Source organism: Rattus rattus, chromosome 11, assembly GCF_011064425.1.
Source record: "Rattus rattus isolate New Zealand chromosome 11, Rrattus_CSIRO_v1, whole genome shotgun sequence".
NCBI lineage: Eukaryota > Metazoa > Chordata > Mammalia > Rodentia > Muridae > Rattus > Rattus rattus.
Window position 1 is genome coordinate 43,104,903 of NC_046164.1, and position 72,089 is coordinate 43,176,991.

Here is a 72,089-nt window from a genome sequence, read left to right on the forward strand (position 1 = left end):
TTTCCTGGAGGCAGCAAAATGTAGGGTCCTCATGGCATATCCAGTTTGTTACTCTGTGTCTTTTTATTGAGAATTGAGTTCATTGATGTTGAGAGATATTAAGGCATAGTGATTGTAGCTTCCTCTTACATTCGTGTTTGGATGTGAGATTTTGTTTTTGTGCTTGTCTTCTCTTTGTTTTGTTGCAAAACGATTAGTTCTTGCTTTTTCTAGGGTGTAGCTTGCCTCCTTGTGTTGGGTTTTACCATTTATTATCCTTTGTAGGGCTGGATTTGGAGAAAGATATTGTGTAAATTTGGTTTGGTCATGGAATATCTTTGTTTCTCCATCTATGTTAATTGAGAGTTTTGCTGGATACAGTAACCTGGGCTGGCATTTGTGTTCTCTTAGGGTCTGTATGACATCTGTCCAGGATGTTCTGGCTTTCTTAGTCTCTGGTGAGAAGTCTGGTGTAATTCTGATAGGTCTGCCTTTATATGTTACTTGCATTTTCTCTTACTGCTTTTAATATTCTTTCTTTGTTTTGTGCATTTGGTGTTTTGACTATTATGCGACAGGAGGAGTTTCTTTTCTGGTCCAATCTTTTTGGAGTTCTGTAGGCTTCTTTATGTTCGTGGGCATCTCTTTCTTTAGGTTAGGGAAATTTTCTTCTATGATTTGTTGAAGATGTTTCCTTGTCCTTTGAGTTGGGAGTCTTCACTCTCTTCTATACCTATTATGCTTAGGTTTGATCTTCTCATTGTGTCCTGGATTTCCTGTATGTTTTGTGCCAGTATCTCTTTCCGTTTTACATTATATTTGAGAGTTATGTCGATGGTTTCTATGGAATCTTCTTTTCCTGAGATTCTCTCTTCTATCTCTTGCATTTTGTTGGTGATGTTTGTATCTTCAGGACTTGTCTCTTCCTTTGGTTTGCTATATCCAGGGTTGTCTCCCTTTGTGCTTTCTTTATTGCTTCTATTTTCATTTTTAATTCCGTTACCTGTTTGATTGTGTTTTCCTGCAATTATTTCAGGAATTTTTGCATTTCCTCTGTATAGACTTCAGCTCGTTTATTTGTGTTTTCTTGCATTTCTCTAAGGGAGTTCTTTATGTCTTTCTTGTAGGCCTCCATCGTCATGATCAAATGTGATTTTAAATAGAGATCTTGCTTTTCTGGTGTGTTTGGATATTCAGTGTTTTCTTTGGTGGGAGAATTGGGCTCTGATGATGTCATGTAGTCTTGGTTTCTGTTGCTTGGGTTCCTGCGCTTGCTTCTTACCATTATGTTGTCTCTGGTGTTACCTTGTTCTGCTCTTTCTGACAGTGGTTAGACCGTCCTCTAGGTCTCTGTGTCAGGAGTGCTGTAGACCCGTTTTCCTGTTTTCTTTCAGCCAGTTATGGGAACAGAGTGTTCTGCTTTCAGGCAGGTAGTCTTTCCTGTCTACTGGTCTTCAGATGTTCCTGTGGCCATGTGTCCTGAGTCCACCAGGTGGGTCGTTTAGAGCATAAAACTTGGTTTTACCTCTGGTCTCAGGTCTGGAGTTGCTTCTCAGAGTCAGTTTTCAGCTCGCCATGAGGGCAGCAACCAGAAGGTCCTTCCCTGTCTTTGCTCGGGATCCTTTACACAGAGGGCCCAGATGGCGCTAGGTGTTTTCCTCTAGAGTCAGAAATGTGGGCAGAGAACAGTTTTCTCTGGCTTCCCAGGAGTGTCTGCCCCTCTGAAGGTCTAGCTCTACCTCCCATGGCATTTGCATGCAGGGAGCTGTTTGACTGGGTCCCTTAAGATCCGGACAGTGTCTGGACTGCAGTGTTGAGTGCTCCTATCTTCATGTTGCCAGAGGCCCTATAGAGTTTCCTCTTGGCCCAGGGATGTGGGCAAGGGTAGGCAGTACTGACAGTCTCTCCTGTCCTGCAGTCTCAGGAGTGCCCACCTGTCTGGGCGATGTGCTCTCTCTCCCACGGTGTTTGGGAGCAGGGAACTGTGGGTCAGGATCAGTGAGGTTCAGGCCCCAGCTAACTTTATCTTCTGCTTTTTGGAATACGACTTGAATATTTCCAGGAATGAAAAGTACTCCTGGTGAATACTGCCTGCTTGGTGGTCCAGTGTTTGAGAGTTCCCAGGGATCCAGGTTAATTGAGACTACTGGTCCTCCTACAGGGTTGCAGTCAGTGATTTCTACTATGCCTTACTTCCAATGTGACTTATGTCTTCAAAAATAGAATCTTACTATCTAGTTATTAAGTGTAACTGAATGTGACGCCAATAATTCATTTTGTGTTGGAGAGCTCTGGGGCATCTATGACCCATAAGTTATAGAGTTATGGTCCATGCTTGACACTGATTTTTGTCTAAAAAAGCATATCTTCTAAAAATAGTATTCTACCCATTAAAGGCACCTCTGAAAATTATTTTTTTATTTTAAGCTGTGTTTTCATTTATCTTTCCATCAAAACTGTGGTTTCCATAAGGCTTTTCAATATATCTTAATTTTAAGTAACCCATATCTTTCCTTATTCTCTCCTTTCTCCCCTTTCTCCCATACTCACTTAAATTTTTAATTTCTGGATTTAATTTCTGATGCATCGCTATGGATTCTTTTTACATCCGCATTATTTTCACCTTCTCTTCTGTCTTTTCCCCATCCATATATCCCCTATCTGCCCCAGAGCCTCCCCTTCTGTATTTTAATCTATTTCACACTCTATTTCCTGCCTTAATGCACCACCAGAGGTCACAGAGATCTTGGGTTCATACTCCATCTTAGAGAATCTGAGCCACAGCTGAACTGGAGTTAACCTGCAACTAGCGCCAGTTTCCTGGTTACTCTCAAACAAACCCCAGCTTAACACCAGTTCCTAGGTTACTCTCCAACAAGCCTACTCCTGGCACTTCCCTTTCTAACAACCACCAATAAGGAAGAAAGCAAAAGTTAAGTTTATGGTTTTGTTCCCAATACCAACCAATTATTTTAAAGGGCAAAAAAAATTCATAATAGTCCCCTAATTGGAGACTGGAAACCCTCTGGCTTGTTTGCTCACCTCCATAAGTGCTTGCTTGAAACTAGGCTTGGGACTTCACCTTTCTGTCCTGCTGCATCAAATGTGAGCTTGAATAAAAAGAACCGAAGTGCAATTGCATCAGATTTGCTTCCTTGGTGGTCTTTTGGCTCAGAAACAGATGCAACACCCTCCATGCATACTCCACATTAAGAAGTACACATGATAGAGAAAATGTGACATTCTTTTAACCACCAAAATTCCTTTGTGGATATGTACCACATTTTTCTTAGCTGGTAACTATATATGTTAATTTTATTTTCTAAGGATTATGAACAAAGCACCATGGGTGTGCAAGTATCTTTCTTCAGAAACTTTTTGATATGCTGTATCTTCATAGATTTAAGAATGAATTGCTTTAATCCAGATTTTTCTCACACATATATGTTCAAGTGGACAGGTCTGCCAAGAGGTTCAGTGATGATTCTTTTGAGTTTTATAGATAGATAATTATGAATATATCTGAATGGGATCAGATTGATGCATATCCTTTGTGACTAAATACAATCTACAATTTAATATCCCCAACCAATACTATGGATATTTGTAATATTGAAATGTATCATGGGACAATTCCCAAGATTCTATAGAGTTTTCATTCTCTTCCATTCTTAGCAAGAAGGGACTTACTTTGACACAAACTTTCTGTTCTTCCATCAAACTGGTATTGCTCTATCAAGCTTAACTCCTCTGCATCAGAATTAAAATATTTGGTATGGATTCTTGTTGCTAACCTGTAGTTCTTGAGTATGAAACTAAATCTACAAGCTGCTGCACATAGAGAACCTCTTATTAGTAATAGAACCTGAGATACTAACATAAAAACATGAAAGACCAGAATTAAGATCTCATTTTACAAACATTTAAAGGTAGATGTAGCTGCTTGATTAAATTCTAGTTTGAAGACCACATGTTAAAGTAACAGGCCACTTCTTAGTCTATCCTATGGATGTTTGGACTTTGCTCTTTTTACTTTCCTTTCTACCAGCGAGGATGTGGATGTGATAATGGTATGAATGGGAGAAGTTTAAGAGCAGTCAAAATTGTCCATGTGAGGTTAACCTCATGTTGATAAAAACAGTGCCTTTATTCTGGTTGCTGGTACTATATCAAGTCAACATAAACTGGCATGGGAGTAGGGTAAACAACAGAAATGTCTCATAGTCTAGACCTGGAAGTTTAAAATCACTATGACAGCAAGGTTAACATCGGGTAAGAAGACTCCTCTCCATTGATCACCCTGTCCTTACAAGGTACAAGTGGTGTCACAGAGCTCTGGGCTCTATTTTATGAAGACAATAAGCTTATTTGTAAGGTCTTTAGTCTTATGACTTAATTACCTTCAAAGGTCCTACTTTTCTCCAATGCTATCATGTTTTATGTGACATATTAAACAAGTTAGCTTTGTCAACAAACATATTTAGTCTACAAAAGACATGAAAAGTTTGATGCAGTCTTGGGCTATGTACATAGGAAATAAGAGGATGTGATGGTTTATATATGCTTGGTTCAAGTAATGGCACTATTAGGTGGTGTGACCTTTTTGGCATTGGTATGTCAATGTAGGCATGGGCTTTATTACCCTTGTCCTAGCTGCCTAGAGTTCAGTTCTCTCCTAGTAGCCTTCAAATGATGATATAGAACTCTCAGTTCAGCCTGTACCATGCCTGCCTGGATACTGCCATGTTCTGACCTTGATGATAATGGACCAAACCTCTGAACAAGTAAACCAGCCCTAATTAAATGCGTTTATAAGAGCTGTCTTGGTCATGGTGTCTATTCACAGCAGTAAAACCCTAAGACAAATGGCAAAAATCTTCTATCTCTTAAATTTTAACTTCTGCTACTACATCCAAACAATAACCCTAATTTATAAAAATCCACATAACTAAAAGTCTTATACTGAGCTCTTTAATGTAGTGAATAATTCTCTTTCAGGAAACACTCACAAACTGTGGCTGTTTATATACACCTGGAGTCTGTCAATGTTATCACCGAGTTCATTGTTAGAAGTTGATTAATTTCAATACTCTCTTTTTTTATTAGATATTTTTATTTACATTTCAAATGTTAATCTCCTTTTCAGGTTTCCCTTCCATCAACCCCCTATTCCATCCACCCTCTCCCTTCTTTGATGGGTTGTGGGGGGACTGTCCAACAATAATGCAATATCCAAGAATCCAGGAGTTGTTCTGTCCTTAAGACTAGATGATTCAGTTAGTCTTCAGTATATTCCAGAATCTCAAAGAAGTAGGCTTTAATACCAGTGAACGAATGGACTTTCCATCAAAAGCAAAGAGACAGAGAGAGTACACCTCCTTCTTCTTTGCCCTTTCTCTAGGCATTCTGGGCTGTTGGGGGTTTTCATGGGACCCTTTTAGTGAACAACTGAATTAGATATAACAGATTCCCTCTACTGGAAGCTTCATTTGATAACAAGAGATGTCTAGTTGAAGCTCTGCACGTCTCCCATTAGTTGATGACTTCATTTAGATTGCCTTTATATATGTGCATATTTTAGGAGGATTCTATTATATGTGGTCCCCTTACTACCCTTCAAATGAACTTTAATGTTAGTTCTCTCCCCATATTCAACCCTTTGTCATCATTTTAATGAGATATGCCATTTGTTATTACCCATTTATGAATGATTGAAACTGAATTTTCTATAAAATAGAACATTATGATCTTAGTTACTTTTTGGATATAAGTAGCTTGGATTTGGATATAATTTTTATTCAAAATCAGTCTTCATTTTATCTTTAGAGAGTACCTGTTTCACTTCTATGAGGAGTCCATGTACAAGATTGAACTTCATTTTTAGTTGCCAGTCTATGGACTTTGAGCAGTTCTTTAAACTGTCTGCACATAGGTAACATTTGAAAGTTTGTTTCAAATCGAGCATCATGGGCAATGCTTGTTGTCTCTGTACTTGGCAGGCAGAAAAAGAGGCAGGGAGACTGCAAGTTTGAGGTCAGCTTAGGCTGCTTAGCAATATCTTATCTTAAAACTAGATAGAATTAGATGATAATATATTGATAAATAGATGATAGGTGATTAATAGATGATAAATGTACAAAATTTCCTATTAACTACTCCCCATAAAAACAATAATCTCAATAGTTTTTCTGCAAACAGAATCTTCAATAATCTTCTGTGATGACTATCTGTTTGCTATAGGATTCTATAATTATTTAGAATTGGCTCTTTATAAGAGATATTACCATAAAGCCTCCTGAATAGCAGTCAAAACAAAAAAAAATGTGTGCGAGGATTTTGTCTGCATGTAAGTATGCATACCTTGTACCCATAGGGGACAAAAGAGGATGATAGATCCTGAGCAACTGGGATTAAAGACGGTTATGAGGCATCATGTAGATGTTGGGAACTGAACCCTAAACAGCAGTAAATGTTCTTACTAGAGATCAGAGGTTTTGAAAGTATAGTTCAGTAACATAAGTTTGGTGTCTTGATTAAATGAATCCAGAGAGTGCTAATTAAATAGGATCATTTCAGGCTTGCTCTCTGCAAGATTCCCTTGAAGACTTTCATATGATACTTGTCATTAAATCTTCAGGAGAGGGTATTAATTGTAGAATTTGCCAGGATTATTTAACCAAGTAGTCACTCTCTTTCTGAAGTCTCACACAGAGACCTGAAATAAGACTCTAATTTGGAAATGCCACCTTTATGTTGCCAACAGGGTCATGAGAAAAAGCTCTGTCAGCTTCTGCTAACCTATCTGTCCTATTAACCTAAATCATAATAAAATGTTTTTTGTGTGTCTCTTGCTTCATGAACTTATCTCAGTATCATTATTATGGTTGTTATTATAATAACAGGGCTTGTACTCAAACCGAGTTATCTTTTCCTTCCTGTTACTGACATTCTTGTAGTCTGAGAGTCAGGATCCTCCATATGCTCAATGCTCTAACATGCTATCTTGCTTACACAGCTAGTATATTTACGTTGATGTTACACAATTCTAATGTGGTTTGTGGATGACCTTCCCAGCAATGCAATTGACTCATTCCATTTTCTTTTTAATGAGCTGGTATGAGTAATAATTTCTAGTGCTCATACAAAGAAATATGTAAACTAGTAATCAAAATTTGTAGCTTGACTCTAAGACATCATAGCTAAATTATGGACATCTTTCTTTAACTATCAACACAAATTTTAATCAGAGTGTGGCTGACTGTATTATGGATCAAATGTGACAATGTGTGTAAAGTACTAGCTAGAATTCTTCGCAGACGAGAATAGTTTGAAGACTTGGTTCTTGTCCTTGTTTCATATTATTTAATAAAATGATTATAGTTATGTGTAGTCCTGTCCTCAGAACATGTCTCACTTAGTAGAAGATGTCTATCAATAACTAAGATGAAAGCTGCTGTTAAGTTCTGTTATCTGGGCAACATTGGTGATGGATGAAAAAAAAATGGCCTAGTTTCAGTCACCAGTTAAGCTAATAACACTCTATCTCCAGGGAGATTGGCTGGTGTAGTAATTAGAGTGAAGTAGCCTCTGTATCCAGTGTTATCCAGCTTCACTTGCAGCTCTGCCATTTATAATTTGGGTGACTTTGCATAGGTTTCTTAAACTCTTACACCTTTAGGAATCATTGGTTGGAAAATGAGACTGATAATGCATTGCAAACGCCAATGCTGATGTGAGGATTAAAGACATAGTTTGCCTACTGGTTTTGGGATTGGGTAGACTTTAGAAAATGCTACACCTACAGAAACATGCATGCTACAAAGATGTTCATCTTGGCAGAATGCTATGCTGCTATTCTAACCCACATCTATCAAATAGTAAACTTTGCTAAAAGTTTGTGTTTTTATCCTTAATCATGTTATCTATCGTGTCTGCAGAAGGTAGTGGGTTTATTAGACAAAAAAAATATTTTAAAGGGTTTAAAGAGATGTTAAGAGCTGCTGGCAGAGTACTCCCAGCATACCCCCCCATCCCCAATCAGGGCTGGAGGTGTGTGTGAGTCTGGGTGGAGTTAAAGTGAAAGTACCAAACAATTACAACAACTGCATTCACAACCTAAAACACTGGCTTGTTTCTCATTCCCTTTCTCCCCTTGACCTGACCATGTGGAGTCAAAGCAGCTAGGTGTAGAGCAGAAGGAAAGGAATCGGTAGCCCTCCCTGTCCTACGGTTTGTCCCAGGCTTGTGAGAAAAGGTGCTGAGAGAGAATCATTAAGCTTTATGCACAGTTAGCTGATAGCTGCCGTATATGATAGATCAGAGTAATTATTTCACATAGATTAGCATATATTTTAGACACAAGATGGAAAGTCAGGAGGACCCATATATATTCTAAATAGGGGCAGGGTAAATTCAAAGTCAAATTAGGAGTGGGTAGGCACTAAATAATGATAAAACATTTGCCCATCTGATTACTTTTTAGATGCACTGTCTCTTATTGGCAAGCATGCTATGTACTTTCTTTTTTATTTTTTTTTTTTATTAACTTGAGTATTTCTTATATACATTTCGAGTGTTATTCTCTTTCCCGGTTTCCGGGCAAACATCCCCCTAATCCCTCCCTCTCCCCTTCTTTATGAGTGTTCCCCTCCCCATCCTCCCCCCATTGCCGCCCTCCCCCCAACAATCTAGTTCACTGGGGGTGCAGTCTTAGCAGGACCCAGGGCTTCCCCTTCCACTGGTGCTCTTACTTCATGAAGAAAATCAAGTGAGATACGTTGATGGTTTTCAAACATATTGCCTAGTATAAACTATCTTTATCCAGAGCATAGAGAAAAGGGACTAGTTTCAGTGGTGTTTTGTTTTCCTGAGTTTTCGAAGAAAAATCTCTCTAGTGCTCTAGAAATTCTATTGAGAAAATTCCAGGCATTTACAGTTCAGTGGATGCATGAGGGATAATTCCTCACAGCTCAATCAGACATGACTACTGTGGCTTTCTTAAAAAGGCTTGTAAAAGCTACTGGGCAGATGTTGTGTTTTGATAGCTAAACTTGAACAAAGTTTCAGTAGTGGGGATGTGAGTACTTCCACAGGAAAAAATATAAAACCATCACACCGGATGCTACGGAAACCATGTGGACTGAAGGAAGTGCAAGTTTGTGAGTTATTTCTTTGAAGGTCTGCACCTGCTGATGGGCAGAACTGAGATCTGTCAGACTTCACTCACAGAGCAGCGGGTACCATGTGTTTTAAAGAGAGTTAAGAACATTACCTCTCCAGATAGAAATTACTGACATGAGTATTTGTTTCCTAAAGGAAGAAAAGAGATAAGGCTGACTGACATATGGCTAACAGTAATCAATGTACTAAGCCGGTGACTGAAGAACTTTTCAATCTACGTCCAGATTTCTGGCATGCTCAGCTACAAAGAAATACTGCGTTAGCATCTCTATTCCCAGATCAACCAAAATTTATATGAGTAGCTGGGACATTTTTATCCTTTTCTTTTATGTCTTCTAAACTACATTTACAGACTAAGTAATGGCGATTGCATTTATTGCTACATACACACCACACATACACACCACACCACACACACACACACACACACACACACAGAGGCAATCTTAGACTTAATAAAACTCATAGATACTTAATTTATTACAACCGTATTACAGACATTGGAAGTATACATTAAGTCTCTACAGAGGTATCAAATATGAAATCTTCATTTTTTTGAAGCTGAAGTGCTGATAACTTGTTCATACATCTTTTTTCTAAGATACCACCTGGAAATTTGCATATGACCATAAATTTCTGCAGAGACCTCAGACCTCTGTACACATGAAATAGTCCATAGACTCATGTCTGTGTTGTTTCAATTAATACCTTTGCAATCCATCAAGCCTCCAGGTATTGGAATTCATCCAGATGAAATACTTTCTATCAAAAACTGAAAATTACATAAAATGTACAAATTAAAGTAACTATGGTTTTCCTTCTTAAATCCCTCTAAACCTTTGTATTTCTTATAAAATCCCACCCACTGCATGTGGCCTGCAAGACACTACTTATTATTACAGGCCACTCTTCCCACTTGTTCTGTTTTGTATTTTTTTTCTATTAGTTTCTCTAAGGTTCCTGCTTTTTGCTCCCTCTAAGGTTTCCCAAATGTTCTTCTTTGCCTGAAACACATCTTTGCCTCCCCCGTGTATGCATGGCTCAAAGCTCACACCCACTCCATTTCTTAGCTTAAATGTCACTTGTTTAAAAAAAGACCTTTTTTTTGAGTTACCAATCAAAACTGTTCCTTTTACTGACTATTCTCTACCATGAAATATCATTTGTTCCAATACCCTAAATGTGGTACTTAGTTTGAAATGAATGGGCAGATTGATAGGAATCAGACAAAATGATGACAAATACTACTTTTATTATTTTAGACAACATGTCAGGCTTGGAAAATTGCACACAAATTGAGATTTCCCAGGATTTCTCAGCTAGGAGGAACAGAACAGATTTCTTGTTTTTCAATGACAGCCTACATAAAGTGAAAGCTGGGATGACAGTGCAGGGTCTCTGAGGCTCACAACTCCTTCCAAGTACACCAGATAAGTTATCCTATCACTGGCAGACTGTGTGCCATGGGTGGGTGGATGGGAGCAGGGAGGGCACAATCTATTTCCACAGGAGCACGTGTGACTGAAGGTAACAGAAAAGCATTTTCTCCATCTTTTAATTCAAATTTAATAACTTAAGCTAGACATAAAGAATGACTATTTTAGACTTTAGAGATGTTATTAGCAAGTTCATATGCTTTAAATATAATGATGCATGTGTATGTTAAAACAAAAAAATCCATCTATAGGTATGCATGAATGTACTATAAAGAAGTGTCATATATTTATTTATAAAACGTATGTTATACGCATAGTAGAAATGACATATATACATATATACATGCAATATATGCATATATACATATAGGTCTCTCTCTCTTTCTGTGTGTGTGTGTGTGTGTGTGTGTGTGTGTGTGTCCCACCTGCATGCATGTTAAATACTATTTCTATTTAGGTACTACATGCCTCTACAAACATAGTGTAAGCTCCAAGAGTACATACATATTGTCGACGTTATTAAGTTCTTTGTCTGGGGCCCATCACATCCCCAAATATCTGTTAAAATAAGTAGAATTTTAAGACTATTTACGGTATGATTTGGCTGTAGACTCAATACTAGCTGAAGTGGATATTATGACTGCCGTCCCGCAGCTTGCAACAAAATAATCTTACAGTGATTGGTTTATAGTATCGCCTGGGATGTGTTTTTCTTTTTTCTTTCTTTTTTTTTTTTTTTTTTGAAATATTTTATTTGTTTATTGTAGGTGAGTACACTGTCGCTGTCTTTAGACACTCCAGTTGAGGGCATCAGACCCCATTACAGATGGTTGTGAGCACCCATGTGGTTGCTGAGAATTGAACTCAGGACCTCTGGAAGAGCAGTCTTAACTACTGAGCCATCTCTCCAGCCCGGGATGTGTTTTTCTAAGGTTTCTATTTTAGACATCCTCAAGCTTACCTCAAGGGAAGCTTATCTTTCAATGATGACAATATCAGGAAAGAAAAACTCACATTTGCGTTGGCCACAGCTCCTGAGTCATCAACTCAGGGAGGAACAGCATTTGGGGAAAAACATAGCAAAAGAAAGAATGTCTTGACCAAATAAAGGCAGTGGCCAGCTGTGCAATGTAGACTTGCTTCTCATGAAAGCAAGTCATCAGGTCTTTTGGTTCTTCAAGAGAAGTTAAAAATCTATGTTTTTAGTGTAAATCCCCATTTTTGAGAACCAATTAAAATTGGCTGAAGCCTGTGGCTTGAAACCTAATTGTAGGGGTTGGGGATTTAGCTCAGTGGTATGGATTCGGGTCCCAGCTCCCCCAAAAAAAAAAGAAAGAAAAAAGAAAAAAGAAACCTAACTGTAGGGTTCCTGCCTTCACACTCAAACCCCATCCCCACCCCTCACCCCCAGGTGCCTATTTTCTGACCTCTGTCTTCATTAAAGATGTCCTGTGGTCTGTTCTCTTATCAATTCCTCTCTTGCATTTTATTTACCTCTTTCAGTGGTAATATGAGAACTATCTAGCACCTTCCTGACAGTGCAGTTTCACTGGTTCATGAGGAGTTTATTCCTGGCCTTGGATTTTGTGTGGTACCCCTCATCGTTTGTTTTGCTAAAAATCCTGCTTTATTTTAAGCTTTCGAAGTTTTCTATAAGTATACTATTTAGCAAAAGGGGAAAGAATGGAGCCAAACATTGTTTCCAAGCTCCTATACTGAAAAACAGATTTTAAAAAAAAAATGTATCTGGTAAATGCAATTATGAAAACACGAAGGAAAAAAATGGACAGACACATTAAAATGGTGTAGTAATTGTCTGCCCAGAGGATGCATCTCATTTACAAATCCTTTGAGCAACAGTTGGGCTTTGTGAAATGTCTTAGCAACAATTTTTCTTAAAAGATGCTCTGCCAGAAAACAGTGAAGTAAGATTTTTAATTTTTTTAGTAGTTAAAAATTAAAGCATGTTATCTATTTTAAAATGTGGTCTTTCCCCTATCTACCTATGTCTCAGAAAAAATGACTGTGTCCTAAACTATGACATATTGTTTGATAATTATTTAATCTTTTTATTTTACATAGGAAAAACAGTTTTCTTAAAGGTTTTCCAGACATAGATTGCTATCAATATCTCACTGTTCTGTTACCTTGTCTTTCAGTTGAAACCTACTGTAAACTGTCTTAACTGACACACTAGATGTATATAGATCTGTAGGTGTAAATAACTCACAGGAAATACTGACAGTGTAAGCACGTAGGCACCAGCAATTCTATTATGACTGTTGCCTGGCCAACAGCAATCCATTTTAAGCTGAAGTTCCACTTAGGAGGGAGTAGAATATAAAAATATGCATATTAGCACAAAACTCTCAGCTCTGGTACCTAAATGACTTTCTAAAGTATTAGTTTTATAGGAAAATGTACATTGCTCATTTTCTTGAGATTACTTAATTGTTTTCTTTAAAATATTTTAACATAGGTTGCTTCCACCAGTTGCGGTGAATAGTTTAATTGGCTAAACCTTTTCGCAGCTGTCATGCTTATTGTGGTCTGAGTATACTGACCACTTACTGGTCTTCTTGTGGTGAGGAGGAGTTAAGTGATGCTTTCATAGCAGCGCTTACAATAGCTAAGAACCACAAGGAGTCAGCTTAAGGTGTCAAACTATTTCAACTTAAAAAGCAAACATTTACCTAAGGCCCTGTGATGGGTATGCCAGGAATGGTGAGCAAACCGTAAGGAGGGGTGTGTTTCTGTAGCCAAAGTGCGCAGGTGACTGTCAAGGATTTTTCACTGAATAAAATCTACAGGCCAGGGATAAATGATCAAGAGACAATCAATACTGGCTACAACCAAGAACTTGGAATACCATCCCTGAACCCCCCCGGAAGGGAGGGATTAACCTCAGAAAAGAAGTCTGTGTGGTAAAACTATATTTTTATGTTTATAAAAGTTAGCATACAAACCAACGGGGTATATTCATACATCCTTTGCTTTGGCTGATTGTAGATTGATGTCTATATGCAGGTGAGGGCTGGCACAAGTTAGGTCAAGGGAGAGGGAGAAGGATGACCAGATCCCGGTGGTCTTAAATGGCCCTAGGTAGTTATGAATATTTCTTAAGGGATGGATTTCTATAGGTAAATTTATCTTATCTAGGTGGGTGGTTTATATCTTTATCAACTGGTTGTGAGTTTATTGTGTGGATGTATTGTGGATTGAGAACTTAACACATAAATCTGATTGTTAAATTACAGTTCATTGAGTTCTTGATTTCACTGGGTAGTTGGGAGTTTAATACCTTAACTACCAGGGGGCAGTTGCTGGGAGTATGGGCAGAGTCTGTGACAGGGAGATGCAATAGGTCAGCCCCATGCTGGACATCTAGAGGCCTGATTTTAGGTTAATTCCATATGACTCTCCAGCACCAGAACTAACTCTATTCAGAGAGCAGCATGGCAAGGCGCCACGCTTGAACAGCTCACCGACTGCCTGGGTCAGAGAGTACCAGGCAGCCAGCGTGGAGCTGTGACTTGCTGAAACTGGCTGCCTCAGAGATAAAGATACCCCCACAATGCCATGCGGCCCAGCAGTGCCAGAACTAGTGTGGGTTAAAAGGTTCACACATGTTTTAAATATTTACCACAACAGCCAATCATCCCCCATAGCACCCTCCCCTGTTCTGGCCCTCTCCTTACTTCCTTTCCCTTCAGAACTCTTCTGCAGCTTATGTGTTACACTTATTGTTATCTTCTTTGGTTTTCCTTATAACCCTTCTTTAAGATCCCCCCTTTCCCTCTTCTGGTCAGTTCTCTTTTTCATTTCAGGATATACCACACCCATACACACACACACACACACACACACACACACACACACACACACACACAACTTCACAAATATAGTAAAAAACTAAAATCTACATTATCCATATGAAATGGAGCACACTGTGTCTTTCTGAATCCAATATACTTAACTTCATAATTTCTTGTTATTTCCATTTCCTGTAAATGTCAAGGTTTTACTTTTCTTTATGGCTGAATACTTTTGAAGAAATTTCTGTAACTGACAGAGTAATGTACAAGGTACAGGTTTTGAACCCATATATCTTAGTTAGGGTTTTAGTGCGGTGAACAGACACGGTGACCAAGACAAGTCTTATAAGGACAACATTAATTGAGACTGGCTTACAGGTTCAGAGGTTCAGTCTAGTATCATCAAGGCATGGCAGCATCCAGGCAGGCATGGTGAGGGAGGAGCTGAGAGTTCTATACATCTTCCACTGAAGACTGCTAGAAGACCGACCCTCACAAGGTTAGGAGGAGGGTTTTATTGCCCACCCCCACAGTGACACACTTTCACCAACAAGGCCTTGCCTACTCCAACAAGGCCACACCCGATAATAGTACCACTCCCTAGGCCATGCATATTCAAAATACCATACCATATTACAGACTCTCTCTTATTTACAGGTTGTACATTCTTAGCTGAGGTAACTTTCAGTTTCTACAAGAATTAAGCAGGTGATAATGGCAGAACCTTATCGTCAGTCCAACTGAGAGGGCTAAAAATGCAAATACATCAAAATATGTGGTTGAAAGTCAGAAATATCAGAAAACCTCCTTGTTTGTCCATCAGTTAATTAACCTGATTACTCCCCAACCCAAAGGTGGCAAGTATAGCCCAAAATATCATCAGTCAGACCTAGATAGAATGCACACAGAAGTTGCTGTGGTTTGCATCTGAAATGTCCCTCACAGACTCATATGTTGAATCATTTGAGGCCAGCTAGAGGTACAGTATTGCCAGGAAACTTTGGTCATAGTCTTAATCACAGTAGTAAAAAGCAAATTAGAACTGTATCTTAGTATGTTTTCCAGAGTGACCCTGAACTGCTGGAAAGTATGGAATGAAACAATCTATGAGCAGAAGAACCCTACTACATCAACTTTCTTATACATGGAATTTAAAGATCCATTGTATAACGGCTGATGATGTAGTACCTGAAGAGTCTGAGTCACTTGGGAATGAAAAAAACTTGGGAAAGAAAGAGTTTATTTGTCTTATACCTTCTGACCACAGTCGATCAATCTATAAAGAAAACACTCCATAGGCCCGCCCATAGGCCAATCAGAGGATTGGCCTTTTCCCCCCAGATAACTTCAGCTTGTGTCAAATGGAACAAATACACACATACATACAAACAAACAAAACATCAACCAGCAGAGACCCAATTCTAAGGAGAGAGAGAGAGAGAGAGAGAGAGAGAGAGAGAGAGAGAGAGAGAGAGAGAGATCACCCAAGTATATTGTAAAACTATGGTTACCAGAAAGGTTAGGAGATAAGAAAAGTTGGTGAGATGCTAATCAAAGGATATAACAGTTGAGTTAGATAAAATGGACATGTAGACTCACTGTACAATACATAACTAAACTCTATACCAGTTTTTAATAACAGCACACCAGGGGGTATAGTTATGGAAGAGGTGAGAACACAAGATGATTTATCTTTAGTTTTCCAGTTAAATTTTTTTGTCAAATTACATGTTCAGTAATATAAATTCATAAAATAGGAGTCAAAAGTGCAGTATTTGTAAATTAGTATAATATTTTGTTTATTTTACCCCTAAGTATGAAACATTATTAAATATTTGCCTGCTGCTCCTACAACTCTACATTTTCTATCTGGCAAACTAACATTTGGCATTTTATACAGGAAGAGTGATTAATTTTTATGTGTAAGCAATTCTGGCCATCAGATATTTTCAAAGTATTGAGAAGGAAGTGAAATGTGAACTTAGATCTTGGGAAATTAGGGAGAAAACAATAGAACTAAGTGCTCTGAGGGGTGACTAATCCCAAGGTGCCTCAGATGCTTAACCACACTGCTCTAATGAGCATTATTTTTATAGGTGGAGAAACCAGGGTCCAAGTGTCAAATGTATGTACTCAAACTGGCTCAGCCCACAGGGCATGAAGAGTTCCATCTTAAATGTGGCCTTTTCCAGATCAGCACCCGTGATCTTTGCCAGAGACAATCTCAGGCTTGGACCTATCCCTCTTTAATGCTACTCCATGGTGATGTAAGTCACTCACATCCCATTTCGTTTAGGTTTCTTATCTGCAGATAACACTGCCTATCACTTCTCTTTTCTTTCTTTCTTTTCTGTTGGATATTTTATTTATTTACATTTCAAATGTTATCCCCTTTCCTGGTTTCCCCTCTGGAAACTCCCTATCCCCTCCCCCTGCTTCTATGAGGATACTCCCCCAACCTTTCCACACACTCCCTCCCCACCCTGGCATTCCTCTACACTGAGCCAGGGAGCCTTCACAGGACCAAGTCCTCTCTTCCCATTGATGTCACTTCTCTTTTCAAAGAGCTGCTGTTATCTTTACCTGAGCTCCTACTAGTGAAATGTTTGGAGCAGCAGCTGTCCTGCAAGTCATCAGTAGATGTTAGCACTACTACAGGGTTAGAAAAACTGGGGGTGGGGAGGTGAGTCAGTCCTAGGAAGGAGGGGTTTCCATTCATCACCTTTTTCATACCAGTGCATTGTAGGTACATAAGGATGAGAGTAACAAAGGCGACGAACCAGTTAAACAGTTCCATTTGCTCTGCTCTCCCAAATCTAGGAACTAGGGGTAGGGGCAGGTCAGCTTGGGAAAATAGTGGGCATAACAGATCGACGCTCCAGGACCTTGGCAGGTCGACATATCTCCATATCTTAATTCTTATAGAAAGTCAATTTCTTTGTCCACTTTGTCCTCTTAATGCATAACTTAAATAATTTATGCTGTACTAATACAGCTTAGATGTGCTCAATTTATCTGCTCTTCACTACTTAGCCTCTTTCAACTTCAATTAAACCTGCATTTATAAAACTGGAAGAATTATTTCAACTCAAAGTTGTGGCATACCTATGAAACATGTATCAGTTGTTTGGCTAGAGACTAGTGATTAACAAGCAATTAATAAAAAGGTAGCTTTTGGCATCTTTCCTGAGCAATCTTTTCTCCACCCCTCACCCCCCCCATATGAAGATTTGGCAGACCAACTTAGCCCTCATGAGTGATGCATACAGTCTGTAGTGGAGTGGTATTTTACCTATCACAACTGCTATTAAATCACAGGTGCACCCTGCAGACCAAAGTCTGTCCCCTGGGAGAGGATGGCATCTCGAGATCGTTTTGCAGTTGTTTGCCACTGTATCTTCAGAGTTGAATGTCCTTATTATCTAACAGGACAATTTTTGAAAACCCCAGATAACTGAATGACAAGATTAAGGAACTAAAGAGAGTGGAAGGAGCCAGGACATCCAAAAGATTTTACAAAACCAATCATGAAAACTAAATGGAGAACAAATTAAACCTTGGTCTCCCGAGACACTGTAACTGTTGTAAGAGTACTTGTATATTTAATAACCTATCTTGTTCAGAGAAGGATTTAAGAAGTCTAATGAAGATTGGGGGTGTGTTGAGGGGGAAGTATGTGGGAACTGTTAGGAAGGAAAGCAAAGGAAACCAAGAGTGCAGTAGGTAGATGAATCTGGGAAAGAGTACAGAAAATTTGTAATAAATGCCATGGAAAGTAAAAGCAGAATGAATAAAGGAACTTAGAAATAAATAAATAGAAAGAACAAATGAATGAAGAAAAGAAAAACAAAGAGACAAAAACAATTCTGCAAGTTTTTCAGGGAAAACGACGGCAATTTGCCTAGGGCCTTCTGTGAAACATTTAGTGTAAAGGAAGCAAGGAAACCGCAGCTTGGCCCTCCCTTTACCCCTAGAAAGATGGTGGTTTTGGATGGCAGCTGGTGATGCGGACTCATGAAGGCCTGAGCTCCTGGGAAGCCTCTCACCCCATGAGCCCCACCCATTATCTTATTTTCATAATAAGGTCTGCGCATCATTGTAATTGCTTCACTTTTGTCAAGAGATACAGCGAAAAGATAAGTACTTGCGTGTGTTGAGGGAGAAACTCTGGTAGATAATTTATTAAAAACAAACAAACTCCAAACTGTAGTATGAAACAGGTTAGCAATGATCTGCTTGCTCTCAGGTAGGTTTCTGGGATTCTCTCTTTTTCATCTTATCACCAAGAGCAGACAAAGACTGATTCAAAGATAGGAAAGTCCTTCCAGACTCTAACAATGCCCAGGTCTGAGACCTAGTTACCCAGGGATAAGTGTTCCTCAGACCATTGGTGCTGTGCTGCTCCTCAGATTCATCTAAAAAAGGGGATCTTAGAATATGGTCGCAGTGGTGACTGGGGAGAATCCCACAGAGGTTTTAGTAGACACACTGATTCCTGGAACCTAAGAAAACGGGTGTCCTAGATGAGTGTGAAGTTTGGAAAACGCAGAGGCAACAGGGAAAGTTCTCCATAGTGTAGCTCTTCTGCAATCAGAGGCGGCGGCGTTCCGCCCCATCGGCCACCAGCCCTGCTCAGAGCGCACAGTCTCCGCAGTAAGCAGAAGGAAACTGGCGAGGGTCCCCGCGGGAGGGTGGCAGGGCCAACTCGTCGCCCCGGGACGCGCCCTTCCCGGCCCCCACTGGGCAGACCCGCTCCAGGTGGCCGGGCGGCAGGCGCGGCCGAGCGACGGGCAGGCTGACTCAGCCGCGCAGCAATGCTGCGGAACCGGGACGGCCTGCCCCGCTGCCCCCACCACTGAGCTCGGGCCGCCCCCGCCGGCCGCGGATCCCCGCCCCCGGGGCTGGGGAGGAAGCAGCCGGGCGCCGCGCCGAGCACCTGGGCGGACCGGGCGGGCGCGGCTTCCGGGGCTGCGCGCTAGTCCGCCGAGCCCAGCCGCGCTCTCGCCTCCAGGTGCGGCGCGGGGTCTACCTGCTCGCCCCCTCGTCCTCCAGCTGGGGACAGCGCACCACGGGGACGAGCCGGCGCTGAGCTGCCCAAGTTCCGCGGCCGCGTGCGGGCGAGGCGAGTCCCCGGGGTGTGTTGGCCGCGGTACGGTCCCGGGTGCGAGAACGTCGCACTTCGGGGTGGGCCGGGTACTCGGGCTGCTCTAGATTGTGCCGCTCGGGTTGCGCTTCCCTCGAGTGGGCGTCGGAAGAGAAACCAAAGGCGGTAAGTGATCAGAAAGCGCACTTGCTCCTGGGATTTGACCCGCAGGGGTGACAGTCCAGTCTATCAGTCTGGGTCTCATCCTCCCCTGCCCCAGACCATAAACAGCTTGGGCAAGTTCCAGGCACTGAGTTATTTTCTCTCGGCGGAGGTCTCGCTGGGGCTCCGAGCTCGCCCCCGTCCCCTCCACCCCCGCCACCTCGCACCCTTCTGGTTACACACTTAAGACGCCAACCCTGTTAATTAACTTTAATTACAGCCATTCGGCCTCCACCTGCCTGAACCCAGCACTGTACCAGGGGACCTCTTGGAGTGCGGTTACCAGGCAGCTCTTTCACCTTTAGTGTGGGAAGCAGTTCTCATGGGAGAATCGGTGTCCATCTATTAATTGAAGTAAGTTTTTATTTTACTTGATTTTGACATCTTCTTGTTAAAATCAGACTTGGGTTTCTTGGTGGCGATCTGGAGTTTCTTTGACTTGGAAGGTTTGTGAAATTATATTCTGAACAATAACTGGATATTTAGTGGAAAAATACAAACGAATCGATAAGATACCCTGTATGGAAAACTGTCTCAGGCTTTTGTAAGTTAGATGAGGGGTAAAAAGTTTGTCCTTGAAGTATAAGACACTTAGTAAAGTTTATTATTTTAGGTATTGGAATACGCTATTTTTAAAAGTACATTTAATTGGATGTCATTGTTAGTCCCCATAATAGCATTGTACTTACAAGCACAGTATCGATTTTCTTCACTTAAGCACTGTGCACCAGAAGTATGTGGAGCATTGCCTGTTAGTGGAAGGTGGCTGTGGATGCAATAACTTTTTAAAGAGAAAGAATAGCTACACGATTCTTATTTATGATTTTATACACTAATAAGAGGAGTGTGGAGGGCAAAGACACTTGCTATTCCATCATGTAACGATGTTTAAAAGACAGAAAATAAAAGTGGGTTGTGCAAGTAGGCTATATCCTAAAATGGAACTATCCCCTGGCTCTGATCCAAGGAGAGACTGAACACACATTTAAGGTGGGTCTCCATACCAAGAGGCTTTCATATGGACTTGATGTATAAGAGTCATTTTTAAAGAAATAAAATGGTACCTAGAGAGTAAGTCAGAAAGCTTGCTAAAACTAATTGATATGGGCCTGCTGTCTTGTATTCTTTCCCTTCCTCTCCTTAGCCTGGCACATGTGTTTTATGGGCTGCCTGTGAGAAGAGAGGGCTGAGGATCCACTCAGAAACAAATTCTTGTTTTTCTGACATCTCAAGTTCCCAGTTGTGAGGCTCATGGGCACTCAATGAATGCTTTTCAGATTAAAGTACTTTTAGTTACCGTGGTGGAATAGAACTTGAGTTAAACTGTATTACAGCTTTTGTTTTTTACATCAGCATTTTGAAAGTGAAGTTTTAAAAACCTGCTTCTGAGGGATTCTGGGTTATAGGCTTCTCCAGGTCCTAGAAGGAGACTTTGTGCCTTTCAATTTGATACTTCTTAACATATTTCCCTGCAACTAAGGAACTCAGAAAAATTCACCCAGTGTGAATGACAGCCACAGCTTTAATAGTTTCTGTTGTCATGTGCCCCACCCCTTCTTCAGACTTGTGCATTGAGTCACTTATTGGTGTTTGCTTTTGCACATGCTAAGTGGTGGCGAGTTTCTGATTCTTTGTAAAGGCTAATCAAGATATGTCTTCTTAACTTTTATCTAAACACATTGATTGTAAAGGGGAGGATCTGGGATTCCTCCTTAAGTCATTTTTACAATAGAGTTTACTATTTTAGGTTTTAAAAACATTGGTCACAGCGGGGATATATGGCTATATTTCCACTAAGCCTAAAGACATGAGTTTGATCCCCAAGCCCCAGGGCCTCATGGTGGGAAGAGAAAACTGACTCTAGCAAGTTGTCCTCTGACTTCCATGCAAATGCTGCATCACTCTCACACATGAACATGTACACACATCGCAACAATGTATTAATATATATAAAATATGTATCACCCAAATCAGATATGTAATAGTAGTAAAGTCATTTGGTTTTAATAAAAATAAATGCATCTTTATTTCCTTGATTGGAATAGCAGTGGGATTATCTTTTAATTATTCTGTGTAGAAATTGTCTTTAAGTTTTAACTCAGTATGAGCAGACTAATCTACTGATGCTCAAGGGAGAACAAAGGTGTTCTGATATGGGTGAGGTAGGCATTTTGTTGAAAGCTATTTATGAGAGATGGAGAGAATTATTTTTAGACTTTTATGTGTAGATAAATTTATGTGTGGATAGTTGAGGGGATTAATGGCTCATCATTCCTGAAGGCTCTCAAAAAATAAAATGTAAAATAGAAACAGAAAACAGACAAACACCATTGGTTATGCTGTGTGGCTGAGCATTGAGTGGGAGAAAAAGGCTTGTCTGTCCAACAAAAAGGGAAACTGATCATTTTCCTGGTTAGCAGATGACTTGGAAGACCAGGGTGGAGATGGCTGGAAGGACTCTGGACAGAGTTTCACTTCATTCACAAGAAGTGCAGACTCTTCACTTTCCAGTCTTCAGCTGATTTCAGCTGCTATTCTGACAGAGGTACTTGTTGAACTCTAGATCCATCACACCTGCTCCACCTTCGTGCTGTGGCCTGATGTTTCCCTTCTCTCTCCGTGCCTCCTTCATGGCCTTTGGTCTACTTCCAGGTGTTGGTGTCTCCACCTGTGGCCTTTCTTCTTGAAACCATGTTGAGTAGCTCTTACTCTGACCTCAGCACTTGGAAAGCCCGGGCTGATTGCAGTCTTTAGTTGTATCGCTCAAGTTGATGGAAGACTTGTCGAGTCCCTGATCACATCTCAAGGACGGTGTCACATGTGTTTGTCTTAAAACCCTGTAAGCTTTAAGGTCACAAAAGCCGAGTCATCACATTGTTTCAGAGTAAGTGCTGTTTTGCAGACGTCATGTTCTTCTGAGAACGTCTCCTGTCTCAGTAGTCCTTCCTTACTCGTACCCAGTGGTTTGTCTCAGGGCTGGTTGTTTGTGCCCATGCCTTTGCTTATTGTCAGGCCTAAGTCTGCTCTTTTTTTAACCTCCTGGCGGGAGGACATTGAATCTTCACTTTGTAACCCTCTGTGCTGTTCTCAAGTGAGATAAGAAGTACTGTTATCTTGAACTGAAAATATTTCCCACTATTATCTTGGAGAGAGCAGTGTCCCTTAAATATTTATTGAAGGAGTAGATGAAAACAAAGGGGCATGTAAGTTCAGAGACTGTTGAAGTACTTGTCTTCTCATCAGAACAAGAGACTTTTAAGAATCACAGAATCAAGAGGAAGCTCTTGAATTCAGTTGGAAAAGAGGTCAGGGTGCTATTTATAAATGCAGAGAGGAAACATTCACAGTAGGCTATTTTGAAACATCTGGTTGTTGGTCTAAAAATGTGGCTCTTAAATTCAGAGACATGGTGAATAGATAATTGTACTACAACACTGAGATGTAATGCACACACAAAAAGTGTGTTTGTATCATAAGTCTACATGTAAAGATCTTTGTACTGAACTGTAGTACTTTTCGGTTTTTGTCTGGACTAATTGAATATTAAAGCTGTGCTCACTATAGCACAAAATGGAACAGAGAAAGGAAGAGTGTATGCCTGTTTGCTTCTCAGTTCAAGTTTCTGCTACAGATATGCTATAGACTGCAGTTGGGGCCAGGATAGGGCCCGTTCCTAACTGAGGAGATGTAGGTATTAGAGCACATGGGTGGACATTGAACACAGTGGTGCGAGGTTCAGTTTGTCATTCCTTGTGGAATCTTTCTTCAGCTGATCTCAAATTATGACTTCACTTGACAGATCTCTTTATTAGAATTTAAAATAATTTTCAACCCTCAACTAATTAACTGAAAATGCAAATGGGAACTTTGAGAAGAGCTGTGGCTAAGGAGATCATCTAGCATTTAACTACTATGATATTATCTAAAACACACAAATGTGGGCATTGGGTATGGCACACTATAATAACCCCTCATACTAAGAAAAGAAATTGGTATCCTGGCTTGGACAGACACACTGAACTCTAGATTACAGAGTTATGTTTTTCTGATGGCACAATAAGTAAAAAGAAATGTCTCAGAATAATCTTTTCCCTTTCATCCAAAAGTCAAAAGCCAGGTTTCACTTATTTCACATCTAGAAGCTAATGACTGAATATTTGCTGTTTGCCAGAAACTTTTCAAAGGGCTAGTGCATATTTAAACATCTCACCCTCAAGAGAGCCTGGAGTTGTATGCATTATTATCTTCCCTACAGTAACAGTGGTGAAGACCAGGAGGGAATGACATCATGGAAGGCCAAAAAGGTTGTATGCAGCAGGGCTGGAATCTTTGGTGATCACTGTGGTCTGTCCCAGGTCTAAAGTCTTCCAATCTCAAAATACTAATTATTATCTACCTCGCTTGTTTAATAAAGCTCTGCCTAGCTTACTGCTGTAATAAGTGGTTTGTGGGCTTATAAGGAAAAATAATTTACAGTCTTCTTTCTGAGGTGACATTACTGTGCATTGAGGCCAAAGAATCACACCCAAGCCCAATGCATTCATATCATGTGATATAATTAAGTATAATATTGTTTATAACAGGTTAATTAATAGTAGCCAGCACTAATCATATGCTTACAGTTCATGACAGGTCATTTTATATGTGTCTTATGTGTGTGTTTAAAATATAGCAAGTTTATTGGAAATTCTATTATAAGGAATTCTATTATATAAATGGTATAATATATAGACGAAATTTTATATATTCTATATAAATTCTCTCCTCATCTTAGTAAGGAACCCGAATTTCAGGAAAGTTAGATAATTTTATGAAAGTGCTCATTTAATAAAATAGAGAAGCATAAGTCAGGGAGATGGTTCACTGGCAAGAGCAGTGACTTGAGTTCAATTCTAGGAACCCACACCCAAGGTTTGATGTAGTGGTGCCTCTATAATTCTGTGTGCTTTCCACAGCATAGGAGATGGAAATCCGGAGAACCAACCCCCCCTCCTCCGCCCCCTGAAACTCTTGGGCCTTCCAGTCTGGGGTATATATGTAGCAGAGCAATAGAAACAAGAAAGACACTGCTGTAACATGACAAGGTTGGAGAGCAAGAACTAGCACCCTCCCCATCCCCACCCAACACAGAGCCGGGAGGGAAAAGGTTAGAGGAAAGGGGAGGGGAGAGAGAGAGAGAGAGAGAGAGAGAGAGAGAGAGAGAGGAGGCAAGTGTGCGTGTGCTGTGGCACAGAGGGGTAAACAGGGAAGGGAGGAGGGATAGAGGGAAAAAATGGGAGAGAGAGATCAATAAAATGAATTAAAGAATGGAGAAAGAAACCTGGATTGGAATTTGGGCATTATGGTATCTAGTATGGTGTGGGTGGATTTAATGAAGCATTAAGGGCAGATGGAGTAGGAAAATCTCATGGACTGATCGTACTGCACTTTAAAGATTGAACTGTCAAAGGAGGGGAATAAAATGTGCAAGTTCATTCTGTTTCTTCTCTCCTCTTGCTTTATCAAATTACCGTCTTAACCACTTTGTCAGTATACAGTTGAATAGTGTTGTGTATGTTTATGTTCCTGCGGAACAGATTTTTCAGAACTTTTCTTCTTGCTAAATTGAATCATGCTCATTAAACATTACCCACCCCCTCCTCTACTCATTGATGCTTACCAGTTTACTCTTTTTCCTACAGGTTTATTTGATCACCCCCTCCCCCATAGCTCTTACAAGTATGCCCATGTAGTACTTTCCTTTCTCTGAATGGTTTATTTATTTAGCAAAAAGTCCTAAAGATTCACTATCATGGCAGAACTTTCTTTCTCTCTCTGTGTGCATCTGTATGTGTTAGGCATCCATGTATGTAAACATGCTTGTGTTTATGGACATCTCTGGGCACACATGCATGTGGAGATCTGAGGATAACCAGAGAGACCTCAGTCACTCTCCATCTCACTTACTGAAATAGTTCCTTTGAATCCAAGCTTACACCTTCTGCTGTGCTAATCTAGCTAGGCAACTGATCTTAGGATCCCTGTCTTCTCTCTACCAAGTTCTGCGAGTACAGGAAGCCTGCCCTGCCCACCTGGTATCTACATGGGTAAGGGAGACCAGAACTTAGGTCCCTATGCTTGAAATACATCTCTCTAGCTTCCATTTCTAAAAAACAAAAACAAAAACAAACACACATACCAACTTCCCTCTCCCATTGCTTGGGTACATGGTTTGATCACTTATGCCTGAAGAACTTGGGCTGCTCCTTTTGTTCTCATTGGAAGTTGAGTCTTCTTGTGTCAGTCCCTTCTCTTGAGGGTCCGCTATATTATTACCCTAACCACTGCTTGCTCATTTGTCCAGTAGATATTATTTTGTTCTTATTTGATTGTTTGATACTTGGCTTTGCCTTTTGCTGGGTGAATTTCGTGATAATTACACATAAGTGACCTTTCTGCAATGATTACTGAAGTGTATATTACCATTGCTATAAAAAGTGATGTCAGAGATGTTTACCATTAACTTGTAAGTGGCTGTTAAATCTCCCGCAATTAACATGTAGATGAACTGAGCCTTCTATATTTAACCTCTTACATGGATACAGCTGGGTTGTATAACACTTGGACTTGCAAGTTATGAAATATAGTAATTTCAGTAGAACTCTTTAGTGTAGAGATTCTCAACCTGTTGGTGGTGACCTCTTTGTGTTTATATTTCAAATGTTTACATTACAACTCATGACAGTAGCAAAATTACATTTATGAAGGGGCAACAAATAATTTTATGGTTGGGGTCAGCACAACATGAGGAACTGTATTAAAGGGTCAAAGCTTAGGAAGGTCGAGAAACACTGCTCTGGTGAGTCTGCGTGTTCATGCACGGGGCACTAATGAGAGGAAGAATATGACACTATACCATTTGATCAATTGAGTAAGAAACATCAAGGCCAACAGTGGGGCTTGCTTCCCAAGAGAACCGTGAGACTTCCAGGAAACCTACAGAGACAATCCCCAACAATGAATGTTGTGAGCAATGTCCCAGGGAAAATGAACAAGAATGAATGCATCTGGAGAAACAGGAATAGGCTAATGATTTAAATAAAAACCTAGGGCTAAGAGGATCCTAGTCTGTGGGTTACCACATATAAGAGAGATGACCAGACTGAGGGACTTGTCTTCCTATATGGAGTTTAATTTTGCCTCATAATGGGGTAGGTAAGGAAGTGGTAGTAGGGAGGGTGGCAAAGGTTCAAATTTTAACTGGAGCCTAAATATACAAGGCAATGGCAATATGGAGTTAGTTCAGACCTTTGATTCTCTAGTCTGCTTTAAAGTATGATATTGAGTAAAATGATAAAACCACGTTTTTCAACATCACATTCTCTTTTGCTTGTTTGTGTCCATCGACATTGGTGAATGTTGTCTTTATGGATACTTGGAGTTAATATTTCAGTATTAAACATGGCCTTTTTTGTGTGCAAATAATATCTATCATACCCATTTCCTGTGACTATATTTTTCATCAAGACAAAAGAGAACGTCTCTTCACTCTGTAACCTGAACTAGTTGGTGTACCCTCATATGCCTTTAATCTTCAGAGGAGTAAGCTACATGTCCTCCAAAGTTTCCTGGCAAGTTGAAGGCAGAAACAATTTTTTTTTCTTCAACAATAACATATAGAGAACTGGTTCTTTCTTGTTGGGAGTGAAAATTGGTACCACTTTGATGATATATTGTATCACCTCCCTTAACTGTGCTACTCAGTCACTGAGATGAACAGAATCAGTTTCTAGTATCCATTGTCTCTAACCCCAGGAGGCAGTACCAGTCCACTGGGAACTACTGTTCTGGAAGACAATCTTCCATTGTTATTAGACTCTGTAACACATGCATTGTAGGACATAGAAAGTTACATTTACTTTTGTAGCTATGTTAAAAATTCCATCTTAATCATGTGATCTTACGGTTTTTTAAGCCTATTATTTTATGACAGCTGCAGCTTCTAGTTCACCTAGAGTTAAGGTGATGGCCTTCTTTAATGGATCACACATCATGAAATCCAGTTCTCCAAATGCTTTTTTTCCCCCTACCATAAGAATTATAGTGAACAAAAGGGATTCTAGAAATTCCAGAATCTACCTGACTGAGCACTCAGTACCCTTATAATTTAATGAAGTGGCTGAATTTAGTACAAGCTAAATTTCACTCTTGTTTTCTTGCCTACTTCAAGAGGTAAAGCAAGTTCCACTGGGAAAGGATGAAGACAGGCAAGAAATAAAGAGGGTTCTGGGGCCTAGGTTTTCTTACATGAGGCAGGAGGAGAGATCATAGGTGTCCAGCAGGTGCTTTGGCATGACTCCAGCTGATCTCTTGACATATTTGACTCCCAATCTCATGACCTTGTAGTGGTTAGATGGACTGGAGGAATTTGAATCTGTTTTGTTGCTGCAACTTACTAGTTTGTTGACTTAGAGATTGAATTTTAAAATAGTGAATACTTTCTGCCTGTCATCTTGAATACATAAGAGGTATCAGGTAGTAGGAAAAATGGATAGGGTGCAGTTAAGGCAAGAATAAAGTAGCTATGTGTCCTTACCAAAGTAGCTGGTGGTGGAAGCAGTCTGAAATGAGACATCGATGAGACTGAGCAACTGATGGGGTGAGCTGTGAGCAGCTGGGGTATGGGGTATGTGCTAGAGATGAGGAAATAAAAGAGATGGGGGAAAGAGAAAAAAGGTACGTGATAGACACAGGCTGTGGTTGTCAGTGGAGCCAGGGCCAGGAAACACGAATCTGGGAAGTTGTGGAGAGTTAGGGTATGGTTTGTGTTGTAAGCATAATGTATCGAGAATCTGCAATATTCAGTGAGGGGGCCAAGACAGAATTAGAGATATTGGTTCAAGGACCTATTAGAGTATTTTAAGGTCAGTAAGGTAGTTGCTTGGGTGGTGGCAGCAGGGAAACTGAGGAGATGTATTTATATTCACGTTAGAGCTCAGTAAGATGATAAAACTGCTTAAGTGACACATAGGTCATGCCTGTATCATATGAGTGTAAGTGGTATTCCCCTTCTGTGTGCTTCATCATTTAAGTACAGCAGGAATGTATGGTTTTTGTACACAGTCATGTTTACAATGAATATCATTTAGACCATGTCTCAACACGTGCTGTATGATGTTTATGAACTATACTTTGTTGTTCTTTGGGAAGGTTTGGAAGGTGATCAGTATCTTGGAAGAATGTATTATGGGATGATAGTGAAATATACTAATGGGCAACCCTGACTTGGTGTTCATTGTATGTTAGTTGGTGTTTCAAATACTTCAAATGTAGTAACTCATTCACTTCTCATAGCAGCTCTAGCAGGTTGGTGTGGGAATGAGTTAATACTGATTTTCTGTGAGGAAGTCAAAGAGACACTAAACACTTACCCAGGTACGTATAGCCTGTAGGTAGTGACTCTTATTTGATCCAGGTCACTTTGGTTCAGACTTCCCCATGGAATGAACAGAATATGGCTAACATTATGCTCTGAATGTCTTTATCCTCTAAGATCACATGTGAGACCAGAACTCCCTAAGGTAACACTCTCTAAAGGTGGGACCTTTGGGAGGGGATTAAATCACAACTACTATGGAACATTTGTGGATGAGATTAGTGAGATTATAAAACAGAAATAGCAAATTTGTCATCTTGTTGCTTCTTCTGCAAGGTGTGAAAGAATACTTGGGAGAAGCCTAGGCCTCACCAGACCACCATAGATACCTTCCTCTTGGATTTATTGTGCTCCAGAACTGTGAGGAATCCATCAAAATTGTTTATAAATTATTCAGTTTAAGCTATTTTGTCATAACAGCATAACTGGAATAAAGCAACTTTCTTTGTCTTTGAGATCTAACACAAACATGATTTTCTTCCTTCTTCTTTTTCTTTTTAACATAAGACCAAATAAATATTTATTTCTATCTCCATGTTCCCTCAGTTACTCTGTAGGGTATTAAAAGATCAAACTCTAAACAGAGATTGAATATGCTCCACAAACATCTATCCCTAGCATCCCAGAACATTAAAAATTGCGTGGAACGTATTTAAATCATGGAGAGAGGTTGGTAGAGATGGTTTCAAAGCCACAATATAAAATAAGTAAGTAAGTGTGTGTGTGTGTGTGTGTATGTGTGTATGTGTGTTTATACCTAGGTATACCCTGTATTTGTTATCTGCGTGTATCTTCTGGGTGGCTGAATCAAGGACAGGCAGGCCAAAGGCTACCTTCAAAACTTGCTCTACTGCAACAGAACATAACGAATAGCCCTAAACAGCCTGTTTCTTTCTCAGGACATGAAATAAGTTCTTCCATGAACCTTTAACTCCTCTTTACCCTTTAACTCTGTCTCTGCCCTTTCTCTAAAAGCAGAAAGGAATCAACAATAGGAACTTCTAAGTAGTGAGCATACATGCTCTAATGGGGTTGAATGTGTAGTGTGGATGAATGCTAGGCAGTGTTGAGTGGAATGGCTTCTGCCTTTTGATCAATACCAGTGCTGCAGTACTTCTGAGTGTTTGCATTTCATTGAAAACAAAACTAAATCACTGTGTTGGACCCATACTTGAATTCTTGCTTCTAGGAAGTGAAGGACGCAAGGCTTGGTCTTAGTTTGACCCCATCTTTGTGTGCAGTGTGTTAGGTGTGTTAGAATTTTCCATTCAAGGGAAAAGAGTGATAACGTACAAGTTGAGGGATGGCTCCAGAACAGGCTTGAGGACTGTAGAGGATTTGAAACTGTACTTACCAAATCAGTGCACAGCCCAGCTATGTATGGTGAATGTTAAGAGACATTTCTGGTCCTGGTATCCATAATATGTCTTTGGAGAATCACTGAGTCAGACCATGCCTTCCAATAACCCCATGGGAAGCACAGAGGGCTACTGCTGTCTTGAATTGAAGAGTGTCTCCACCTTTTTGTATCACATTACTTTCTTTGGAACAAACATCTTCATAAGAAGACTTGACTTGACCTATCATGGGTTGCTCAGCCCTTGAAATAAAGCAGTTAAAAAGTCATGTGATTGAAAGACAGGTCTAGTTTTAAAGTGTGAAGCATTGCAACATCTATGGGTGGAGGGCCTCTTCCATGTCTCCAAAGTTTTCCAGCTTTGTGGCCATACTTAACATGTTGAAAGATAGCAGAGAGATGGTTTTAGGTAGAACACTGATGTATCTGTCCTCAGCTAAGACACCCAGGAAAGAAAGTGTATACTGTGAAAGGAAAGACTTTGTGTATGAGAACACAGAGACACTCAAAACAAACAAATCTAGCAAAATAAGTCTTTCAATTACGTCTGTCCCTGACAGACGCACATTCCAAGAGCCAGATGTAGATACATATGGAGAAAAGGACACACCGGTCTATTTTAGGGGCCGAACTGTTACCTACATAGAGGAGGTAATACCTGCCTCCTCAGAGCTATACATGGTGTGCAGACAAGATACAACATATGTCAAAGGAACAAAAATAACTAGTTTCCTGCCTTGGGAATAACAGTTAACAATGAGCTGAAGTGAATGAGGGATGCTGGTAGACAGAGAGTTAGAATATAATAGAAGAGTTCTTAACAGAATTGACTTCCTACAAAGAGACAGTCGGTCACGAGGTTTGATGCGTGGTGTATTCTTACTGTTTACATCAGTATAATCTGTTGTTATTATTATTATTGTTATTGCCATTGTTTTAGTTTTTTGACAGAGGCTAGCCTGTGGCATAGCACTATAAGAAACTTCAACTTGACAATTGTGAGACTCTGACTTTTGTAAATCACTCACAGATGGGATACGTGAAAGAATTATTCTGGAGCAGTTACAGTTTTTTTTAAGCAGTAGGTGTGTTCCTGGCCACAGGCAGGAAGCATAGAGAAGTACATAAGTGAGTTGATAAAACAAAATACCAGTTGGTATAACAAAGCACCACAGACTGTGTGGCTTAAACAACAGAAAGATATTTCTTATAGAGGCTTCGTCAAGTTCTTGGCTGGCAGATTCTGATTCCATTCTTGTGAGCATCCTCTTCTTGCGGTGTCCTCAGGGGGCTGGGGTTGTTAAGACTTGGGCAGGGGAATTGCAAGCTCTGTGGTACCTCTTACAAGCATCTAATTCTATTGTATAAGAATGGTATCAGTTAAGTAATTAGTTCCCAGAAATCGCTATCTCCAAATATAATTCTACTGAAGGTCAGAGCTATAGCCCAGGAATATGGGATAGAGGCATAGCTTAGTCTGCAGCAAAGAATAAAATCAGTAGTTTGTCTCTACCCTGTATGCACTTGGTGACATAACAGTGAACTTGGGGAATCCTTCTGGGTCTCAGATTTGAGTGATGGGAGTGGGGGTGGGGTGATGGATACCACTTATAGAAAAATATGAAAGTTTCTTGAAATATTTTATGTTAAATTTTTTTTTTTTGGTGCTAATAGTTTTTCTGTGGGAGCTGCTAATCGTGACTGTGACATTTGGAATTTATTTTATCCCAAAGGACAGTTCTTCTGATCCTTTTAAATCATTCACCAACACATTGTACTTATAATTCATAATGAGGTGGATTCTATACTCATTTATTGTATACATGCTTAATTCCAGCTAGTGTCCTGCAAAAGTACTTATTTACACACACACACACACACACACAATCAACTACAAAGTGAAGTGGTTTGCATTTGGTAGTGTGGGTTAGCACCCTCCCCGCCACCTTCCCTTCCACAGGCATTTCCTGCTTTCTTTTCTTACATTTTAACTTCTCTGTCTCTGTGATAAGACCTGAAAGAAGATGGATGCCCCATTTGACAGTGTTTGCTGATTATTTTAAAATATTTAAGGCAATACCTTATATTCCCTTGCACAAGCTGAGTCTATGCAGTGCCCTTTGGAGGGCACTAGCAGATGTAATTTCCAGAGAGACACTGCAGAAAGGAAATCATCAGTTAGGGAGCTTTCCTTTGTTGGTTTTAGGTTATGTTTTAACTTTTATATGCTTATTCTTTCCCCTGAAGCATAAGGTATAGAAATCAGACTCAACCCACCCTATATCCTGTACTGAGATAAATTAGCTTTCTGAAAAGCCTCTGATGCTAGGGCTCATGGCATACATAACAGCTATAATGATGAGTTATTCTACGATAAGTTTGGAGGTTCGCCGATTTGGGATATAGAACTAATTCAAAGCCAGCTTAGTCAACATAGTGAAATCATCTCAAGGTTTATTAAAGGGTGGGAAAGTGTAGGAGCGTAGTTCTATTATAGAGCACTCACATAGCATAAATAGGGTCCTAGGCTCCTTCTTTACTCCTGAAAAATATTAAAAAAAAAATAAAGGATAAAAATCAAAGCAAAAGCTTTGGGGGAAAATGAAACCTGGTACTAAACTCTGCTAGGAACACATTGAAGGAAAACATAGACCTTTAACCTTTACACTTATCCCTCTTCTTACTGGTTTTCCTGTACTTAGAAATCACCAAATTATTATTCAGGTGGTATTATCGTGCACATTAATCTTGACTGCTAACACATAGTGCTATCTGCTCTTTTGAAAAGTAAGGAGCTGTGGGGTCTGCCTTCCTCTTCAGGGTCAGGAACAGTAGTGGAAGCTGTTGTATAAAGCAGCTGTTAAGAAAAATTAGCAGCCACTTAGCTATCAAGAGAATATTCTGTCAGCGTCTCTGGGGGCTCTTGTTTAATATACTCACTTTATGAATATTTACTATTAATCCTAAGTCTTGTTATCTGACTGGATGCTTACTATTTGACCAGAGTGTACTCCTTCAGAGTTGCCTAGTAACACCTGGAGTTTTAAGTATTTTCAGATATTGTATTGCCCTTTGTGGAGAATATTTATCAGGTCTTTATCTTGCCCTGCTGTGTTATTCTATTTTTTGAATGCTTTTACAGTTTTTCTTGGCAAATATTACAGAACTTCCACCAAGGACTGTAAGAACAAGTCTTCATCCTTTCCGTTGCTTTTATCAGCTAATGATATAAATTAAGTTTTTTGTCACATGCATACATTTGTGAGACTCAGTTTAATTTTAATATTATGACAGCATTTCTGTATTGTGACTTTGTGTTAAGCCTGGGAATCGGCTTTCAAGGCCACCAACAGTCTAGCCTTGTAGGTGGCAATTGTTGCCTTATTTCTGATTTGTTATTCCAAGAGTAGGTTTAAAATAAAACCAGGCTTTGCTAATTGAAACCTAGGCTGGAGATGAGGCCTGGGCATAAAATGATTGCTTAGCACGTCTGAAGAGTTTGGGTTGATTCCCAGCACCACTAAAAGAAACTATGTATTTATATTTCCTTGTAATAAAAATATCCTAATTACATTTTCCAGGTTTGAGCACATGAACAGAAAATAACGTTCTAAAAACTTTTGTCAGAAGTGATAGAGGAAAAAAACAACCCATAATATACATCCTTGTGTGTGTCTCATTGAGCAGTTTTAAAAATACTCAGATAGTAATGAAGCCACCATTATGTCCTCAGTCAGTGAAGTAAATGTGGACATCCGAGATTTCCTGATGAGCATCAATTTGGAGCAGTACCTCTTACATTTCCAGGAATTTGGTTTTTATACTGTGAAGGACTGCACATCAATAAATGACAACGTGCTACATCAAATTGGAATATCACCTACGGGACACCGTAGGAGGATACTTAAACAGTTGCAAATGATCTTTTCAAAGATGCAAGACTTTCCAATATATGCAAATGTTTATAAGACAAAGAACGGCAGCACCCCAAAAGAGCAGCACAGTGCTCCGTCTTCCAGCAGCAACACCTGCATAGAGTTTTCTGATTCTGTTACTGTCCATAGACCTGGCCCAGCACCATCAGAGATGGTTACAACCAATGTCCTTAGTGAAGGAAACTGTCATTCTTCTACATCACATGATAAGCTATCTCTTTCTTCGAGTGACCTTCCCTGTCCAGAAGAAGAGCTACACCAGAATGTGGATTCTTCGCAAGATTATTTATTTGGTCGTGTAAATGTTAAAATAGATTCCTTGATTACCCAGCAGGCTGTGGAGCATACAGCTGGAGAAGAACAAACAGAAAAAGTCAATTTGGTGTCAGAAGATTCCAGCAAGGCACTTAGCACAAACACTGAACGTCTTCCTTCTGTGGACCATCCAGCATCAGAGACACACTGTGGAAATGGAGCTAACGGTGTATTAGAAAGCTTCCCGCCATCCCCCTTCTTCCAGTTTCAAGGAGAGATGGTTGTGAATGAACTGTATGTTCCATCCTCACCAATCCACAGCCCCATGAGAAGCCGGAGCAAGTTGGTGTCCAGACCTTCTCGATCATTTCTGCTGAGACATCGCCCTGTACCAGATATCCCAGGGTCAACAAAATCAATTTCAGGGAGGTAAGCTTGGGAGAGAAACTTTGTGTATTCAATATGGGAGACATTATTAATGTTTAGCAACAGTGTTTTCAGTGTTCCTTTCTAGGGCTGCCCTCTGTACATTCCAATTGTATAGCAACTTTTTCATTGTTCTTCTTTCAGACTTTAACCCCCCCCCCCATCTCCCCAGACTGTTTCCAGTTCATACATAGCTACTGGAGACTGTAGCCTTCCCCTCTTTCATTGGGGAACATCCCTTTGCTCCCCCTGGATATTTCTTCCTTTACCCTCCCTCCTCATTGTGTATTATGTTCCATTAGACTGGATCACGTGTTTGAGTTGCTGACTCTCTCCCCTTCGTTATTTACTCTTTGGCAGGGAGTGTACTTTTAATGCCAGTTTCTCATTGCCTGTCACAATGCTTGGCACCAATTAATAATTCAACACAAATCTGTTGTACTTGGAAGTAGTTGCACTGGGTGGGAGGACGTAGAAAAGGAAAAGCTTTGCAGTCTAGTGCAGAAGACAAGTGTAGAAAGTAAAAAGTGGTAAGTAACAAGTAAAAAGATCGTGGACATGCAGTATGGAGCCAGGTTCAGGAACTCTAGAACTCCAGAACAGCAGTGAGAGAGACCCTGCTACATACAGTTGGGTTGCAGGTATTCTCAAGTAGCCAGATGATTTCAAAGAAGCTGACTTGAAGCAGAGAGAATCTTTCAGCATTTATCAGTTTTATCTAAAATAGTTTGGGTTTTGTCCAGGGATGGGTGGGGTACAGCCTACCCATCTTTCCACTGATTGCTACACTTGGTTCTGCTGGGAAGTGAGGTGTGGTTCAGGTTCGAAGGCTCACACTGTGGAGCTGTAGAGCATTTCATGCTTTCTGCTCACACTGCAGGCTCACACCTCCTGCAAAGGTGTCTTTCCAGCCTGAATCTGTGGCTGCTGCTACTCAGTCTTTTACCTTGTGGGACCCTTGCAATTGAAATTGTACTTGCAAGAGAAGAGGTAACCAGGCATTTCTGTGAAGTGTAGCAAGTTCTGACCTCATTGAATTTAAGTGCTTTTAATATATTAGAACATAAGGTCTTTGAGGGGCGAGACCATAATTAATTTCTCTTTGCCATGATGGGCCTGACACCAATAGCAAAGTCTGGCGTTTGCAGGGAATCAGCAGTAAAAATATCATCTGTAAAATATTCAGGCCCCAGCTTGCTCCATAACTTTTGCTCTGTCCATTCTTCAAAGAAACCCTGGAAATAGGGGCAGTTCTCTTTTTGTTAATCATTGGGATGCAGTCTTTAGTTCATTTTTTCAGGCTCACAGTGTCAGAGAACTAAGATCTCATTCCAGAGAGGTGAAACCTGGTATTTACTGAGAATCAGTGGTAATAATGTTATTTAAGTACTGAGCCTTTAGCTTGCCTTATAAAGTCCAGAACCTACTCCCTTTTTCCTCTTCTTTTTGCCATTCAGTATTTATTTTTAGAAAGGCTAGGCAATATCCATAGTTTAAAAATCACCATTAACCAAGTTCTGAGGAACATGACTGCTGTAGGAGAAGACTGCAAATGTTCCTCCTTACGTGCAATTATTGAATATATTGACTGAAATTTTAGCACAAAATGTATATCGTAAGATGATAGAATAAGATGTTATTAGAAAAGAAGAAATTGTAAAAAAAAAAGTACAATATTATTACGATGTTCAATAATTGCCACAGAGAGCATTTTGGGGTTCTGGTTGCACTGCTGAGACTATTCCAGATCAAGGCTGGATCGCTGGCTACTAGCAAAATGGAACGTAACTATAGACTTATCCTCTCCACTAATATCCAGCAAAAATATAATTACATCATTTCTCCTTCTCCTTCTCCTTCCTCATCCAATAGATCCCATATACCCCTCCTTGCTCTCTTTCAAATTCATGGCCTCATTTTACATTAATTGTTGCTACATGCATATGTGTATACGTATTCCTAAATACAACCTGCTGTACTGTGACTTGTAAATATTTTTTTCAGGGATGACGCTGGTATGAGTTAAGAAATTGGTGTGCTCTTCCCTGGGGAAGTCTATTTCTGCTACTCTCAGCATTCCTTAGTTACCTGTCTAGTTCTTTCTGTACGGCTGAGGCCTATAGAGCTCCCTCCTCCTCCAGTCTTCCTTATGTCTGTTGCTGCTATCTCTGTTCAGGTCATATTTAGGCACTCACATTAGTGAGACTTTGTGGATATAGAAGTTTCTTCTGAAACTTCTCACAGCAAGACCGTCTCACAGCAAGCTCCCTGTTCCTCTAGATCTGTTTTCTTTTTAAATTTATTTATTTAGTCAATCACTTTGTATCCAGATTGAAGTCCCCCTCCTTCATCTTCTATCAGTCCCACCGTCCCACAGCCTTTCTCCCATTCCCCTCTCCTCTCCTCTTCAGAGAAGGGGATGTGCCCAACCTGCCCTGGCATATCAAGTCTTATCTGAACTAAGCACATCCTCTCCCACTAGGGCCAGAGAGCAGCCCAGCTAGGGGAAAGGCATCTGAAGATAGTCTTTCTGGACCCTCTTCCTGCAATGCTCCTTAAGCCTTAGGTGTGGAATTTGTTTTGTAGCTGTATCTAGTGATTAGATTCTATAACTCCAGATTTTAATTGGTTGTAGTTTTTATTTTTATTTTTTTTATAATAGTCTCTGTTGCATTGAGAATTTTCTTTGAAGAAGACTACACATATCTGGTTATAAGCAGAAATACTGTAATATTCAGGGATTATGCTAGTTTAGAAAAGTAGCATTATGATCTATGATTTCACAAGCCCTGCGTAGTTACCAGGTTTCCAGTATCTGACTTCCCTCTTGTTAAGTGGGTCATAAGTCCAATCAGAGAGCTCTTGGTTACCACCAACATACGCATGCCAACACTGTACCCTTAGGGTTATCATGCCATGCTAGTATAGTAGAACCTGATTTAATATTGATTTTAAGAGTTTTCTTGGGGTTGGGGATTTAGCTCAGTGGTAGAGCGCTTGCCTATAAGCGCAAGGCCTGAGTTGGTCCCCAGCTCGAAAAAAAAAAAAAAAAAAAAGTTTTCTTCATATATAGGAATTTGACTCAAGATTATAGAGCACTCATTATTATGTAAACTAATAGCTTTAAAATACTTGCTAAATCTAAACAAGTAAATAAAAGCACACGAGTCTTCCTATGTCAGAAGCTTTCTGTATGTGAGAGGGGTTCTACTGTGGATGCAAACAGGACAATTGAATCCCTTGGTAAGTCGGGGAGAAACTGTAAGAAAAGAACTAGGTTTATTTCAGGTGGCTTATGCTATTTTTGAAAGTTTTAAAAATACCAATGCTCAGATGTAGCTGCACAGGGCCTGTGGTGCTGCAGCTGCATTGTCATCTTCTGAGAGTCCTAACAGGGTTTTAGAATTAGCTGGATGTTGAAGTTAAGAGGAGAAAGCATTGCTAACAAGCACTAGTAATACTGGTGCTTGAACCGTCATAGAGAAGAAAAGCTTAAGGAACAGTGAGAACACAGGCACACAAATCTAATGGGGCAGAGGGTAGCCAACTGTGAAAAGGAAACTAATTCTGAGTACAGTGTAAACAAAAGCTGAGGGCTCTTTCTTATGAAGAATGCTCAATTTACTCTGGGCCTAGTGGCATCTTCACGTCTGTCCTTGATGATAAGGATGCTATTCCTTCTACTGGGAGACTTCATCTTCTGCTTTTAAGCAATAATGCCAAGGTTAGAGTAGTGTCCTCCCACTTGCTGTTTTTAAACACTTGAATGAAGTGCCTTTCATTTAAAACATTCCACATGCCCGGGTGGTTTACTTTTGACTGCTTTGGATAGAAAGAATCTCTGTCTCACATGAAAGCCTGTTGACATTAAAACTGGCAACTTTGTAATATTTAGAAGTAACATAATATGGAGATGAGCTAAAAACTAATCCCTGGGCAGTGTTCACAGAGTGATTTTTTTTTTTTTAGACTTGACCATTGAAATCCTTCTTTTCTTCTACTGTGGAGTAAAGAGAAACATGCACATATATTAGGGATGGTGGAGGCTTAGGGTATAGCCCCCAGGTGATGGTGTTTACCTAGTATACAGGAAGCTCTGCATTGGGTGACTCTCAGCATTGAATAAACCAGGTGTGGGAGGGTAGACCTGTTATCTGAGCTCTCTGGAGGCGCTCAGGTCATAAAAGGAACAACCAGTGAAAATATTTCTCAAAGGCCACCGTCTGTTTTTCCTTGTGGTCTTCTGCATTATAGATAGCACACCCACAGTTTCACAGTGCTTTAATATGACCCTTCAAAAACAGCTGCAGATTACAGAACAGGCGTTTCTTTTTGGTCAAATAATATCTATAAATGATATTGCATGCAATTTTTGGTGCCTGATAACAATAGTTTTTTGTCTCCTCCCTTTGTCCTCTCTCCTAACTTATCAGACACAATTGATATTCTAGTTCAACATTTTTCTTCTTGCCTTAACTTGTTTCTGAATTCGCACCTGTTCCTTTTCTTTGGAGAGCAGGTCTAGTGTGGTGGGGAGGGCAGTTCCCTTATTTTCTGTCTCTGCTTTGAACTGGTGCTGTTCTTTTGGAGGCCAGAGCAGTAATTATGAAGGACCTCTTTCTGTATTTCCTGAGGAATTCTAGGAGTGTCCCTTGATCCTATGCAGGATAGCCCTGAGAGGAAAAGAACATATGTCTTAGATCCACTAAAAGAAATATGTTCATTTTTCTCGCCTGCTTTTTAATGGGTTTTGTGCATAGTTCATGTAACTCTTCAGTACTTAGTACAGCTTGCAGGCACTCTCTTTTGGATAAAATATCCTCTGAACATTTAAAGAAGAGGGAAATGAGGATCTGGGAGTCATGGGAAGGGAACAATGTCTAGCCGTGCAGTGGTAGAGATCTGTTTGCCCCAGAGCAGATAAAATCTGTAACTTCATTTCCACCCCATTTTGAATTTCTTAAAAACCTTGAGTCTGGCATGGTGGTTCATGTCTATATTTCCAGCCCTCTGGAGCAGAGGTAGGAAGATTGCAGGTTCCAAGCCAGTCTGGGATATGTAGTGATATTCTGCCCTAGATAAGGAAAATAACCTGGAACTTTTTCCAAGTTTGGAAGAATATTTTATATGCTTTCATAGCAAAATGAACAGAAAGTAAAAAGGACAGTTACTGAATAGGCAGTTACTGAATTGAATAAAGAATTTTATAAGCCCATTTGTTTTTGAAGCAAAGCTAGAGTTTGTTGAGAAAATGTTTTAATAAAGATTTACATATGATTGGGGGAAGTGGGAGTCTGGTGGGAAAGGGGTATAGGTGGACACACACATAAACACAGCCCTGCCACATACACCTAAAGGTGTATGCAAGCATTTCAAGAGAAACAATCCATCCAGCTCATCAAGGACATGGGTGCTAGGGTAACTTTCTTTATGAGGTTTGACCTGATATTGTGCCTGTGTGAGAGTGAGTATGTGTATGCGTGCATTGTTGTTGTTGTTGTTGATTCATTAGTGCTGAAAGCTGAGCATAGTAGGGACTATTGTGTGCTAGGCAGATATGCAGAGAACTGTCATTTTTTCTTTTGAGACACATACCATTTGCCCAACCTAGCTTTGAGTTTATAGCCCAGGCATCCTTGAACGTAGCCTCCCAAGGAGCTGATATAACAAGCCTGGGCCACACTAGCAGGTGTGTTTGATAAGCAAACTCGTAATGTGGGGGGCGGTAAGTATTTGTAAGCTAAGGGGGAGAGGGGGAATTGTGGAGTTCCAGGAATGGGTCCAGGACTTCCCAGAATAGGGTTACTGCAATACAGCTCTGTAATTGTGTTAGCTTTCAGCCCCATTTGGTGTGTGTTCCACCCCTGCCCCACTCCATGCCTATCTCAATCTATGGTACTTTGTTTTCCTACTCAGAGACTCTCATATTAGGGAAAAAGAAAAGGGAAAGAGATCCACTTCCCTAAGTACTCCACTGACCCGGGGGCTGTTGACCCTGCTGTGCATAGAAAAGAATTCTGTCTGATCTGGAGGTAACAGAGGTGTTGCCAGTGACCATGAGGTTCGGGTGGGCTATAGATTTTGCAGTAGTATCTTTCTAGCCTGGAGCAGTTGAAGTCTGGAAAATACACATTTTAGGAGGTTAAAGTTCACATTTACTATAAAGCAGAAGAATGCTAAGTCAGGAGTCCTAAAGTTAGCTTTTCTTCTTCTTGCCTGCTTTCTTTACAGCAACACATTCTTTCAGAATTATTTTCCTTTGTTTCCTATGTAGAGGCAAGAGGGCAACTTGTAGGGACTGGTTCTCTCCTTCCACCAGGTGGGTTCTGCAGATCAAACTCTGGTCCTAAGGCTTGGCAATAAGTCCGTTACTTGATGACCTATATCTAGTTTCCTTTCTTGTTAGCCCTAAGTAGAATACATTAAGACAAAATGTGACAATTACTTCAAGATCTGAAAATTTCTGAGTTGCACAAGTAACTAAAATTTAAATAATAAATTTCATGTTAGAGGGTTTCTTAGGGTTTCCATTGCAGTGAAGCGACACCATGACCAAGGCAACTCTTATAAAGGACAATGTTTAATTGGGCCTGGCTTACAGGTTTAGAGATTCAGTCCATTATCATCAAGGCAGGAGCATGGTAGCTTCTAGGCAGGAATAGTACTAGAGGAGCTGAGAGTTCTGCATCTTGATCTGAAAAACTATCTCTTCTGCATTGGGCCGAGCTTTAAAGCCCACCTCCACAGTGACATACTTCCTCAAACAAGGCCACACCTTCTAACAGTACCACTCCCTATGGGGCAAGCATATTCAAACCACCACAGAGGGTAATAATGTATATCCATAATCTTAGGACTTTACAAAAACTTAAAAGGTCAATCATTTATACTGTCTTGTAAACAAAGCATTGACAAGCATATATTAAATCATAGCTTATGCTAGTGGACTTAAAATATTTTCATGATAATGTGGTAGACTTGGTTGCAACAGTCTTGTAATAATGATTTATTCTTAGGCCTAGACCATTTCTGAGATGCTCACAGGTAGAGAATCATTAAGAGTGCATTAAGAATTTTACATTACTGCTCTATGCTGTAGGTAACCCACTCTTTGGTTTTGAATATAGATTTGCCTATGTTAGATGGATATTATGAAACCTCAGTGCATTTTTAAACATCCGCCTAAGGAATGTAGTAGTTTCCCTTCTGGCTTCACGTCTATAATGATCATTTGTTACCATTGTAATAATTAAAGTTTAAAAAAACATTGTTTGAAATGAAGATCTGTTACAGGGTACACGATTGATTATTTCTAGGATTTGACTGCCTTGCCCAAATAGTATTTGAATGCAGTTTGTAAAGTGAACTCTTTGACATTAGTCTGCGTATCAGTGCTTTTATTGGCAGTTCTAGTGATTAAGTATTTTGTGGAAAAAAGATGGCTCAGTAGGTAAGAGGATTTGCTGTGCAAGCATGAGGACCTGAGTTCAAATCCCACATATCCATATATATAAGCTAAGCAGGGATTCATAGGCTTATAACCCCAGCTTAAATAGGTAGAACCCATGAGCTTGTTAGTCAGTTGGTTAGCCATCCTAGCTGAAATGGGAACCTGCAGTGTAGTGTGAGATCATGTCAGTCAATGAAGCAGATAGCATTAATGCCCTTTGTCCTCTACCTGTGAAGTCTGGATATGAACAGCTACACAACAATGTACATGCAGCACATACACACAGGCAAGAATGTGCATGAAACTACACACACACACACACACACACACACACACCACACCACACCATAATGTGAAAATAACTTCTATAGGTGTATTGAATATTCACTAGATGAAGTTATTCTTTTTCTCTTTTATATTCAAGACTTTCAGTGTAGATCAAATTATTCAGAAGCTATAAAATAACACCATACCAAAACTCTATAAAGAGGAAGACAATTTTATTATCGTGGTAACAAAACATTATACAGACAAACAAACAAACAAACAAACAAAAAACCAAAAAAACCTAACATCTTCTCATAGTAAATCCAGACATTAGTTGGTTAAGAAATTACCGTGAGTTTGCTTGGCTCTTCCTGCCATGTCTGAAGTTAACCTGTACTTTGAAGTCTGTTCATTCGTCTCTGTATGATTTTGGCCTTTGCCACAGGTGCAGTAGGTTGGCCATAGATGACAACTTCTGTTTGGGGAAAGGGTCTTCCTGTGTGACATTGTCTGGCCTGGGACTCCTAATTCTCCTGCTATAGCTTCCTGAAGTCTAGACATTTCTGGCTCCTACCCCTCCTGAATCTTCTAGCATGTTGGGGTGTGTGTGTGTGTGTGTGTGTGTGTGTGTGTGTGTGTGTGTGTGTGTGTGTGTTTTTACTCAAGTATAGTTTATTCCACTAGTACATTATTGAAATGCTGTCACTATTACAAATGAAGAGAGTTCCTATTAACTTTCCAAAACAAACACACATCTTAGATTTACTGAAAGGACAAATAATTCTTTTTTCCTACTAAATACCGTGACACTTGACTCATTCTCCCCACGCAACCCCCCACCCTGAGCCCTGACATAACTAAACACAGAGATGGATGGAATCTTGAAGTATCTTTTTAAATTGACTTTTTGTTCATTCCGGGAAATAGTTGAGAGTGAAAATGGCCAGTCAGCAGAGGCCCTGGCCAGTGGACAAGAGAAAAGGTTATTACTGAGAACTGGCATAGCAGTCCAATAGGTGACTCTACACATGAAAAGTTCCTATCCTTATTGTGTATTTTTTTTAATACTATGTAGGGAAGAGGTGAACATGTTAGGACTTGGCTTACTCCCAAGTTTTGCCAAACTGTAATATAGTTGTCTTTTAATTTATCATATGAGAAGATAGCTAGAGGAACCAAGTAGAGCCAGGCTTAAGTCTAGGAGCTCTGAGAAGAATGAGTCACCCCTTGGAAAGTAGAAAGCCAATAAACACAATAAAAGGGCAAAGGAGGATTCTTTACTTTTGCAAGTCAGAAGACCACAGGGGATAACTCCCACAGAGCCATCCCTCTGAATAAGGAAACAAAAGGCTTTTGCTGTAGTGATCTCTTAGGTCTTAGCTTCTAGATGGAAAATGGTTAGTGGAGAGACAGCAAGAATAAAGCCAAAGTTCCTTAGCAAAGTAAGCAAGCACTCCAGAGGGGTGCTGAGGCTTTCTCAGAGAAGGGCTATGAGCCAGGAAGCTTCTATGTTGGGGATTTAACATATTTCCATGAATATTTTTGACGTGGGTGGTGTATAGGTGTAATAATTTGATTTTCATCTGAAATCATGGTAGACTTGATTTCCCTTGTATGGTGGTCCACCCTATAATCGCATATAAAAGCTCAATAAGGTGATGAGGATGGTGTTGTTGTTGTTGCAGTGAAGTCAGGTGCTGAGGGTGCAGATGCCACATTAGCACATATGCACAGGAGAGGGCTGTGATTGGGATGTAAAGTGATGAATTAAAATAAATTCTGGAAATAGAAAGAGGAGATATGAAGACTGAAAGGGCCAGAGAAAGAGGAAACCTTCTGTGAGATTGCATGTCACAGATATCTCAAAAAAAAAAAAAAAAATACACCCACAAAGTCTCAAGACCACAGCTGCCTGGTGCCTTAGTGTCTGATTGATTGGGAGCAACCTGCTGTCAGCCTCAAGGACAATTAACCACAAAGGGCTGTTCCTGCCCACCAGGAGAGGAAACAGCTGCTACTTCAGAGGCTGCAGCTTTCCTAATTACCTCATATGTCACTCCTTTTTGAGACTGCTGATGGTCCAAGGTTGACCTTGTGAAAGGTTGTTAAGACATTCTTGTGATACAAGGTGTTTTTGGATTGTGTTATGTTATATTTTTTTATATTTAGTCCCTTTTTTTTCTAAATATATTTTAAGTTTTTTAATGTTAGCCTACAAAGCAACGTGTTTCCTCACGATATCTTCAGATATTTCATACTTTGTTCTCATCTCTTCATCTCCCTCCTGCCCCAAAGTGTTCTCCCTCATCACTTCTCCACCTCCAGTGTGTGTCTACATCTCTTTAATTCTTTTTAAAAAGACAGGTTATAAATTGACATTCCTTTTCAAAACTGTATATTTCAAAAGTTTACCTACACAATGAACATAAAAGACATATAGTGAATAAAAAAAGAGAAAAAAAAAGACAGGTTATTTACTTTTTTCCATCTATATTAACTTGAGTATTTCTTATTTACATTCGATTTTTTTTCCCCTTCCCGATTTCCAGGCCAACATCTCCCTAACTCCTCCAGCTCCCCTTCTCTATGGGTGTTCCCCTCCCCATCCTACCTTCCTTTCTGCCCTCCCCCAAGCAATCACATTCACTGGGGGTTCAGTCTTGGCAGGACCAAGGGCTTCCCCTTCCATTGGTGCTCTTACTAGGCTATTCATTGCTACCTATGAGGTTGGAGCCCAGGGTCAGTCCATGTATAGTCTTTGGGTAGTGGCTTAGTCCCTGGAAGCTCTGGTTGGTTGGCATTGTTGTTCATATGGGGTCTCAAGTCCCTTCAAGCTCTTCCATTCCTTTCTCTGATTCCTTCAATGGGGGTCCTGTTCTCAGGTCAGTGGTTTGCTGTTGGCATTCGCCTATGTATTTGCTGTATTCTGGCTGTGTCTCTCAGGAGAGATCTACATCCGGCTCCTGTCCGCCTGCACTTCTTTGCTTCATCAATCTTACCTAAGTGGGTGGCTGTATATGTATAGGCCACATGTGGGGCAGGCTCTGAATGGGTGTTCCTTCAGCCTCTGATCTAAACTTTGCCTCCCTATTCTCTCCAAAGGGTATTCTTGTTCCCCTTTTAAAGAAGGAGTGAAGCATTCCCATTTTGGTCATCCTTCTTGAGATTCATGTGTTCTGTGCCTCTAGGGTAATTCGAACATTTGGGCTAATAGGCACTTATCAATGAGTGCATACCATGTGTGTTTTTCTGTGATTGGGTTACCTCACTCAGGATGATATTTTCCAGTTCCATCCATTTGCCTATGAATTTCATAAAGTCATTGTTTTGATAAGCTGAGTAATATTCCATTGTGTAGATGTACCACATTTTCTGTATCCATTCTTCTGTTGAAGGGCATCTGGGTTCTTTCCAGCTTCTGGCTATTATAAATAAGGCTGCTATGAACATAGTGGAGCACGTGTCTTTTTGATATGTTGGGGCATCTTTTGGGTATATGCCCAAGAGAGGTATAGCTGGGTCCTCAGGTAGTTCAATGTCCAATTTTCTGAGGAACCTCCAGACTGATTTCCAGAATGGTTGTACCAGTCTGCAATCCCACCAACAATGGAGGAGTGTTCCTCTTGGTCCACATCCTCACAAGCATTTGCTGTCACCTGAGTTTTGATCTTAGCCATTCTCACTGGTATAAGGTGAAATCTCAGGGTTGTTTTGATTTGCATTTCCCTTATGAATAAAGATGTTGAACATTTCTTTAGGTGTTTCTCAGCCATTCGGCATTCCTCAGCTGTGAATTCTTTGTTTAGCTTTGAACACCATTTTTAAATAGGGTTATTTGTCTCCCTGGGGTCTAACTTCTTGAGTTCTTTGTATATTTTGGGTATAAGCCCTCTATCAGTTGTAGGATTGGTAAAGATCTTTTCCCAATTGGTTGGTTGCTGTTTTGTCCTAACAACAGTGTCCTTTGCCTTACAGAAGCTTTGCAGTTTTATGAGATCCCATTTGTCGATTCTTGATCTTAGAGCATAGGCCATTGGTGTTTTGTTCAGAAAATTTTCTCCAGTGCCCATCTGTTCGAGATGCTTCCCCACTTTTTCTTCTATTATTGTGAGTGTATCTGGTTTGATGTGGAGTCCCTTGATCCACTTGGACTTAAGCTTTGTACAGGGTGATAAGCATGGATCGATCTGCAGTGTTCTACATGCTGACCTCCAGTTGAACCAGCACCATTTGCTAAAAATGCTATCTTTTTTCCATTGGATGGTTTTGGCTCCTTTGTCAAAAATCAGGTGACCGTAGGTGTATGGGTTCATTTATGGGTCTTCAATTCTTTTGCACTGGTCTATCAGGTGACCGTAGGTGTATGGGTTCATTTATGGGCCTTCAATTCTTTTGCACTGGTCTATCTGCCTGTCTCTGTACCAATACCATACAATTTTCATCACTATTGCTCCGTAATACTGCTTGAGTTCAGGGACAGTGATTCTCCTGGAAGTCCTTTTATTGTTGAGAATAGTTTTAGCTATCCTGGGTTTTTTGTTATTCCAGATGAATTTACAAATTGTTCTGTATAACTCTCTGAAGAATTGGGTTAGAATTCTGATGGGGATTGCATTGAATCTGTAGATCGCTTTTGGTAAAATGGTCATTTTTACTATATCAATCCTGCCAATCCATGAGCATCGGAGATCTTTCCATCTTCTGGGTCTTCTTCAATTTCTTTCTTCAGAGGTTTTAAGTTCTTATCATACAGATCTTTCACTTGCTTGGTTAAAGTCGCACCGAGGTATTTTATATTATTTGGGACTATCATGAAGGGTGTCATTTCCCTAATTTCTTTCTTGGCTTGTTTCTCTTTTGTGTAGAGGAAGGCTACTGATTTATTTGAGTTAATTTTATACCCAGTCACTTTGCTGAAGGTGTTTATCATGTTTAGTTGTTCTCTGGTGGAACTTTTGGGATCACTTAAATATACTATCATATCATCTGCAAATAGTGATATTTTGACTTCTTCTTTTCCAGTCTGTATCCCTTTGATCTTTTTTTGTTGTCTGATTGCTCTAGCTAGAACTTGAAGAACTACATTGAATCAGTAGGGAGAGAATGGGCAGCCTTGCCTAGTCCCGGATTTTAGTGGGATTGCTTCAAGTTTCTCTCCATTTAGTTTAATGTTAGCAACTGGTTTACTGTATATTGCTTTTACTGTGTTTCAGTATGGGCCTTGAATTCCTATTCTTTCCAGGACTTTTATCATGAAGGGGTGTTGAATTTTGTCAAATGCTTTCTGACCATCTAATGAAATCATCATGTGGTTTTGTTCTTTCAGTTTGTTTATATAGTGGATTACGTTGATGATTTTCTGTATATTAAACCATCCCTGCATGCCTGGGATGAAGCCTTCTTGATCGTGGTGGATGATTGTTTTAATGTGCTCTTGGATTCGGTTTGCCAGAATTTTATTGAGTATTTTTGCGCCGATATTCATAAGGGAAATTGGTCTGAAGTTCTCTTTCTTTGTTGGGTCTTTGTGTGGTTTAGGTATAAGAGTAATTGTGGCTTCATAGAAAGAATTCGTAGTGCTCCATCTGTTTCAATTTTGTTCCGAATAGTTTGATAGTATTGGTATGAGGGTCTTCTATGAAGGTCTGATAGAATTCTGCACTGAACCCATCTGGACCCCAGGGCTCTTTTTGGTTGGGAGAGCTTTAATGACTGCTTCTATTTCCTTAGGAGTTATGGGGTTGTTTAACTGGTTTATCTGTTCCTGATTGAACTTCGGTACCTGGTATCTGTCTAGGAAATTGTCCATTTCCTGCAGATTTTCAAGTTTTGTTGAGTATAGGCTTTTATAGTAAGATCTGATGATTTTTTGAATTTCCTCTGAATCTGTAGTTATGTCTCTCTTTTCATTTCTGATTTTGTTAATTTGGACACACTCTCTGTGTCCTCTCGTTAGTCTGGCTAAGGGTTAATCTACCCTGTTGATTTTCTCAAAAAACCAACTTTTGGTTCTGTAGAATCTTTCTATGGTTATTTTTGTTTCTAGTTGGTTGATTTCAGCTCTGAATTTGATTATTTCCTGCCTTCTACTCCTCCTGGGTGTATTTGCTTCTTTTTGTTCTAGAGCTTTTAAGTGTGCTGTCTTGTTGCTGATATATACTCTATCCTGTTTCTTTCTGCAGGCACTCAGAGCTATGAGTTTCCCTCTTAGCACAGCTTTCATTGTGTCCCATACGTTTGGGTATGTTGTACCTTCATTTTCATTAAATTCTAAGAAGTCTTTAATTTCTTTCTTTATTTCTTCCTTTACCAGGTTATCATTGAGTAGAGCATTGTTCAACTTCCATGTATATGTGGGCCCTCTTCCCTTATTGTTATTGAAGACCACCTTTAGCCCGTGTTGGTCTGATATGCTGCATGGGATTATTTCTATCTTTCTCTATCTATTGAGGCCCGTTTTATGACCAATTATATGGTCAATTTTGGAGAAAGTACCATGAGGTGGTGAGAAGAAGGTATATCCTTTTTTTTAAGGATAGAATGTTCTATAAATATCTGTTAAGTCCATTTGCTTCATGACTTCTCTTAGTCTGTCTATGTTTCTCTTTACACTTTTTTTTTTTTTTTTTTTTTCTTTCGGGGCTGGGGACCGAACCCAGGACCTTGTGCTTCCTAGGCAAGCACTCTACCACTGAGCCAAATCCCCAACCCCTATGTTTCTCTTTAATTTCTGTTTCCATGATCTGTCCGTTGATGAGAGTGTGGTGTTGAAATCTCCTACTATCATTGTGTGAGGTGCAATTTGTGCTTTGAGCTTTAGGAATGTTTCTTTTATGTATGTAGGTGCTCTTGTATTTGGAGCATAGATATTTAGGATTGAGATTTCATCTTAGTGGATTTTTCCTTTGATAAATATGAAGTGTCCTTCCTTATTTTTTTTAAGACTTTTAGTTGAAAATTGATTTTATTTGATATTAGAATGGCTACTCCAGCTTGCTTCTTCCGACCGTTTGATTGCAAAGTTGTTTTCCAGCCTTTCACTCTGAGGTAGTTTCTGTCTTTGTCTCTGAGGTGTGTTTCCTGTAGGCAGCAGAATACAGGGTCCTCATTGCATATCCAATTTGTTAATCTATATCTTTTTATTGGGGAGTTGAGACCATTGATGTTGAGAGATATTAAGGAATAGTGATTATTACTTCCTGTTATATTCATATTTGGATGAGATTATGTTTGTGTGCTTTTCTTCTCTTTGTTTTGTTGCCAAGACGATTAGTTTCTTGCTTTTTCTAGGGTGTAGCTTGCCTCCTTATGTTGGGCTTTACCATTTATTATCCTTTGTAGTGCTGGATTTGTAGAAAGATATTGTGTAAATTTGGTTTTGTCATGGAATATTTTGGTTTCTCCATCTATGTTAATTGAGAGTTTTGCTGGATAATGTAATCTGGGTTGGCAGTTGTGTTCTCTTAGAGTCTGTATGGCATCTGTACAGGATGTTCTGGCTTTCATAAGTCTGCTGTGATTCTGATAGTCTGACTTATATGTTACTTGACCTTTTTCCCTTACTGCTTTTAATATTCTTTCTTTATTTTGTGCATTTGGTGTTTTGAGTATTATGTGATGGGAGGAGTTTCTTTTCTGGTCCAATCTATTTGGAGTTCTTTAGGCTTCTTGTATGTTCATGGGCATGTCTTTCTTTAGGTTAGGGAAGTTTTCTTCTATGATTTTGTTGAAGATATTTACAGGTTCTTTGAGCTGTACGTCTTTACTCTCTTCTATACCTATTATTCTTAGGTTTGATCTTATCATTGTGTGTGGATTATCTGTATGTTTTGGACCAGTAGCTTTTTCCACTTTCCATTATCTTTGACAGTTGTGTCAACGATTTCTATGGAATCTTCTGCTCCGGAGATTCTCTCTTCTATCTCATGTATTCTGTTGGTGATGCTTGTATCTATGGCTCCTTTTTGCTTCCTTTTGTTTTCTATATCCAGAGTTGTTTACCTTTGTGCTTTCTTTATTGCTTCTAATCCATTTTTAATTCCTTCAACTGTTTGATTGTGTTTTCCTTGAATTCTTTCAGGGATTTTTGTGATTCCTCTCTATAGGCTTCTACTTGTTTATTTATGTTTTCCTCTGTTTCTCTAAGGGAGTTCTTTATGTCTTTCTTGAAGTCCTCCATCGTCATGATTAAATGTGATTTTAAGTCTAGATCTTGCTTTTCTGGTGTGTTTGGATATTTAGTGTTTGCTTTGGTGCGAGAATTGGGCTCCGATGATGCCATGTAGTTTGGTTTCTGTTGCTTGGGTTCCTGTGCTTGCCTCTCGCCATCACGTTGTCTCTGGTGTTACCTTGTTCTGCTATTTCTGACAGTGGTTACACTGTCCTATAGGCCTGTGTGTCAAGAGTGCTGTAGACCTGTTTTCTTGTTTTCTTTCAGCCAGTTATGGGAACAGAGTGTTCTGCTTTTGGGTGTGTAGTCTTTCCTGTCTACTGGTCTTCAGCTGTTCCTGTGGGCCTGTGTTCTGAGTCTACCAGGCAGGTCACTTGGAGCAGAAAAGTTGGTCTTAACCTGTGGTCCTGAGGCTGAAGTTGCTTGTGGGGGGCTGGTTTTGATCTCTTGGTGAGGGCGGCAACCAGGAGGGCCTGTCCTGCCTTTTCCCAGGGCCCCTGTGCACTGCTCCTTTACATTATCATGTTTATCATTGTTTTCCTTGTTCAGATCACCTTTGAACAGCTGTGGTCTTGAGACTTTGTGGGTGGTTTTTTTTTTTTTTTTTTCCTTTGAGGTATCTGTGACACACAATCTCCCAGAAGGCTTCCTCTTCTTCTGGCCCTTTCTGTCTTCATGTCTCCTCTTTCTATTTGCAGAATTTATTTTAATTCATCACTTTACATCCCATCACAGCCCTCTCCCTCCTTTCTTCCCAGTTCAGCCCTTACAAGTGTCTCCCTACCCATGACCCCTCCCATTCTCAGAAAAGAGGAAGTTCCCTTGGTGCCACCTTGCCCTTGACCCTTGGACATCTAATCCCTGCAGGACTAAGCAACTCTTCTCCACTGAGGCCTAACTAGGCAGACCAGGTAGGTAAGGGGATCCAGTGGCAGGCAACATAGTCACAAAGAGCCCTTGCTCCAACTGTTAGAGGATACAAATGGAGATCAAGCTGCACATATGCTACAAATGTCGGGATACCATGGTCCCGTCCCTTTATTCTTTCTAGTTTATGGCTCAGTCTCTTTGAGACCCATGGATCCAGGTCAATTGACTCTGTAGCTCTGGCTGTGGTGTACTTGATCCCTCAGGTTCACTCATTTCTATCTCCTACTCTTCGACAAGAGTCTCTGAGCTTGGTGAGGAGCATCTCTGGGACTAGCTGAGATGTGGGATTGGGCAGGATATAGGGAGTTTATATCTCCTCTTTCACAGTGATCCCTTGTAGTAAAAATATCTTGAATATTGTATGGATGCATCATCTGTCAGTTAAAAAGTTGGAAAATGAGAGGTGGGACATCTGTGAGGCATAAATAATTCTGGGATAGAGCCATGCATGGATAGATCTGCCTGAGAAGGTTTGAGAAACAATGAGTATTATGGTATGATAACTCCCAGGGTTCAGCAGGGGCACACATTCCTTGGCAGTAACCATTAGTTCTTTAATTGGACTTAAGACCCACTCAACAAGAGAGGAATCATGTCTCATACTACAATCTTAGGCAACTACCCAGGCAAGTGAGGTCATAGATCTTGGAGGAGAATCTACAATCTTCACATTCCTAAGCCAGCATAATCCATAACTACATTCTAAACATGTGTCCTTATGTAAATAGAAATATGTAGTTCCCCTAACCAAGTAAACCATTCTCTGCGACAGACAGACAGAGACCATTACAAACAGTCACAACTCATCAAAATGCAGAGTGTGCAATCCAGTCCCAACTGATATATCTATAAAGCTTCTCTGGCACATAAGCCTCAGGGATTTGTAGAAGGTAGGCCTGGTTCTTCTCCTAGTCCCATGCCCCCCGAAATAAGACTCAGACTCAAAATATGTTTACAAATGCCTTGGCCATGTAGCTAGGCTATTCTCTGACTAGATCATAACTTAAGTTAACCCATTTATTTCAACTTACATTCTGCCATGTGGCTGTTTACCAGTGGTCAGAGTCGTTGCCTAAACATTAATTTCTTAGGTGTAAGTTTTACTTGCTTATATTAGTTTTTAACTGTGTGTGGGAATTTACTACTAAAATATTTAGGCATAGTTTTGTGAGTAGGTGATTCATTATGCAGTTAAACTTTTTCTGTAGAGATATAACTACTATGTTTTATTTAATCTTTTCAGAGGTAATCATTTGAATAAGTGTATAATGTCCAGTTTACCAATGCTTTGAGCATAAGCCTTTTCTTATAATATATCTCTTAATGTTCTCACACTCTGTAGTGATGTCCTCTCTTTTTACTTCTGATATCTTTCATTTTTATCTTCTATTGATTATATTTAATTTCACTTAAAATATTGTTTTATTGATCCTATATAAGCCACATTTTTGTAACAGCAAGTTTTAGATTTTGTCAATAATTTATTTCACTGATTTCTTCCCTTTTGTTGTTTCTTGAGCTCTAACTACTTGGGCAAATATTCACCTAAGAGAAATGAAGTGTGACTTGATCCTTTCTTTTAGACACACCAAACTCACATGTACTGCTACATGAGTTATAAATACTTTATAACTTTTTTTTATAGTGTCTGCCTCTGTCAGCTGTTTTCATGTTATATTCTCATTGTCCATATGCCATATCTGCCACCCAAATTGTAAGACATTTGAAGAAGTATTTTCATATTGTGTTCTAGAAACATATTTTTTGATAAAATGTGATGAAGTTAATGTCAAAATAACTATGCAAATACAGCTATTCAATTAGGTTTTTTTTTTCCCTGACATGATAACAGTTTTCAAATCAACTGCATATGAACACCGGACAAATACTTTTTTATAAATTCTGAGTGTTGCAGGGATGGGATTTAAATGACTGGTAATGTCTGATGAAATCTCTCCCTCTTGAATGCTAAATCCAAAAGTGAGTTGGTGGAATGTCCTTTGTTTATAATTTAAGATAATCTAAATTTGGGTATTGATGTTTCTATTTAAATTCTAAGTTGTAGATGGATGTAGGGCTCCATGATATATCCTGTATTCAAGATAGTATAATGACCCAACTTATCTTTTTCCTTTAAGCTATTTCCGACAGAAAAAGTATTACTACCTCAGCTGGAAAATCTTTGACACTGAAAGGTGAGTCTCTGCTTTAAAAATTAGTTTATCCTCATATGATCACCTTAAAGTATGACTGGAGTCTTGTTATAGAGGCAGCCTGCCTTTGGAGTAGGGGATACTGCGGTTACTGTCCTCACTTCCATGCAAAAGAAGTGGGCATTGGGATTCCTGGAAATCGCACATACTTAAAGCAAAGATGTTTTGGATACACACTTCCATTTGTCAGTAGTCAAAAATATTCAGCTAAATTAATTGTTTTATGGTAGTCTGACATATAGACTATTATGTATGAAAAAACATTTTGCCTTGGAGAAAAATTTGACACTCTTGTTTTAGTAAATTTATCATTGCTTGGACCTTTTGGCCTGGTGTTTGAAAATGTAATCACACAAGCTCCAGAATATTTTTCTTGACTGGTTACTCTACTTTTGGAAAAAGCTTCCCTAGAAGAAATACAAATACTGAGGATTCTTTCCTCTAGATAAATACAGTTCACCTATACAGGATGTTTCCTTGAATTTGCTTGTCTATAGGTCTATTTGAAGGTATGTTAGTAGCCGGGAGTGGTTCTATCTCAAGGTCTAATTCTTAGGTGATACCTAACTGTTACACTAATGAACTCTTCAGAGTTCTTTACTAAGTGTTAGACATGAGCTCCTCTCTTTTAAAATATTCTTGGTTTTCTACACTCTCCTAATTTTACCCTGGCCAACTTTTGCTGTCCAGAGATAGCATTCTTGGTTTTATTTCATGTGGGTCTTGGAGACTAGCAAGGCCATATGTAACTGGTTCTGACTTCAGAGTTGGTAATCTTAAGGTCAAGTGAGTACTATGTATTAGGAAAACCATGGGCAGAGTTGAGAATCGAGCATATATCATTTTGAGTTCTTGTAGAATAATCTTTAAGCAGTGATATTGATATAAAATAACTAAACAATGCTTTTATTGTTATTTTTCTCACTATTCCACATTATTCATCTTTTCCATTCTCATTCTGTAATTTCTCCGAAAGATGCAAATGAGGATAATTCAACTTCCATCTTTCCTTATGGAGAGACATTTCTCTTCCAGAGACTAGAAAGTTCCAAGGTTAGTCTCATTCATTTTCTTTCATTTTTCCATGAGCAGTTATTTGTTCTGTGGCTTATCCATGCATTTCCCTTTTCCTGTAAGCTCCTACAGTGGTGCTTTCCAATGGCATGTTTAGATGGTAAGACTTTAGCTTGGTGAAATTATGGTATTCCATATCTTTAGCTAGGGTTCATGTAGACACATTTTTACTTTGACCTAAAATAATATAGAGTAGTGCATTGGAGAACTTACCACAGCGTCACTCACTACTTTAAAATAGATAAAAAATGCTAAAGCATAAACCTCCATAGGATTTAATTGGCCTTATATTCAGAGGTAGACTTCCTAAGTGTGGAAGCTTGTATTAGCAGATTTTGTTCAGTTTAATAACTCAAGCTTCGTTTCTAGTAATTCCCCTCATTTACTATTTTATTTCTTAGAGTTGATAAAAGAGACATGAGAAAATAATACCTAGTAGAAACAGCGAAGGATACAATGCATTGGTAAAGCACATGCCTGTTCTGTGCAGGGTCGGGGTCTGAGACATAGCTGCTCTCTATAAGTTAATACAGAAACATCTAAAATCCACAGCCAAACAGATCACAGAGGGAGTTAAGTATGTGGCCTTTATTGTTAGTTAGCATTGTTTATTCTTAGTTACTATAATTAATTATTTTAAACTAACTACTGAGGACATTAGAAATTGTTTGATGTTTTGCCTTGGATTGTTTTGAAGTGAAAAATTATCTAACCAGTTATACTTTTTTAATAAAAATTAACTCAAATATTGTAGATGTATTGTGTACATACACAAACGTACTGTGACACTATAAATAATTGCCTAAGCCAACAGACCCAACAATGAATGTATTTATTTTGAACAGAAGCGATCTATAAAGAATGAATTTTGGGCCCATGAGGACACAGTTAAAGAGGAAGCAGCCACTTCAAGAAACTCTATCCTAACCAAGTCAAGGTATGTTGTATGTGACTGCTTGAGAATAAAAGGCATAAACATATAAACGTTTTTGCTCAGTGTGTAGTACAGTTCTACAACAATCATTTACCTGAGCAAGTTCAAGGCTTTCCTTTCCTTCCTGAATGTTTTCTGGACAGTGTTCTTTGTAGTCCCTGAACTGTCATATGTAAGTGGAATAGCTACTTTTAGTCTAGAAGTTGAGTGGCTTTCTGTAGCAGCTTATATTTGTCTCGTATTGACTATATCCATCCATCCTAATGTGGTAAGCATGCAGTGGCTGTGTTCACTTATCCCCTCCTAGAAAATCTGTTTGATATTTATCAAATTTATTTTCTCCAGCTCTGGTTATGCTTTATATAATGCATCTTAAAAACAGAATAAGCTTAAAAAGATTGATACAAATTGAAATGGAATCTTTGTCTCCTAGTATTTTTAACTGCCACAAATTTGCCTAAAATATACCTTAAAAGGATATTCAACTCTAAATCTTCTATAATCTAAGTACTACCAAATACATGTCATACTTCGCACATATGAAGAAATTATGTTAGCACGTAATACTTCATTTGCCATTAGGTTTTTGGCCATGAGGTGGCAGTACAAAGAAAAGAGAGACAGTCTAAAAGCAACTGAGTGTAGAATTATGAAAATGTAATGTGTCCTTTGTGTTAGAAATTCACTATTGAAGAATATATGTTTGCTCATTTCTGTTGGTAACACATAAAAGAAATACTTATGGTTTATAATTCTCTCAGTTTTAATAGGACTTGCTGTGCTGGCTTATTACTCATATTCATTTTAATTTTTACCTTAATCTTCCAAATCTAATACTCTTAATGATTAACTTGAGTTAAAAATAAAAAAAAAAATGCATCCCCAGGGATACAAATATTTTATGAAAAGAAATGGGAAATGGCTAGGTTACATGGTTCTTCAATTTATAGATTTTTAGAGCAGTATATCCAAAAAGATGCATCTGATGTGTATTTCATCTCATTGACAAGCAAAATCCTCTTTGCAATGAGATTCATTTCATATAAATGAGCATTTGTCATTTTTGTAATCTGTAGGAATATTCTAGCCTTTATGAGTGCATTCTAGTAAATATTAGATTCAACTCAGCTTTTAGATTCTGACACTTGCTAATCTTTGCTTCTTTGTTGGCTAGCCATGGGGTGCGACTCTTTTCTTCATCAGCATTTTAACATAGTACTGAGCTGTCAGCCTCATTCTTTGCTGTATTACATTAGAGTGGAGCATGGAGTCCCTCAAGTAGATTAGACAAATAGGTAAGGAGGAAACAGTGTCTTCAAGAGAAGTGTATGGGCTTCCCCTGGAGACTAGAGATTACTAGGGCATTTAATTATGCTCTTTTTGATGTTTAAATTTTGATGAAGAAATGGTTTTTAATCCCTTGTCACTTGGATTAAGTAATACAAAAGACTTTTTCCAATGTTCACATATGTCATAGGATAATAGAGTATTTATATTGAAATTCTTTTTCCTGAAAAATGTGTGCCTCGTGTGTGTGTGTGTGTGTGTGTGTGTGTGTGTGTGTGTGTGTAATTCCCGATGAAGTTTTTAAAATGGCCAGATCGGGTAATTGAACCTTTACCAAAAGAACTTTTGGCCTTAATTTTCTGTGGTTAGTTGGTTTATAAGTTTTAATGATTCAACTAACAGCTTAAATTACCCATGTCATTTTTAATTTGATTACCATCCTTTCCTATTTAGCATATATGATAGCAGGAAGGAAAAAGTGAGTGAAGACAAAGTAGAAGACATTTGGATACCCCGTGAAGATAAAAATAATCTTCCACAGGATTCTGCTTCTGAGTCAGAATACTCAACAGTTGAGGAGTGCTTCCAGAGTTTAAGAAGAAAAAATTCCAAAGCATCTAAGTCTAGGACTCAAAAAGCCTTCTACTTGGACCCTTTTAATAGGCACAGTTATCCTCTAAGCTCCACAAGTGAAAATACTGATCCATCAACCATCGCAAATGCCATCTCTCCCTATGCCTGCTTCTATGGCTCTTCTGCAGCTAAAGTGAAATCCGGATGGCTGGACAAACTCTCTCCTCAAGGGTATGGATGGATACATTTTATTTACTAAGTAGCCATTTTGATAAAGTCAAACTTATTCATTACTAAAATAGCCAGGTTTCTGTACCCCCAGCAATCCCCAGGATGCATGTTTTTAGAGGGGTTCTCAGTATGTTTGCAAGTGGAAGTGCAGCACTTCAGTAAGGTTTGGAATAACAACTTCAGGTTTGGAATTATATTAGTTCAGGTTGAAATTAAATTAAAACTTCAAGTTATGAGTTCCCCTCCATATTATTACTGATGGTTTCTAACTTGATAATAAAATGTACTTGCCTGGATTCCACTTCCTGTCAAAACAAACAGCACAGACTGAGTCATTCCTTAGCTTTCAGTGTTTGCATTTTGCTCTTATCATGACAGTGTTCTGTTTGAGAATACAGTGCTTATTGTAGCTACAGAAATGAGCATCACTGTTTAAGATTTAGGTCTTATTGATCTAGTATCCAAATTTTTAATGTGCATAAATGATAAGTCAAGGATTTTTATATTATTTAAAGCATTTTAAAGACATTTTATATTTGAACATGATATTATAGATTGACTTTTTCATAATTTGATTATGCTGGTTTAGTTTTTATATGTTGCTCAGAAAATCAGAACCCTTAAATATAATGTCAAAACAGATTTATCACTTCAGAGGTAAATAAATGAAATTCTTTCCTTTTTGCATTATATAGTATGGAGAAATCTTTTGTGGATAGATGCCATTTTTAATTAGAATTTTTTCTATTTTTTTAGATGTTATTTATTTAATTGTAATTCTGTTATTTTATCTTTCTTTTTATTTTTTGCATTATTTTCTTACTTTACATTCCAGATGTTCCTTCCCTCTCCTTTGCCTCTGAGAGGGTGACTCCCCCTCTTCCCACCATGCATTCCCCTTCCCTGGTGCCTCAAGTCTCTACAGGATTAGGCACATCCTATCCTACTGAGGCCAGACAAGCCTGTTGTATGCTAAATATGTGCTGGGGGCCTGAGAACTGCCCCTGTATGCTTTTTAGTTGGTGGCTTAGTCTCTAGGAGCTCCCAGGGGTCAGGGTTAGTTGAGACTGTCTGTCTTCCTGTTGTCATCTCCTTTGGCTCCGTCCAACCATTAGACTGAAGTTGGGGACCTCTGTTTAACTCTGTAATTTAAAAGTATTTATTTGTACTGTCCTTCAAGAATCACTACATTATTTGGGGGTAAAATTTCTTATGTTTAAGTACCTAATGTGAGTCTTCAGGATGTGCTGTTATTCTCATGTTCCCCTGTGACTGTTAAGCAAAATATTGGCTGAATCAAAAGTAAGGTTAGCAGCAAAGATTCATTAGAAGCAGATCCATGCATAGTAAGTGTATGGATCATATTTCTTGAAAAGTAAAGCCAAATATAATTTGAGTATTGGTCCTAAAAGTACTAGCTATAGGGACCATGTGTCCTTTGAGAAACAGAGTTTGAATAGAATGAATATTTAAATATCCAAAGCAGGGGCCCATACTCATGTATAAACTCATATAATAAAGCATTAGAAGAAACCTAAGCTGGAGTATTTTCCAGTGATTGCAGAACACTGCTGAGGAGTCAGAGGTTTCTTGGTGTAGAGCACTCTGTAACTAAGGTTTCCTGGGTAAGACTTCAATGGTCTGATGCACTTGACTGACTTTAAATGTTTATGCTCTGGGCACATTGAGAAAGTTTGACCATTCTGGCCACTTCTGGGATAATTAGAACATTTTCCATTTTTTTCTTTTCTCAAAACATTTATCTTTCCTCCCCTTATTCCTTGAAAACCTACCTATGGGTGAGAAACTATGATTTTTTAGATTTATATTTTTCCATTTTGGGAAAAATGATTCAGTTTTTCTTTTAGCTTAAATGTTTCCTCTTGGGTAATAAATGAATGGAGATAAGAAAGTAAAAACAATTTTTTATGTCAAACTTAAAAAAAAAAACCCTCTTGTACATGATAATATTTCGTTGGTTCAAAAGAGATACTTATAACTGGCCAAAACCGATGTGCTAGACTCAAAGTAGAATCTGAAACTTGCCCTTTCATGGCTGGACTGTTGCTCTTTGAAGCTGTTTATGGTGCTCTTTAGTCTAATAAGGTAACCCTCTCATTTCTTACACTGAGCTCCCTGAGCTTTGTCTTAGGACCAATTACTTCTGGTTCATGCTATGTCAACTGAGATGTACCAGCAACCAGCAATCTTTCTAGAAAGGGCCAAATGGGAAGTAGTTTTTGGCCCTAAGCCATATGCTTTCTATTGTAACCTTTCAACTCCATTGTGCCAACATGAATACAGATATCATTAAGCTGTAGTAACAACAGTATGGGAGGCTCTATTCCAGTAAGTTTTACTTGCAAATTCACATGGCCGGGTAGATTTCCTCCATGGCCTCTAAAGCCTAGGGAGGTGATTGGCACATACCTCATATAACTATTGTAGTGCCCCTCGATGCATTCCAGATAGAAGAACGGGAGGGAAAGTAGAATAACAGAGTTTGAAAGCTACTTTCTATCCTACTGAAGATAGAAATACTAAAAAAGGATGAGTGTTCTGGAGGCCTCAGACTAGCCATTTCTACTCACACTCTTCTAGCAGAAAGCACCATGATCTCACCCTCACCCATGTTCTTGCTTCAGTGTCTCCTTTGTATTTACATTACAATTCTATTTTTCCCCCGTGTTGTTCTTGATGACTTAAGGCTCTTCTGAAGGGGTTCATCTGCTATAATCTCTTAATTCCGCATCACATCCTCAGTGAAAACTTCTAACTTTCTTTGGCTCACCACATCCCCTTCTCCTTAATTACCTAACCTACCTAATTACCACCACATACATGCCTAGGATTTTTTGTTGAATGAGCCTGAGAAGCTTACTGTTAAGTAATATTTTCTTTTAATTTTTCTAGGACAGAACTTTTTTAAGTGTACAGGGATTTTGTAATACAAGTGGATGAACACAGTGCAATGTTAGTATATGAAAATGTATATATAGGCGGGCCTGAAAGCAAAGGGTGCACACAAGTAGGGCAGTTACCCTTTGGTACTTTTGTAATTGGTTTTCCTTAAATCTGTATATGTCAAGGGTCTAAATATAGTGTGAATAAAATGTTAGTTAATATTTTTCAAAGTAGGATTTTTAAGTGTCCTCTTCATTCATGAGCGACTTTTAAGAAATTAATGAAATGTGCAACATGGACTTTTCGTGGTTGAATACATGTTTTCTTTGGAAACAGAAACAACAATTCTGAAATTGCGTGAAAATTATCCATAATTTTTATAAAGAAAACAATGTCTTGTTATCCTATAACAAAAGAAACATTGAAACATTGCCAGTTGAATTTAAATTACAGAAGTTGGGCAGGCATTGTGCCATACATCTGTAATCCTGGTGGGAGGCAGAGGCAAGTGGATCAATCCTTGTTTGAAATCAACTGTGTCTATACAGCTATGGGTTTGAGTGGCCTAAATATAGTACAGCCTGAGACTGTTGGTTTAGAAAACTATGGAGCAAGCTGCTTTGGGGATGTGTCTCAGTGGTACAGTGACTGCTCTGTGTCCACAAAATCTTGGCTTCAATCCCCCATTACTGCAGAAAACATATGTACGAGAAGCTTTAAAAACAGGAGTTGGTAATAGGAAACTCATAAATTGATATGGCCTATTGCTGGTGTCCTTGGTTTCTTCCAGACTTTGAAGGTTAAGTCTTTATTGATGACGATACCACATGCTTCAGATACAGGGCTTAAAGGAATATAAAGCTTGAATTGACTGGAGGCTTCCTTTCATAGGGATAGCTCTCATAGTATCTAAAGGTACTTTGGATGAAAAAAGAAAGAAAGGAAGGAAGGAAAGAAGGAAGAAAGAAAGGGAAAGAAAATGAGAGACAGAGAGAAAGAGAGAATGAATGAATGAATGAATGAATGAATGAATATATGAATAGCCCTACCCAACTGTAAAGCCTGTGAACCATGACAGTGACTGGCACGGCAAGATATCCCCAAGGACACAATAATTAGAGGTTGACACAGGTACTTGACAGCTGTCCAGTTGGGCTTACTGCCTGCTTAATAGAAGGAAACTCATTGCTTTTACGCCATGCCCAGTCATCTGCCTGTGGCTAGGAGGTCATACCCTGGAGGAGAACCTACCATTGCCACATTCTGAAACCAGTGTAATATCTAACTGCGTTCTGAATGAGTATCCTTACACTCACCAGCTAAATGCAGCTCTCATTCCTTATCAAAGAGGCTGCTTGTTAAACACAAAGAGAATATGACAGAAGGCAATGACTAGTTAAAATGCAGTGGGCTGATTACAGGGTTTCCAGCTCCATTTGATACATCTATTAACACAGCCCTATATCCAAGAACCACACAACATTGGAAAGAAGGAGCTAGAAAGATTGGATTAGCAGGAAACCAGGATATCTGTTGGTAGGTGGTAACTCCTATATATGAGCTGCAATCGTACAATCTCAACAATGTGGTTGCCTACATAAGACCAGTGCAGTGGCACTGCTGAAGCAGAGCTATGGGCAGTTAATGTCTGCTGAGAGAGGGAGACACAATCTTGTCTAGAGATAATCTCCAGAGAAATTATCCTCTCTTAAATGGCCACAGGCGCGCGCGCGCACACACACACACACACACACACACACACACACAAAAACATGCAGTTACGTAAGAGAAATTAAGGGAGAGCAAGGATTGAAAATAAGGTTAAGTACAGTGCTTATATATGAATTTCACAAGAAAAATAATTAAAAATACTGAGCACTTACCAGTGTTTTCAAGTTAGACAAAACATATTTCAAAAGAAAGAAAAAAACTTATTTGTCAATACTTTGGCTTTAAAAATATTTGATCGGGCTGTATGAGGACCTATTTTGCCCCAACCCATAATTATTACCTTCAGGATTATCATATCTGCATAGGTACTATATGAAAGAGTATATATATTTTACCTTGGCATTTCTCCAATCTTGAACTTGGAGGAGGAATCCTGGGAATTTTAAAGGACAAAGAACATGGTTGAATGTGCTGCCCCATTTCTAGGAAATGCATTCTAAAACCTTGAATACTATCTGTAATCCAGATATACTTTCTAACTTTTTAAGCAAATTTTTTATAATTGTTTGTGTGTGTAGTGTAATAATTTGGGCATATTTTTAAAAACAAAGATGATGTTATATTAAGACATTCTCATTTCATTTGATAGGATCTTTAAGATTTTGTTTTCTCTCTGTTATCACTGTGTTTTGATAGCCGTTTTTCATTCCATAGGACTGCCTGACATAGCAGTAAAGACTTTGTTGGTGGAGACAGGTCACCTGAAGATAGCCCAGCGAACAGGTAGTGGGCATGATTGCTTAGTAATCAATGGAAGGAGGTACAGCATAGTATTAAGATGCCTCCTTGGCCTTCCTAGTAGAAGGGGCAGAAAAAAAAGATTAAATGATAGAGCATTGGTAGGGAAAAAGGGTCAGAGAGTAGAGTGTGTGTAAGGTTACAGGGGGTGGAGTAATGCTTTTTCAAAGATGTAGGGAAGGAACAACATCTGTTGTTGGACATGGGTAAGATTTTTAAGAGGAGGTTTAGAAGAAACACTTCTTGGGCTCCTAGGAGGGAAAACACTCTGCAGCAGGTGATGTCAGTGAGAACTGAGGTGTGAGACAGAGCTGCGGTGAGACCAAACTGTGGTTGTCGATATCATTTTATTGTAGATGGGGAAAAAAATGCCACAGGACCAGTCAGGAGAAGCCATCAGTGAAATCAGACTTCCAATTAAACAGGGGAAAGAGGAAATAAAAAATATAAGTGGTCACATGCCAAGGAAAGGTCACACCGAGCAAGTTTTGAGTCAGAGCATGTCAGCCAGAGACTTCTCAGGAAGTTAGAATTGATGCTCTTTGGGCCTTTGTCTGTGAATGATTTCACAGCCAGAGTCCACTACCTAGGCTATTTAAGTAGGGCAGTTCCCCACCCTGATGCAGGGATGAGGATATCTCAAGTATCCCTGTAATACTTTTCTATGTCAAGGCTGGCAGTGGAAGGTAACTTTGGGAAACTGGACCATTTATTCTTCTGTTAAGTCACAATTACTTGGTTGAATTGGAAGTTGATTGAAATGGCTTTTTTATACTGGTGAAACAGCTGTGCATTTTGAAAATTACTTATCACCTGTAAAGGCCAGAAAACAAAATACCTTGTTTCCAGTATGAGAGGAAAAAATAATAGTTTTAGTTTCCATTAAAGTAACTTGACTAATTCAGTCAGTCTGCCTCAAGAAAAATGCCTAAGTTATAGGAGTCAGGCAGGCTAAATGAGAGCTGCCAATACTTCTTTCTTTCAAAAATGTCACTCAAACCTGCATAGGATTCAGCATCTACATTTCCTACATACTAATGTTTAAGGTCAAGACCCACATCAGCTTTGTGGTAGCCTTAGAGGTGACACTTAATTGGCACTCAGTAAACCTCAGTCTTCTGTCCCTTCAGAGCACTTTTATTACTGATGATCATTGGTCCTGTTACTGGGAGAGTCCTAGTCATTTTCTTAGTGACAGACTTAAGGAAAAGAAGTCATCATTTCACCTTGAACTTTGAGAGCCCAGTCCCTGTCTCTGCTCTGGGAACACATTATTTAAGTCAGAAAACTTTCTAAACAAGGAAACACACAGGCAGAGATACAAGACAACTCTTCTTTCTCTGCAGTTTACTCACAAGCTACCTCCCACTGTTTCATTTATGTGTATCTTCAAGTAACTGTAACTTTAAGTAACATTGAATTTTCTTGGCACTGACAAAGAAATCTATTGAATTTTCTTGAGCCTAGGTCTTGCACACATTGAACTCACTGATTCACAGATTTAAAACCATAGCCTATATTTTAAACTGACATAAAAGAGGCATAACATTTGAATTTATTGATAACATTATTTTTCCAAACGTGTACATTCTGTCATCCCTCAGTTATGTAAAAAAACAAAACAAAACAAAAAAAACAGTCCATCATCTCAAACATTACTCACAAACTTCTCAGTAGTTTGTTTTGACATTTTTACCCTCTGGTGTCTATATGAAGAGTGCTGTATTCTCATATTCTTGGACTTCTCAGTATGAAGAGGTGATCTTTGGTGTGCCACTGAGGAAGAGCTGTTTATTCTTACTACTGTCCTCTCATCTAGTATAGACACAATTGCTATCATTCTCTTAATATAGTTATCTAAGGATTGTATATGTAATTTAATTGTATACCATTGAATATCAAAGCTATTAATATTTGATTATATAGTATAGTATCAATAATTTTTCTCTCACAAGAAACTGCTACTATTTATTTGAAATAGGGTCTTTCGTGTTTGGCTTGAACATACCATATAGGGAAAGACGATCTTAAACCCCTAATACCCCTGTCTTTACTTCAAGATTATATTTGAAATTGCCTCTTCATACATCTTCCATTCTCAGGCCCTTGCCCTCACCTTCACAGTCATCTTTTGAGTTATAGTAGCCCTTCTTCCAACCACCAAGGATACTACAACCCGCTGTGAATCACTAAGCCATGAAAAGAGCAGAAACCTGTGTAGTGTGTGTTCCTTATATATCCATTGGTTCTTCTCTCTGGAGCTAGAATCACAAACAGTTGTTAATCTACTGTAGGTCCTGGGAATCAAACCTGTGTAGTTTAGAAAACTCTTTACTACTGAGCACTAACTTCCATTCCTTGTATATGCTAGAGTTTTGTAGGGATGACTCTAGAAAATAATGTGGATTTTTAACATAGATTTTTCATATATCCCATCTCATAAATACTAATTTATGAAAATTCAGGCAGGGGGAATCCCAATTGGTGTAGTATGTACTGCACAAAATTGAGGACCTGAGGTGAATATCTATATAAAAACCTGTGACATTGGTGTGTGCCTTTAACCCAAGTGCATGGAATTTCTAGCCAGATAATTTTGTCAAATCAATCTTTCAGTGAGAGACTCTATTTCAAAAATAAGATGGAGTGAGACTGAGGAAGACCCCTGACCTTTACACAGATACACACTCATATACATAAAAAATCGGGCTTCACATGAAATTATGGCATTTGTGACAACATGGATATACCTGGAAGATGCTATGTACAGTGAAATAGGCCAAAACATAGAAATGTTAATAGAGATATGGACTCTAAAATAGTTCTCATAGAAGCTTAGTATAGAATAGTGGTTACCAGAAGAAGAGAGTGCAAAGGTGGGTCCAGGTTACTCAAGCAGTATAGAGTTATTTATACTTAGATCAGAGTAGGGTCTGGTTTACACTGCTGGTTCACACTGTATCATCAGTGTGAATTAAATCAGCAGTGATCCATTATAAAGTTTTAAAAGGTGGATTTTATTGGCTCATCATAAGATTATAAATGTCTAGGATGATAGATAGGCTAACAAAATATACACATGAATGAAAATATCATTTTTGTACATTATAAATATAAACAAATAGTAATGTACCCATAAAGACAATGTTAAAAAATAAAATTTGTGCTTATTCCTTGACTTCTAAAGCTCTTGCGTTCTTGGAATTTTTTGCTAAATGGTTTTATTTTTCAGTATGACTTATAAGACATAGAAGCTGAGTCTGAAGAGAAGTCTGTGTTTGTGACTGGTGAGACACTCTGAGAAACTAGTGCTTGGATTTGCTTAAAAGTGAGGAAATGTACTTTGGAAAAGTGCTGACATTTTATAGAAATTCTGGAGAATCATTTTGCATGTACTTCTGTCAAAATCACTTCATTCTTAATACTGCATCATTTAAAAGCGCCATGCTTTAGAGAGGGATTCGAGGCATGAATAGCAAGCTAAGAGGAGCAATTAGGTAAATAAAAATGTAGATGTCTAGAGACTGTAGTGTTCTAAACAGACTGAACCTGGTTTGTGGCAGAGAAGTGACTAAGAAAAGAGTACCCTTTTTTAGGATTATGCAAAGAAGGCAGTTGACCTCAATGATGATTTGATTTCTTTTTTCCATTTGAGGTTATTTAGAATAAATGTGAAATACATACTGAGTATAAATATTAAAAAGCCTCACATTTAACAAGATGGCCTTAGGATCACTCTTGTTGTGTATGTTAAAGGGAGGACCATCTGTCTCAATCTCTCTGTTAATATTATTGCTTACCCTGTTTGTGAGATTAAAACTTATTTTTTGAAACTGCAATCTTTAAGTCTTTAAAAATTTTTGAAATAAAGCTGAGTGTAGTGGTTCATGCCTTTTGTTCCCAACTCTGGGAAGTCAGGGGCAGGTGAATCTTCATCCCTTGGAGGCCAGCCTGGTCTACCTAGTGGTTTCCCCAAAAGCCAGCATTGCATGGTGAGGCCCTGTTTCAAATTCAAAATGAAACAAAATAAATCCCACCATGACCACCACCACCATTAACAAAAATCTGAAAGCGTGCCTCTCCCTTAAGAATGAATTTACATAAGAGTATCTCTGTGTGATTCCTTCATAGAGAATTAATTGTGTGTATTTACACGGTTATGAAAGAAAACTTTCTAAGATATACATTTTGAGACAAATCTGGACAACAGGTGTTGAAGTGGTTTTTATGAACGCAACTGAAACTTCAAAACACCTGCCCTGCCATAGCTCAAGGGAAGACTTTATAGAAAACTTTTGGGTGATACTTCACAAACCTTATAAATTATTCTGAAAAAAAAAAAAAAACTTCTTTGAGAAATGCTTCCCTTCAGAATGCTCAAACCCAGGCTAATATACCTCTTGCCTGTGCTATCTTTATTCCTGAAGGGACTCTGAAACATATTGCAGCATTAAGCTCACATGTAAACCATGGGAAGGTCAAATGGTATCACTTACTACTAACGGCATGGCCAGGCTGTGTGTCTCAGGTGTCCTGGAAAGTCTTCTGGGTGAAACTAAGAATACTATCATCTGGAAGAGAGTGTTTGTATTGGGAGTGTGATAGGGAGGAGTTATATAACTAACCTGTGGCTCTATGCTCGAATCTGGAAAGCAAGGATAACATTTTTCTCCTTTGGTTGTTTGGAGATTAAATGTGTTAATGTTTATAGGTGGCTTGGCTCACTGCCCAGAACGAAGCATTATGTGTGGTACTGCCTGGGACTTTAATATTTCTCCTCAGGAATGCATTATTACGTCCAATTTAAGTTGCATAGCATCACATCAGCATTGCTATCCCAAATGCCATCGTCTTTCATTCATAACTTCTTAATATTGAGAATTTCTTGAAGCAAATAAGTTGTTGAATGCATCGCTTTGCTCGTGTGTGTGTGTGTGTGTGTGTGTGTGTGTGTGTCTGTGTGTGTGTGTGTGTGTGTGTGTGTGTGTGTGTTATGCATATGTGGATATCTGTAGGCACACATGTTTGCTTGTGTGCCTTTGAGTGGTGGCCATAGATTGACATTGTATCTCTTTCTTGATTACTTTCTGTCTTTTATATTGATGCAGGGTTTCTCTTGTGAACCCAGAGATCTGTGATTCAGCAATTCTGGCTATCCATCTTGCTCTGGGGATCTTTCTGTCTCTCCTTTCCAAATGCTGTGCTTACAGGCAGGCTTCCACACCTGTGTCATTTGTGTGGGTGCTCTGAATCTGACCCAGGGTTTCATGTTTGAATGACAGACATGTTACCCACTGACCCATATCTCTAGTCTCTGTTAAATGAAGTTCAAAACACAGATGTTTAAGTCCTTTAAGATGTTACAGTACTTTAGGAGAAACTTAAAGTAATTAAAATAAAAAAAAAAGATAGAGGGGATGTATATTACTAGTTTGTCCTCCTACTGATAACTCTGCCTCAGCCTACCAAATGCTATGTGTGTTTAGCATGCACTGTCAAGCCCAGCCAAAATTAAATTAGATTTAAAATTTGAAAATTTTCATTGGAATTTAGAAGCAAAATACTTCTCAAGATGTTTCTTTTATTATTTAGTTGGTATTTGAATTTATAGGATTTATAGTGTCAAATTCAATGTTATGTTTGCTGTGAAGTAGCATGAAACAATAGAGGATGCAATTCTGTCTTATTATCCTGTCTTGTCTTATATTATTAGAATTCTGTATTAAAGTTCACGTTGCTGAAATAAACTCATTGTATGTTGACATATTTAATCATCAACATAGATTATTCAATGTTAAGTTTATTTTAGATACATCTTATTGATTATTTTAACTTTAAATGAAAAATATCAATAAATACATCATATAACCATATTTTATTTTTCCTAGCTTTTTAAAAGTCTGATAAATAGTACTCTTTCTCTCTCTCTACACACACACACACACACATACACACACACACACACACACACACACACAGCTGAAACAAGGTAATTTGGTACATGTACACACTGTGAGCCAGTCAACACAGAGATCATATTTATATGACTGTCGTTACATACCATTATTATTTTATATGTGATGAAACCGCCTAAGACCTATTATTTTTATCTAATTTTGGTAAAAATATATCATCAACTCTAATCACCAATTTGTATGTTAGAGATCCAGAATTTATTCTTGAAATTGAAAAGTTGTTCAGTCATGTGTAGAAACTAAAAAGTCGAATCCCTGTAAATCGAAAGTTGAAGTGTTTAGCAAAGGCTAAAGAAAGGAGTTTCAATGATATTGGTTAAAGAAAATATTTAATTCTAAACCAGTACTTATTACTATTTTAAATTATCTGTGGGCTTTTAAAAATTCCTCTAGGCTCTCAATTTTTCTTAAAATGATTTTGTTTTCATATAATCAAACTGATCTTTAGTATTACCAAACAAAAATAAACAGGGAGTCATGGTTTCTATACTACTCATTTCTTCTTATAAAATGGAAATTTAAGTATACTTTTTTCCCCATGCAGTATATATATATTTACTCCATAAATATTTTAAGAGTGTATATTGGGTACTCAGGGATTCTGTACTCAGTGGATTTACATGGACACACCAAACAAAAATGATTTGTATTTAAGGATGTCAAATATAGGGCTGGAGAGATGGCTCAGTGGTTAAGAGCACTGGCTGTTCTTCCAGAGGTCCTGAGTTCAATTCCCAGCAACCACATGGTGGCTCACAACCATCTGTAATGGGATGAGGCCCTCTCTTGGTGTGTCTGAAGATAGTTACAGTGTACTCATATACATAAAAAATTCTGGAAAAGAAGAGGAAATAGTTTAAAAAAAAGAAAGAAAGAATTGTCAAATATAATGTGGGAAATGAGTGGTGCAAACAAATATGTCATTAAAGTTCTTGCTAAGTGTTATTGTTAGGGAATTGAACAGGCAGGGGGCAATGAAGGACTTCTGGGATGGCTGGCATTTGGATAGAGTCGCCGTTATATTGAGAACTTGAGGATAGGTGAAATGAGCCAGGTGAGGAACAAGGGAGAAATTTCTAAGCATTGAATATGTCTTACGGTATGGCTAAGAGGCAAGGAAGGTTCTAGGGATAGACAGAGGTAGTATGACTCAGAAGGAACTGTCCACACAAAGACTTAATCCAAGACAGAAGTAACATTTCTGTAAAGATAGCAAAAGGCCTCATTTCTGCTCTAGTGGGCTGGTTCTGTTGGCCACTCTTTCTGTTACTTACAGGCTGGGACTTAAGTGTTTATTCCGCATAGTCTCAAAGAGATTTAGCAATCTTAATACAAAACCCTGATTTAAAATTGATGAACACATGAAATAGGTACCTACAGTTGAGAACATTCTACTTTCTGGGAGACTCTTTCATGCTTCAAGGTTGCTACAGGACTACAGTTCTTTGTCTTTTCTCAAAGCAAAGCCCTTAGCCTCGTGGGCATGGAGCTGTCAGTCTCTCGACAATATCCCTGCTGCCCTCCACATTTCTCTGCATCATGCACTTGGATGATGCCTCTGTCACCTCACACAGGTAGGCAAGGCTGGCCTGCAGTACAGTGGAGGTCAGCTGTGACTTAAATGCAACACCGAACCCTAAGCTGACTTTAAAATTAGGAATGCTTTTGCTGTTTTCTTTTTTTCCTTGTCTGTCTCTTTGTAACCCAAGGGCATTATTTTTGAGCTTGAACTTTATAGATTGACAACATACATGGTCTTGCAAACAGTTGGACACTTCTGCCAGACAGTAAGAGCTTGTGGCTCTAGGTGAAGGAAGAGACTTTAAACTGAAGAGCTTGCATTTACATTGCTACATAGTCATCAGTTCCCATGGTTACAATGGGACAGTAGGGCATAGTCATTCACATCTGTAAGTCTAGATCTCAGGCTGGAAATGGAACGACCCAGGGGCTCCATGGTCCACAGTCCAGCACAAATGGCAAAATTCAGGCTCTATGAGAGAGATCCTGTCTCAAAACACAAGGTGTAAAGCAGTAGAAAACTGCTTGGGATTGAGCTCTGGCTTTTACACCCATGGACACAAGTGTACAAATGCACACAGGCACACACATGTGCATGAGAAATCATGTGCCATACATCCCCACAGACAAAATCAGAGTGAAATAGATAACCAATTGATCTAAATTATGGTGTGTCAGCACAATTTCTGGGCCTTGTATATTTGCTATTTTCTTGTAGGTTGTGGATTCTGAGTTTTCAGAAATTTACCTGCACTCTGCAACTATTATTTTAAAAGAAGATTGTATATGAGCCTGGTGTGGACATTTGCTGTCTTTCTGCTGGGTTTGAAAAGATTATTTTTAGTCATATTACTTGTACATTCAAGTGGTGTGTGTGGTGGTGGGGGACCTATTTGGGTCTTAGTGTTCACAGTTGATCATAAATAAAGAATGAACCATGTCTAAACTTTGTCCCTGTAAAGAACAAGGTGCATTGTGGGATGTTGTC

General features: G+C 39.1%; 2 protein-coding genes and 1 long non-coding RNA gene across 3 annotated transcripts in view; all 3 read left to right on the forward strand.

The window, feature by feature from the left end:
- The first annotated feature begins 19,322 nt into the window (after positions 1-19,322).
- LOC116912552 (arf-GAP with Rho-GAP domain, ANK repeat and PH domain-containing protein 2-like) lies at positions 19,323-35,123 on the forward strand. Its single transcript, XM_032916653.1, has 3 exons — positions 19,323-19,679; positions 19,936-20,069; positions 34,069-35,123. Exon 3 carries the CDS (start codon positions 34,211-34,213, stop codon positions 35,108-35,110), a length of 900 nt encoding a protein of 299 aa, XP_032772544.1. The 5' UTR covers positions 19,323-19,679; positions 19,936-20,069; positions 34,069-34,210; the 3' UTR covers positions 35,111-35,123.
- An 18,884-nt stretch (positions 35,124-54,007) lies between these two features.
- On the forward strand, positions 54,008-58,951 carry LOC116912807. Its single transcript, XR_004389480.1, has 4 exons — positions 54,008-54,115; positions 55,110-55,186; positions 56,053-56,144; positions 57,882-58,951. It is a non-coding gene; the product is annotated as an uncharacterized LOC116912807 (long non-coding RNA).
- Positions 58,952-71,119: 12,168 nt separating this feature from the next.
- Dthd1 (death domain containing 1) overlaps positions 71,120-72,089 on the forward strand; it is a 41,719-nt gene continuing 40,749 nt past the window's right edge. The window contains 1 exon segment of the mRNA XM_032915893.1: positions 71,120-71,154. Coding sequence (XP_032771784.1) covers positions 71,120-71,154 — 35 coding nt within the window.

Coding starts and splice junctions, on each gene's coding strand:
- LOC116912552 (XM_032916653.1), top strand. CDS start 34,211: ATGTCCTCAGTCAGTGAAGTAAATGTGGACATCCGAGATTTCCTGATG.